This window comes from Macaca mulatta, chromosome 3 (assembly GCF_049350105.2).
Source record: "Macaca mulatta isolate MMU2019108-1 chromosome 3, T2T-MMU8v2.0, whole genome shotgun sequence".
Lineage (NCBI taxonomy): Eukaryota > Metazoa > Chordata > Mammalia > Primates > Cercopithecidae > Macaca > Macaca mulatta.
This window is the reverse complement of record NC_133408.1, coordinates 118,428,613-118,500,701: the sequence shown is the minus strand read 5'-3', so window position 1 is coordinate 118,500,701 and position 72,089 is coordinate 118,428,613. Positions and strand designations below refer to the sequence as shown.

General features: G+C 34.4%; 1 long non-coding RNA gene across 1 annotated transcript; it reads left to right on the top strand.

The window, feature by feature from the left end:
- The first annotated feature begins 23,404 nt into the window (after nucleotides 1–23,404).
- On the top strand, nucleotides 23,405–50,738 carry LOC144340087 (uncharacterized). Its single transcript, XR_013415812.1, has 6 exons — nucleotides 23,405–23,618; nucleotides 23,736–23,874; nucleotides 44,456–44,547; nucleotides 48,443–48,477; nucleotides 48,856–50,364; nucleotides 50,684–50,738. It is a non-coding gene; the product is annotated as an uncharacterized LOC144340087 (long non-coding RNA).
- The last annotated feature ends 21,351 nt before the right edge of the window (nucleotides 50,739–72,089 follow it).

Sequence of the window (72,089 nt, the reverse complement as noted above, 5' to 3'; positions counted from 1 at the left end):
GATAGACTATCTTCAGGGTTGAGGTTAATAGGAAAACTAAAGGTTTCCATAATCAAATATGTTTTGGTAAATGCTCCTAACAATATTCCTATCTTGCACATATATAAAACACTATGTCCATCTTTAGAACATAAAGTTTCAGAATAGATAGCCAGTGAAAAAATTCATATTTCCTTAATTTATTTGATACACAGTGCTTCTCTGGTATATGCAAAGTCTTAGACTTTTAATGCACAGAAGGACCTTACAAACCTATCGGGAAATAGACTTCCTTAGAAAAAGAAACTAAGATTTGTAAAAGCACGTTTTAAAGAAAGAAAAGTAAATTGTTTTCTCCAATAGTAATTAAGAAATAAAAATTAAAAGAATCTCAACTCTTTTCTACAATCAAAGTTTTAAAAAGAAAAATGAATGTGTTTGGAGACTTGTAAGCTAGTAGTGAAACTGAAAACTGGCTTACATTTCTAATAGGCTAGCTGGCCATACTTAACTGTGGTTAAAAGACACATACTGTTTTATTTGGCAATTTTTAAGAACTTATCTTATGAAAATAGTAAGCAGTGTAATAAATGTATTCTGCAAGTTTGATCATTATAGTAGGATAGAATGAAAAAAATCTAAATGCCCCACAAAATAAGAGTAGTTAAATAATTTATGCTACATCTGTATCATGCAATTCTAGTCATTAGAAAATCATATCAAGTAGGTATTTTTACATGCAAATATGATCAAGAAAAATTGTAAACCAAGAATATGAAACGTTAAATACTAAATATAGTTTGGTGTATGTTTCTCTGGTTGTATTTGTGTGTATACATATATGTATGTGTATATATATCCACAAATATATATATATATTTATATATATATATATATATATTTGTATTTATATGTGTGTGCATGGGCATGTCTGTGTGGTTGTGCATATATACACATGGATTTTTTTTTCACTGACAAGTGTAATCACTAATATGTTGGCAATAATTACGTTTGAGTCGTAAGGTCTTAAAAGTTGAATGTAATCGCTTAGTTACATTTATAAAAATTTATCTAATGGGATTAATTATTTGTAGCAAAATAAAGTCATTTAACTTTTCTTCAAGTACTTCATCTAGCAAGCTTTTAGTGGCTCTTTCAGGGAGCTGAAGATCTTTCTTCCATCATATGGGTATCAATATATGTTTCCTTGACTGATTTACTAGCAGATTTTGAGCCTCCAAAGAGAAAGGCTGTGATCAGATTTTCTTTCTATTCTCTGGTATTAGCACAGTGCTTGACTCATAATAGCACTAATAATAGTTTTTGGAGCAAATGAACGAATAAATCATTAAGCAAGTTTGACCAAATGCATAAAAAGATAAATGAAATTGTTCTGATTAGGTCTAATTATCAAAAACTACTTCAAGCTAAATGCCACAGGTATTTAATGCATTTCTACCTTTTAAATTAAAATAGCTCATCCAGAGCCATGCACACTCTGAGCCCTCAATTAGTATTGATTGATATAATTCTATGAGAGGCATGAGTTAGGCTAGTAAATGACACGGGGAATCTCAATTCAAATCATGTTTCGAAGTGGTAACCAAAGCTTTAAGTGAATCTGTTATGTGGCAATTCTATTTAGAGAAGAGAACTGGGGCTAGGCTTTTAAGTAATTTTTAAAATGTCAGTTTAAAATAAGAAAACCTACAATATGTTTTAATTTGAAACATGTTTACATTTCATTCCAGCATCATAACACAAAACCATAGAACATTTGTATATGCCTAAAATAATAACAGTAATAATAATTATAATTTGCTACATTGGATCACCTAATCACAACTATTTATACATATTGGGAGTTGAAAAGGGAATGAAATACTTACTTTTTCGCTTTTTATAAAGCCTAATCCTGGAAAATATTACAGTAATTATAGCAAATATTTGCTCTCTTCATCAATCTGTTTGTCTAAGATCATACTAACTAATTTATATATCCTTGTGATCATGTTAATAGCTGCATACATAGTTATTATAATCCTCCATATTTTATAGATGAGGAAACTATAGTACAAGAAGTATAATTTCTTTAGGGTCATACAATTTCTACTTTATAAAACTGAGGCTGACTAGTATCAGAATCTGTGCTTTTAAATGCAATGCTAAAGTGAGGAAAATTATCATGACCAGAAGAAATCTCCACTTAATGGAAAATATTCTATCTTGTGTTTTATAAGTGAACCAGTAAATGGTTTTTATGTTTTATACATTTAATATTCTATATTTCTATATTTTATATATTTTCTGGGTTTCAAAAATTACATATATATATATACATAGAGAGAGAGAGAGAAGAGAGAAATGTTTTATGGAAGATAATAACCAAACAGTTAAAAGAAAAGTGCTTTTGATTCATTGTCAAAAAGCAACATATAAAATGTGAAAGATATTTTATTAAGATGCTAACTTGAAGAAGACGACTACAAGTCAAAGTGTAAGGGTACGTGCTTTCCCTGAGGTCAAGATACAGCATACCCTAAATAGTATACATTAAGAATTTTACAATTTTTAAAATCCCTACATTATCATATAAAATATTGTTCCACTATAATATCTGAAAGAGATAGACAATCACTATCACCAGATGCTAAATTTTAAAATGAGAGAAAATTCATCTTGGCTAAGAGCCTAAGATACAAAGTCAAGATTAAAGGCACTATGATTACTAAAAAAGACAAAATAAGCTTTAACTGGGAATGTTTCACATCTTAAAGGAAAGATGAACAAATATCTCAGAAATTAGAATTGGAACTATACTTATCTGACTCCAATGATAAAGCCTTAATGTTGTACATACTCAGCATCAAATAATGTTTACACAAATTCACCTACTGTCTTCATCAAGTAGTGACAAATGAATGGTAGTCCTTGTCTAAAATCATGAAAAGAAAGCCACATATATTTTCATAATATGTTTTAATACTCCTGGATATAATAGATTTCTAGGTGAGTCTCAAAGTGTTGGCAGTTGTCTTGCTGTTCGAGTAACTGCTAATCTCCCACATCAAATGGGAAGAGGGATTATGATGGACAGTGGAGTCTCAGAATTATTTCTGAAAGGTCTGTAAGCCAAGTCAAATTTAACATCATGGACTGCAATATAGAACACAACCTCTAATCTGGTGAACATTTCCAGAAACTTGATAATAGCTTTCTTTCCCAAACAAAAACATTTCACATATTTTAAGAAAACTGTCTTTTGCACCTTAAGTGTGTTTTTTACATTTAAATGCATCAACTAAGGCTTCATTAAAATAGTAAGAGTGAGAAATAGGCAAAACATTCCCAACTAAGGGAAGTATTGAAATAGATATGGTGCATCCATATACTAAAAAATGCAGTTTATATAAATCTGTCTAAAATAATTTTAATGACATGGGAAAATGATTACATAAAAATTTTAAATAAAATATCAAGTAATTTTTTTAGATGTTTTAAATTTCTCCCTCCACACTAACTGTCAGTCTTGCTGCTATGGTTGCCAGTTATCTTTCTCAAATGAACAATGTATAAAATTCCCCGGAAGATGAAGAGGGAAACAAAAAGAAACTGAGATGTGAAATTTGGACATTCAGTCAGTTCATTCACGTAATTCTCAAATCCTGCACACCAGCCTTCAAGTGGACACCATTAAAATGTACGCATCAGCTAACTTATAAAAAAATTTTTACCAGTCATGGACTTTCAAGTTTTTTAATTAATGTATGACTATGACAAAAATGTACATTTAGAAATGTCTTAACTATGAAACATGAAAAATACCTCTCAAAACTTCCTCTAAATCTACAGGAAATTTTTCTTGAATGATTTTTCTTGCTGTTGCACAATTTCTAATGGGGGAAGTGGGGAGAAATGTACATAACTATAGACCACTGCCATCCAGGAAGAGGCAGCAGTAGAAAATTCAGCATTATCAAAAGTCTTGCTGTCAGCCTAGCAAGCCTCATGCTTGATTTTGCTGGTGTTTCAGGGCGGAGGTTGATTCACATTCACAGAATTCCTAAGAAACAAATGCTTAAAGCCAGTGTGAATTTATGTATTACAAGAGAAATAAAGATGCCAATAGATGAAACATTTGTGTTAATGTAACCAGTGGATTCTCCTTCTAAGACAAGCAGGAACCCTATTTATTATGAGGTGGCTTGGTGAGACTGAAGTCACTGTCAGACCAAAAAGAGTAGCTCTCTGATTCAATATATAATTAATTACCCAAGCTCAGCTAGCTTTGGGAGCCTAGTGTTTGCCACTTACTAAGAGCAATGCAACTGGAAGGTCTTAAGAGCTTAAAGCACAAGGCTGTGAATGAACATGTTCTTCCATGGCCATTGCTTAGAGGGATGGGAATCAGCAAAATGGTTTATATGGCTTCCTTTGTCCTTATTTTTCTTTTACTAATCAGCCATCTGCCAACACTCACAGACAAATTTGTTTGAAATCTTTCCCGAGCTATGTTAATATCATCAGTCAATTTTTCACGTATGTCAATTTAGAGGCATTAAGTGCTGAGTTTTTATAATTATTGTGGATGCATAATAGTTGTTCGTATTTATAGAGTACATGTGATGCTTTGATACAGGCACAAAGTTTGGAATGATCAAATCAGGATAATTGGGATATCCATTACCTGAAGCATTTCTCATTTCTTTGGGTAAGAAACATTTCAATTCCACTCTTTTAGCTTTCTGAAATACACAAAGAATTATTGTTAACTATAGTTGCCCTGCTGTGCTATTGAATACTAGATCTTATTCATTCTCTCCGACTATATTTTTGCACCCATTTTTTAACTCAATCTCAACGGACAAGGTCGCGCTCTGCCCATAAATTATACTAATACAAGTTGAGCATGTTTTATCCAAAATATTTGGAACAATAAGTGTTTCATATTTCTGACTTTTTCAGATTCTAGAATATTTATATGTACATACTGAGATGTCTTGAAGATGAGACCCAACTCTAAACAGAATTCATTTGTAATTTCATATTCACCTTATATACAGAGCCTGAAGTTGATTTTATACAATATTTTAAATAAATAATTTTGTACATGAAACAAAGTTTCTGTACATTGAACCACCAGAAAACAAATGTAACAGGTATGAGATTTTCTACTTGTGGCATCATGTTTTCACCCAAAAAGTTTCAGATCAGGGTGCATTTCAGATTTCAGATTTTCTTTAATTAGGGATGCTTAATCTATATACTGTATTATGTGAATTTTTTTGTCAAGAATAATAAATCAACTATGTTTATAGTCAGACAAAAACAATATTTTTAGAAAGAAAATATTTGCAAAGGAAATCTAACATAATTAAAGACTAACAGTAGTAAAATATAGTTTCTGAACCTGAATAAGCTACTTTCTGCAAGTTCTCGACAATTCAGCAAGTAGGTTTATTCCCTCCAAGTTGTAAACATGAGGCTTCTCCCAATGCAGACCAAGTTTTATTTTGTTTTTGTTTCACTCATTTTCATTAATTGAAAGATTTTTTAAAATGTGCAGATGGGAAGACTAAGTGACTTTTTTAAATCTTCCACAGCATTCAAATCCTCTTGTTATTTCCAGTTTTCCTTAGGAAAAATGAGTTCTATGTCAACATAACAGGATTTTTAGCTCAGGACTGAGCCACAGTTGGGCAATGATGTAATTGCACTATGCTCAAAACAACTTAACTCTGGAAGCCATTTGAACCCCATTCATCTGAAACCTGATTCTCAATTTTAGCTTGCCAATAGTACCTATTTTGCTTACTGCCATAGCTTATTGTCAGCTAGAATTTTAGATAGAGATTATAGCTCAAGGAAAGGGAGAGCTGTGTAACCACTATATTAGACTTGGACCACAGACATAACTAATTACCTTTTCATCTGAGAATTTCAAAGAAGTCTACTAATTGTGTTTAATGAAGCTTCGGGATTCCCTAGGGAGATGTGAATTTGGGTTACATGCGTTTGAATGCTGTCGATGGGTACCTACGAGGATTCACCGTTTTACTTCAGTCTAACACTTACATTGAGTATTGAGGATCTCTACAAATCAGCACTGCCACTCATAAACCATACAAGAAATTAAAACATGAAATCCAAGTCTGAACAGGCCCTGTGTTTTACGTATTAAGGGTAAAATACAAACTTACTAAAAAACTACTGAAAAACTGAATTTGAAACTTCTCCATCTAATAAGAAATGATCTTCTTACTGTGCCCACTGCCACTTTCAAAAGATGAGTGACATCAAGAACCAACAAAAGACCATTTGCTTTTTCCTAACTCAACTATTAAATGGTCCGTTACAAGATGGCCTTTTATTCTCTTGCAGCAGGTGTTTCACACTCAAATAATGAGCCTTATGATGTAGGCACTGCATCCTTAATTCCAACTAAAACCTAGACTCCCACCCAATTGGGCAGAAGTGAATATGATAATTGACTGGTGACTCAGACAGGACAAAGGACATTTGTGACTCATCCATGACTTAATGATGAGCCTCTTATAGCCCATCAACTATTTTAGCAATTTTAAGAGAACAGTCTACCAAAGTGTACTCCTGCTGGTATTGACATGACAATTCAACTAGTAAAAGAAAGATTTTGACTATTTGTATAAACCCTAAAATATGTGAATGAAAAGGAAAACATTCAGCCATTAATAACTTTGGTCTTCTATGGAGAAAGCATCTAGATAAAATTTGTTTCTTCATCTAAGTGTTGAGACATTGCAAGGTATTTCTTTTCTGAAGAAAAGGCTACCTGTAATGTTATGAGGCTGGGATGTCGAATTTTTATGAAAAAGCTCTTATTAAATTATGTAAATGCTACTTTTTAATTTTTTTATTTTATTTTTATTTTTTGAGACAAGAGTTTTGCTCTTGTCACCCAGGCTACAGTGCAATGCCACGATATCAACTCACTGCAACCTCTGCCTCCTGGGTTCAAGTGATTCTCCCACCTCAGCCTCAGTAGCTGGGAATACAGCCTTAGTAGCTGGGATTACAGGTGCCTGCCACCACAATCGGCTAATTTTTTGTATTTTTAGTAGAGACAGGGTTTCACTATGTTGTCCAGGCTGATCTCAAACTCCTGACCTCAGGTGATCTGCCTGCCTCAGCCTCCCAAAGTGCTGGGATTACAGGTGTGAGCCACTGCACACAGTCATAAATGCTACTTTTTAAAGAAAACTTAAGGCAAATGACTCAGATGCTTACGAAATCTCTGCAGGAGGAGGAAATAGAACAAGATGGCAGAATAGAGCCCTTTAGCACTTGTCTTCCTGCAGGAACAACGGATTAAACAATCCATGAAAGCAAGTAAGTACCTTTACAGGGATCCCAAAATCAAGTGAGCTATTACAGTACCTGGTTTCAACATAATCTCAAGGAAAGAGGAATTGCAGAAGGTAGAAAGGACAGTCTTGTATTGTCTGTTCCACTCTTCTTCCAACCGTAGGCAGCTTAGCACAGAGAAAATCTGTGTGCTTCAGAGAGGGAGATAGAAGTGAATGTGAAACTTTGCATTTGGATTCAGTGCTGCCCTGGCAAAGTGGAATACTGCAGAGGGTAGAATTCTGCCAGTGCTCATGGAAGGAGTATTTAGACCAGTCCTGTGCCAGAGGGAAATTCCCCTCCTTACCTGGAGGAACCCAAGTCTGAGCTGGCTTTACTACCAGCTGATGAAAATGACCTAGGAACTGGAGTGAATTTGAATGGCAGTCAGGTCACAAAGAATGCAATCCTTAGCCAAGCCCTGGTGCTGCACTCATCTCAGAGACAGTGGACTTTGGTTATTACCCAATGCAACACCAGTTGTGGCAGCCAGTGGAGTACCTGTGTCGCCTATTCCCCAATTCCACTTAGCGTAACTCTGGGAGAGACTCCCTCTGCTGGGGGCAAGAAGAGGGACGACTACAGAAAACTATGTCTTCTAACTTGGGTACCAGCTCATCCACAGTCAAATAAAGCACCAAGCAGATTCCTGAAGCCCCAAATTTCAGGTCTTTGCTCCTGGATGGTATTTCTAGGTCCACCTTGGATCAGAAGGGAATCCACTGCCCTGATGGGATGAACATAGTTCTGGAAGAGTTCATTACTGCTGATTAAAGTGGTCTTGGGCTTTGAATAAATATCAGCGGTAGCCAGGCAGTAGTGGACACAGGTCTTGTGCAAGCTCCTCAAGTGCAACCTTGTGCAGTGCCAGCTGTAATGACCACAGCAGTGCCTTTGTCACCCATTCTCCATCTTAATTTATTGATTGACCCAGTGGTCATTCAGAAAAAAAAATATTGTTTAAAATCCATGTGTTTTTACAGTTTTCAAAGCCTCTGTTATTGAATTCTTGTTTTATTGCTTTTTTATTGGGGAAAATAATTGATATGATTTAAATACTTTTAAAAAAAAATGGAGACTTGCTTTGTGTCCTAATGTGTGATCTGTCTTTGAGACTACTCCATCCATGACCTGAAGAGAATAATATGTACTCTGTAGCTGTTGGATGAAATGTTCTATAAATATTAGGTCCATTTCCTCTATGTACAGATTAGGTCTGATGTTTCTTTTTTGACTTTCTCCCTATGTGATTCGCAATAGCCAAGATTTGGAAGCAACGTAAGTGTCCATCAATAGATGATTGGATAAAGAGAATGCGGTACATATACACAATGGAGTCATAAATTCAGTCATAAAAATAATGAAATCCGGTCATTTGCAACAACATGAATGGAACTGGAGGACATTATGTTAAGTGAAATAAGGCAGACACAGAAAGAGCAACTTTACATATTCTCATTCATTTGTGGGATCTAAAAAATAAAACAATTGAACTCACGGAGGCAGAGAGTAGACTGATGGTTACCAGAGGGTAGTAGGGGATGGAATCAGTGGGGATGGTTAATGGGTACAAAAGTATACTTAGATACAATGTATAACATCTAGTATTTCATAGCAGAACAGAGTGAACACGGTCAACAATAGTTTATTGCATGTTTCAAAATAAATAAAAGTAAAATTTGAATGTTTTTAACATGAATAAATGATATATACTTGAGGTGATGGATATCCCATTTATCCTGATGTGATTATTGTTCATGGTATGCCTGTATAAAAATATCATCCCAGTTAGGATGGCTTTCTTGCAAAGGCAGGCTGGCAAGCATGTGGAGGAAAAGAAATCCTCACACACAGTTGGTAGGAATATATTTACTACAACTACTGTAGAACAGTATAGAGGAGAACAGTATAGAGGTTTCTCAAAAACTAAAAATAGAACTACCATATATGATCCAGTAAACCCACCTATAGGCTATATATTCAAAAGAAAGAAAATCGGTATATAGAAGGGATGTCTGCACTTTCATGTTCATTACAACATTATTCACAATCGCCAAGATATGGAGTTAATCTAAGTGTTTATTAGCAAATGAATGGATACAGAAAATGTGGTATATATATACAATGGAATATTATTCGGTCACAAAACAAAATGAAATCCTCTCATTTGCAACAACATGGATGGAACTGGAAGACATTATGTTAACTGAAATAAACCAGACAGAGAAAGAGAAATATTGCCTATTCTCATTCTTATGTGAAAGGAGAGAGTGGAAGACGGCTACCAGAGGCTGGAAAGGGTAGTGGGGAGGGAGGAAAAAAGAGGGGAATGTTAATGGGTACAAAAGTACAGTTATAAAAGGAATAAGATCTAGTGTTCAAAAACACAATAGGAAGACTATAGTTAACAATAATTCATTAAATATTTCAAAAAACTAAAGGAGTGAAATGTTCTTAATAGAAAGAAATAATAAATGCTTGAGGTCATGTATACCCCAAATAACCCTGATTTGGACATTACATATTGTATGTTTGTATCTATAAATATCACACATACCCCATGATTATGTGCAACTATTCTGCATCCATAATGATCTTTAAAATTATTTCTAGTTCCTAAAATATGACAACAGGAAAATTCCTCTGGGTTATCTTAACATATTGTTTAGATAATATATGCTATCACAACAAAAGAAGAAGGATGAGGAGAAGAAAAGAAGCAAGGAGGAGGAGGAGAAGGAGAAAGAAAGAGAAGGAGAGGAAGAAGAAGGAGAAGAAGCAGAAGAAGGAGGGGGAGGAGGAAGAGGGGAGAAGAGGAGGAGAAGGAAGTGGAGGAGGAGGAGAAGTGAAGGAGGAGGAGGAGGAAGGGAAGGAGAGGGAGAAAGAAGAGAAAACTCACCTAAGAGACTGAATACATAATGACCAAATGTACTCTGAGACAAAATGACAAAATAAATAAATTAATTAAATAATGAATAAACTTAAAAAAAACAACCCACAGGCACTTTCCAGGTAAAAAGGTGGCAGCTGAAGAAGGAAACAAAAATTCAAAACAGAAAGAAAAAGATATGGGGTAAATGTTTCTCATTTTCATCCAGAAATGTATAATTTGGTCTCATTGTGAAACTTCTAAAATGTTTTCATAGTGTTTTTATAGAGTTCTGGTTTCTCTTTTTTCTTCAGAGCAGAAAATATAAGCTTAAAAAGGAAACTAACAAGTAAGTAACTTCTCTGTACTGAGAAACTTGGAAATTATTAAGGACAGATTTTGTGTTTCTGTAAAAGAAAAAAAAAAGTGGACTGACATATATATTATCACTAAGATAAAGCAACACATATAGGGCTCAACTCATGAAATAAAAATATCAAAAGTTTAAAAACGTAAACTGTGGATTAATTTAAAACACTTAATTTAAATAAAGACACTTGGCTTAACTTAAATAAAGGATATCTCTATGGCAGATTCTGAAGTGAATTTCAAGGATCTGGTAATACAACATGTTCTTGTAGCTCAGAAAATCTAAGGATTAAGTTAGATAAACAAGAACTTCTAACTTTACTAATTTTGTTCAATCGCCTTTTTTCCCCCTATATAATGCTTCAAATAAAATTACCTGATTTATAGTCATAAAATATTATATTCTATAAGACTTTTAGCATGGAAGCACTGTGCCTGTAATTATTCTTATTGTTTAAAATAATAATTTTATTATCAGAAATCTAAATTTTTATTGAGGATTAGATTTCAGATAAAAGCCAATATTACTCAAGATATGATTATTTTAATATAGACAACAAAGTTCACTTTATACCCTTTATAGAATACTATATATGTTAAACTTTAATCCCTTCAGAAAAATTCTTGAAAATCTATTTGGTGAAAATTTCAGATAACTTTGTGTCATGCTAGGGTCATGAGAATCAAGTTAAGTCATAGAAAAATAGGCAAACAACAGAAACTTTTAAATCTTTTGATTAATTTAGCAAAAGTAATTTTTACCAGTTAATATTTTTATTTAGGTTAAGTTAAAATATTATCTGTGGCTATATGCCTAGGAAATGAAATGATAAATAGCATAACTTATTGTAGAATATTAAAAAATTAGTAAAAGTTATATAAAATTTAAAATGTCTGTTTTATTCTAAACATTTGTTTGAAAATAGATTTTATGTCTTTTTCTTATTTCTTATTTTAAACATGTATTTTAATTGTATATATTTGAGATGTATAACATGATGTTTTAATATACATATATATAGTGAAATATTACTAGAGTCAAGCCAAGAAACATATCCATCATCTCATATAATTTTTTTCCATGGTGAGAGCATCTAAATTCTACTTTTCTAGCAAATTTCTGGTATGCAATGCAATATTATTAACTGTAGTCATCATCCAATACATAAGACTTACTCGTTTTATATAACTGCAGTGTGGTACTCTGACTTATATCTATTTTTCCCATGTTCCCACCAGCAGAAATCAGTATTTTGCTATCTGTTTCTATAATATATATTGAACTAATTTTAAACTCTACATATAATTGAGATCATGCTTTGTCTTTCTTTCTGTGTCTTGCTTATTTCACTTAGCACAATGTTTTCCAGATTTATCCATTCTGTTGAAAATGGCAAAATCACCTTTATTAAGGCTAAATTTTATTTTTTAATATACTGCTTTTTTTTAATTCATTCATCTAGTGACAGAAACTGAGGTTTCCATAGCTTGGCTATGGGGATTAATGGCTCAATGATCATAGATGCACAAATTCAAGGTACTGATTTCATTTTCTTTGAATTTATACACAGAAGAGGAACTGTTGGGTCACATGGTAATTCTAGATTTAATTTTTGAAGAAGCCCCCAATTTTCTATAATGACTATACCAATTTACCTACCCAACAACAGTGTACAAGCATCCTCATTTTTCCACACCCTCACCACCACTTATTGTTTCTTCTCTTTTTTAGAATAGTCATCCTAATAGATTTGAGGTGATATTTCATTGCTATTTTGATTTGCATTTCTCTTGTGATAATAGAGATTAAAAATCTTTTGAAATACCTGCTTGTCATTTGTAAATTTTGAGGAATAGACGTCTCTCAAATGAAAACATACAAAATGTCAGTTGCTTTGCCCATTTTAAAATTAAATCATTTGGTGTTTTTGTAATTGAATTGTGAGAGTTTCTTATATATTTTGGAAGTTAACTCTATCAGATATATGGTTCACAAATATTTTCACTCAATCTCTAGGATGGTTTTTTGTTTTGCTGATTGTTAATTTTGCTGTACAAAAGCCTTTGAATTTAATGTAATCTACTTGTTCAGTTTTGCTTTTGTTGCTTGTACTTTGGTGATCATATAAAAAATCATTGCTGAGACCAATGTTGTCAAGCATTTGCCCTATATGTTCATCTAGGTGTCTCATGTTTAAGTCTGTCGTGTGTTTTAAATTTATTTTTACGTATAAGGTCCAATTTCATTCTTTTGCGTCTGGATATCCAGTTTTCCCTTCACCAGTTATTTAAGAGATTCTTCTTTCCTCATTTTTTTTTTCATAGTTGAAAATCAGCCCTTGTTGAAAATTAGTTGATCATACATGCTTGGGATTATTTCTGGGCTTTATTCTGTTTCATTGGTCGGCATTTTCATGTCAGAGACATACTATTTTGGTTCCTATAACTTCATAGTATGTTTTGAAATCAGGAAGTGTGATGTCTCTGGTTTAATTCTTTTTGCGAAGATTGCTCTGACAATTCAGGATCTTTTGTGGTATTATACAAATTTTAAGATTTTTTTTCTATTTCTGTGAAAAATGTCCTTGCAATTTTGATAGGTATTAAACTAAATATGTAAGTTACGTTGGGTAGGATGAACATTTCAACAATATTAATTTGTTTGGTCCATGAGGACTGAATATCACTTTTTTGTTTCTTCTTCATTTTATCAATATTTTATAGATTTCAGTGCACAAATTTTTTATCTCCTTCGTTAAATCTACTCTTAAGTATTTTACTCTTTTTGATGCTATTGTAAAAGAGATTGCTTTCTTGATTTTTTTTTTTCAGATAGGTCATTATTTTTGTGAAGAAGTGCAAATAATTTTTGTGTTGTAAGTTTGTATCCTGCAATTTTTCTGAGTTCATTTATTAGTTTTAACATTTTTTGTGTGATCTTTGGAATTTTCTACATGAAAGATTATGTGATCTGCAAACAAGGATAATTTTACTTCTTTTTATCCAATTTTGATGGCTTTTTTCTTTTCTTGTCTGATCACTCCTGCTGGTACTTCAAGTGACTAGAGTGGGCTGTGGTTATTTATACTACCTTTTTAACGTTTATACTAGTTATCAGTGATTTACACACCACAGCAGTAGAGTACACTCAAGTTGATTATATATTTACTTTTACCAGTAAATTTAAAATTTCAAATGATTTTACGTTACTAATTCTCCACCTTTTGTTTATGCTTAAAGAACTGCCTTTAGCATTTATTGTAAGGCAAGTCTAGTGGTGATGATCTCCCTTAGCTTTTGCTTATCTGTTATTGTCTTTATCTTTCCTTCATTTTCAAAGAACAATTTGTTTGTTGTAATTTCTTAATAATTTTTGTTGTTTTTTCCAACTCTATGAGTTCCAGTCTCTCCTGTCCTGAAAAGTTTTGCTGAGAAAACTTCTTTAACCTTATTAACGTTTCCTTGTCTGTAATATGCTTTTTCAGTATTGTTGCTTATAAAATATTTTCTTTGTCTTTGATTTTGGACAGTTTGATTAAAATGTATCTTGGGGAACTCTTCTTTGGATTGAATCTGATTGGAGATTTTTTAGCTTCATGAGTTTGGAGATTCATATTCTTCTCAGAGTTGGGAATTTTTAAGGCGTTATTTATTTTAAAAAAAGCATTTTACACATTTCTCTATTTTTCTGTCTCTTCCTCAGAAACTCCTATTATGCAAAACTTAGCTGTCTTAATGGTATCCCATATGTTCTGTAGGCTTTTTTCATTCTTCGTCATTTTTTCCTCTCCTCTGACCAAATGATTTGTTTTCAAGTTCACTTGTGCTTTCTTCTATATAGTACAGTCTGTTGTTGAAGCTCTCTGTTTGCATTTATTTTACTCTTTGTAGTCCGTAGCTCTGAATTTTCTGGGGTGCTTTTGTATTCTATCTTTTTGTTTACATTCTTGTTTGTTTTTTCTTGTATTTTTTTCCCCAGATTTCATAAAAAAAATTATTCTGGATAATCTTACAGTTCACTGAGCTTCTTTAAACAATTATTTCTAATTGTCAGGCCATTTATGGAACTCCAATTCTTTGAGGTCAGTTATTGAAAAATTTTTTCTTCCTGTAGTGGTGACATCTTTCCCTGATTTTTTGTGATACTTGTCACTCTGAAAAGGTGCTCATTTGAAAAACTTAGTCACATTTTCCAGGCAGTATATATTGGCTTTGGTAATAAAAAGCCTTCATCTGGTACCAGGGGAAATGGGTCACTGTGGGGCACACTGTGGCAACAGATCCAGTGGTGTAGGTTGCCAAGTTTGTGGGCCTGTGGTGACTCCAGGTCCAGTTGGACATGGTGTCATATCGACTTAGACAACTGAAACCTGGGATGTCAACAACTGTGTGATCCTTGGTGGTAAGGGCTGTAGGAGGTCCACAGTGGCCATAAGGGCTCTTATGGTTCTTAGCAACAGCTTGGGTTCAGCAGCAAGGTGCTGGGGCAGGAAGTGATGAAAGCCAGAACTTGTGTGTACACATTCTGCTGCAGATGTTGGCTAACAGCACATGCATAGCAGGAGAGGCCAGCTGCAGCCTTGTGCATGGTGGTATGATGCAGAGTTAGAGGCAGGGGCTGGAGTCAACTGTGGTTCATGAGTTTTGTTGGAGGCTGGCAGTATGCATGTACACAATTGAAAAGTCAACTGTAGGCTGGCAACAGGGGTCAGACCAGCTGTGTGTTTGTAGGTTTCTGAGGGCACAAACTGGAGTTGTATATGTACATTCAGCTACAGGGACCAGCTATGGCTTTCAGCAAACACTAGGTGGTAGAGTTGGCTGCTTGTGCATATGCACCTATGGAGGCTGGTGTTAGTGGCATGCATGAGCCTACATACAGGGGTTAGCTATTAGTGCATGTCAGTGGGGCAAGAGCCTACACTGGGAAATCCCAGGTCATTTGCATGCATGTGTACAGTGGCTATGCTGGGTCCCTAGGCCAAAGCACCCATAGGAGCAGCATGTCGGATGGCTCTGGGTAAAGAAAAGGGAGAAGGGTGGTTGCTGTTCTTTCTCAAGTGAACACTGAGCCCTTCCAGAGTTATTTTCATTCATAGATAGCTACCAAATTCTTGTTCTTTGTGGGAAAAGCAATGCTGGGACCTCCTACTCTACCATCTTGCTGAAATTGCTCCTTCATTAATGATTCTTTTCAGTATCAAAGCTTTTTCTTCTTCATATCCCAGGCTTATCATATTGATTCATAATATTTTCTGAATAAATGAATTATCCCAAGTTGTTTTATGTATTGTTCTTAATTGTAGAGCTTTTCCAAAACCACTGTGCAATTGCTTTGGCTTTGGGGTATCTGAATGTATTGAAGAGAGTAATTTTAATGAATCATCTTTTTTAGCAGGACACTGGTCAAATATCACCCACAAGAGAATGTTAACATATTTAATCACACTAGTCAAATTCTACATACCCAGTTTTGACAAACAGCTTTGAGGGGGGAAGACAAAAAAAATTAACATTTATTGAGTACATGAACTCTGATAGATATTAATTGACACAACTAACCTGGAACATAAATATTACTATCATCATTTAATAGGCAAGGAAACCGAGGCTCAGAGAACTTCAATTATTGGGTTAAGGTTAGACTTCAAGTTTAGATACTTAGAAAGTAGCATAATTGAGAATTCTCGTTAGGGGCTCCTGACTCTAAAACCCATTGATGTTCTTTCTTTTCAAACATACTGCATCTAACACAGTTTCTAATCTAGCAGAGTTGGATTGTTTTCTAATCCAGAAAAAAGTTGGAGTATTAGTTTATATTCTAAAATTTTGTGGCACTGTTCATTTATGTCTGTTGTAAAGAGCTACTAACGTGACCTCCTTTGGGCTTTGTGATTGGCTGAGAGATTTCTACAGGTACCCCCACCTTCCTCTTCTTTTTTGAATATCACTATAATTAAATGTTGATATTTCCATTTTGAAAGTCACCCAAAGAGGCCTCTAAAAGATGCCTCTGGTGCACACCCTTTGCAAATACTGCTAACGCGGGCTGTGCCATCTGACAGGGTTACCCCCAATGTTCATCAAGGGGTTTCTTCTGAAACTTCCCCTGGCTCATCTCTCCATATCCACTTTACTCCCAATATCCACTCATTTGTCAAGAACTAATGGGACAGTAGCCATAGGAGAGGAAAAAGGTGGATGGATTTGAAAGGTTCATGAGAACCAGGCATGGTGGCTAATGCCTGCAATCCCAGCACTTGGGAAGCCAAGGTGGGTGGATTCTTTGAGTCCAGGAGCTCAAGACCAGCCTGTGCAACATGGCAAAGCCCCATCTCTACAAAAAATACAAAAATTAACTAGATATGTAGTCCCAACTACTAGGGGACTGATGTGGGAGGATAATTTGAGCCCAGGAGGTGGAGGCTGCAGTGATCTGAGATTGTACCACTGCACTCCAGCCTGGACAACAGAGCAAGACCCTGACTCCAAAACTAATAATAATAATTAATTAATTAATTAAAAATAAAAGGTTTAAAGTACACAGCACTGAAAGAATGATGCAGCTAGTCCAGCTGTATGGAATACAGTAACATTGTCTTTTGCCTCCTCTTATGAATCTTTGCATAAACATAACTGGGCTACAGGACTAGTTAGGTGCTCCCTAAAAATATTATCGTTGTGCCTTCCATTTTTCCTTGTAGCATTTCTCATATATTTTAATAAATAGTTGTAGGTACACAATCTGTTCAGTGTATATCTTCCTTGATAGTGGATTCAATATTCATAAGGGAAGGCAGATGAATTTTGCCTTGTGGACCACTATTCTATTCCAGTATGTAACATATTACCTGACACATATTAGGAGCTAAAAAATAATTGTTGAAAAACAAACCTAGGTAGTACCATTCAGGACATAGGCATGGGCAAAGACTTCATGTCTAAAACACCAAAAGCAACGGCAGCAAAAGCCAAAATTGACAAATGGGATCTCATTAAACTAAAGAGCTTCTGCACAGCAAAAGAAACTACCATCAGAGTGAACAGGCAACCAACAGAATGGGAGAAAATTTTTGCAATCTACTCATCTGACAAAGGGCTAATATCCAGAACCTACAAAGAACTCAAACAAATTTACAAGAAAAAAACAAACAACCCCATCCAAAAGTGGGCAAAGGATATGAACAGACATTTCTCAAAAGAAGACATTCATACAGCCAACAGACACATGAAAAAATGCTCATCATCACTGGCCATCAGAGAAATGCAAATCAAAACCACAATGAGATACCATCTCACACCAGTTAGAATGGCGATCATTAAAAAGTCAGGAAACAACAGGTGCTGGAGAGGATGTGGAGAAATAGGAACACTTTTACACTGTTGGTGGGATTGTAAACTAGTTCAACCATTATGGAAAACAATATGGCGATTCCTCAAGGATCTAGAACTAGATGTACCATATGACCCAGCCATCCCATTACTGGGTATATACCCAAAGGATTATAAATCCTGCTGCTATAAAGACACATGCACACGTATGTTTATTGTGGCACTATTCACAATAGCAAAGACTTGGAATCAACCCAAATGTCCATCAGTGACAGATTGGATTAAGAAAATGTGGCACATATACACCATGGAATACTATGCAGCCATAAAAAAGGATGAGTTTGTGTCCTTTGTAGGGACATGGATGCAGCTGGAAACCATCATTCTTCGCAAACTATCACAAGAACAGAAAACCAAACACCGCATGTTCTCACCCATAGGTGGGAACTGAACAATGAGATCACGTGGACTCGGGAAGGGGAACATCACACACCGGGGCCTATCATGGGGGGGGAGCAGGGAGGGGGGAGGGATTGCATTGGGAGTTATATCTGATGTAAATGACGAGTTGATGGGTGCTGACGAGTTGATGGGTGCAGCACAGCAACATGGCACAAGTATACATATGTAACAAACCTGCACGTTATGCACATGTACCCTAGAACTTAAAGTATAATAAAAAAATAAATAAATAAAAAAGGAAAAACAAACAATTGATTGTTAGAATCTAAATATTTCCCCTGCTATCAAATTGATTTAGTAAATTTTAACTTTTGATTTCCTATAATAGTTATGAAGTATTCCTAATTTGTCTTCTAAAAGTACTCTATTTCCTGTCTATGATCTCTGCTTATGTGCAACATTCTTTAATTGTTTTTCATTTGTTTGTTTGTATTTTTGTCTCTCTTTTAGGGGCTTTATGTAGATTGTCTCCAAGTTTACATTAAAGCTGGCTGTTATGAACATCTCTTAGGCACCACTTTAGATCCCCTAACCTTCTCCTGTCTTTTTCAAAGCAACCGTTGGGTAAAGCAGTGATCATTTCTGTAAGAGTTCTGATCAGCCTCATGTTGGGCAGTCTGGTGGCATGCAGATTGCACATGTGCCTTTCGACTCCTGCCCTTGGACTTCTTTGTTGAGAGATGGGTATAGGACTCTGAAGAAACCTGTTTGTCAAAATGACTTATGGGCATACGACTTGCAGATGAAAAGCATTTCCCTTCCTTTCCCAGAAAGACGGTCCTGAAACATATTTCACAAGGCTTCTCGGAAAGTTTCACAGTGTAGAGAAGCCAGTTGCCTTTAGTGATGGCCAGCTGGTTCCCTCATCATTGATTTGGGTTTGACACTTCCTAGTTTGCTCCCACTATCCCTCCCTCTTCAGGAAAGGGCTCACACATATAACTTTGCTTCAGGTCTGATTTTTAAAAACACAAGCACAGCAGTGCTTTGTTCAGTAAAACCTATTCAAATGGCAGTTAAATATAACCAGAATCCCAATAGCCAATAAGGATTCTGTAATAATAAGTGTTTCTGCTTTTATACGCTCCATTAACACAGCCTCGCTGCTTTTTAAATTTTCTTTTCCTTTCATCGCAATGAAATCCATAAACTTACTTTGTCATGTGTGGGATTCATTTTACTTATAAGATATCAATTACATTGGGTTTTGACAGTTTGCTCATGAAATAAAACTATAATATAGATTTTATTGTTGTTATCTTTAGATGCTATCAATACAAGCACATTAAAAAAAGATGAGTAGGAATATAAGAGCGTGAATGAAGGCTGTACACTGGCCTAGTTCTCACATTTTGAATTATGTTTCTTTAGAGGTCTTTATTAGTGAATATAGGGGACAGAGGATATAGATAAGGAAAGAGGAACAGAGATCAATAGTTACAAGACAATGTTAGAGATAAGAAGAGGCATCACTTTTAAAAAAATGCTTACTCTTAGATAAATCATATATAATACTCTTCATACAACATATATGCATAATTTAAAGCATGATAAAAATGTAAATACTTATTAACTTACCACTTAGCTTCAAAAATAAAACAAGCACCAGAAATTGCTGAGAATATACTTGTGTAGACAACACATTTAAGGCAAGAAAGATAAACATTGTGGAATCTGGCAGCCTGAATACGAAAAATACTAATAATACAATACTACTACAGGTGACCTTAAGGAGAAGCACTTCTTTCCTTCGAGACTTTTTCATTTTGTAGAGAGATGTGGCACAGATTAGAGTATACGACATGTCACCTTCACAGAGGTTGTTTCTGTTTTGTTTTATTTTTGAGACAGAGTCTCGCTCTGTCGCCAGGCTAGAATGCGGTGGTATGATCTGGGCTCACTGCCTCCTGGGTTCCAGCGATTCTTCTGCCTCAGTTTCCCAAGTAGCTGGGACTACAGGCGTGCACCACTACGCCCAGCTAATTTTTTATTTTTTATTTATTTATTTTTGTATTTTTAGTAGAGACGGGGTTTCACCATTATGGCCAGGATGGTCTCGATCTCCTGACCTCGTGATCCACCCGCCTCCACCTCCCAAAGTGCTGGGATTTCCGGCCGTGAGCCCTGGCGCCGGGTCCTTTTTGTTTTAAAAGATACTGCGTTTGTGAAAGTAACTAAGTTATCATTTCTTTCCTATTTCCTTAAAAGATGAAACTATGCAAGAGATGTTTTAAAATGGTCTCCAATTAAAAGAGATTGTGAAATTTCATTGGAAATCAGTGCTTTCCAATTATGTCTCTTTTGGGAATAATAGCAAAATTTAGGCATATTCTTATTCCCAATACAAAAATCAAGTATTTTTAGAATGTGTGGGAAATTTAAAACATTTGATTACACTCTTCAATAGTTGAAAATAGTCTCAGAAATACATGAATTTAAGATAAAAGAGAAGTCCAAGAATAATACATAATTTTACATTGTATTTTCAAAAATGCATATTCATAATTAATAAAATATTCCTTTAATTTAAAAGGGGAATCATTTTTTAAAAGAAAATCCATCTCAATGTTATAAACTTATCTGTTGTGTAAAGGAAAAAAAAACCCAACGCTTTAATTTGTAATCTCGTTTGTTTTAATGTGGCTTTTGCATCTTTAGATCTTGATTCAATTGAAAGTTGTGCCACTTCATGGGCAATTTGCCTGCATAATGCCTGCCCCCACTTCCCCTCCCATTAGCTGAGGGGGTGACTTGGATTCGGACAGTCAGAAGTTATGCTCCACAGGGCGCCAGTTCCTTAAGTCACTCTTCCTGCCTCCCTGCTACTACATTACTTGTGGTTAGTTTCATGCTGAGCACATTTTCTTCCACGTTAATACTCAGTTATTTTTAAGTGGCTTTGCAGAACAGATGTTCATATGCGAGTTTCCATCTTTCTTTTTTCTCCTGGATATTTTTCACAAGACTCCCTTGCTTTTCTTCATTTAGTCCAGAAGGGAAAAGAAAAAAAAAAGAAAAGAAAGACCCATCCTAAGTGTCCTAAAAAATTTGTTTCTTAGATATCTCTCTATATAATTAGTTACCATCTATTTTTCCTGCTATGTACCTTTGTTGAAAATAAATTTGCTTCCTGGTTTTCTTATCTATTCCTATGCATAATTTTTGCCTGAAAATTATGTTTTTATTTCAAAATTTTATATAGATGGCTATTACATACCCCGGTCCACATCATCTGCATATACTGCTTCTATTCCAATTTTCATCCAGACCTAAGCCTGAGGTCATGAGTTAATCTTCAAGAGAAGTAGCTTCTTATATTCCCTTCCAACTCTTTCTATTGCTCCTGTTTTAAAGTTTAAATGTCATATGTCCTTACCTTTGCTCTCTGTGACTTGTCAGCGATGACTTGTATTCTGTCTGCAAATTTAACAAATTAAAAATGATCTTAAATTTCTCTATTTCTGAAATCTGAAATCTATTCACTAGGGAGAGACACTGCAACCTTTGAAAGAAAATAAAAAGTTCTTCTCTTAGTTCTACAAGAGTAAAATAGAAGCTTTTAGATCCAGAACCAATTAAGATCTCTGGCCTTCCCTCTCTGTTGCTAATCTCGGCAAAAATCCCCGTGTACAATTAACCATACACATATTGATCCCCCAGGACATTAGAGTTGGAGTCAATTGGAAGTTTTCAGGACTAAAAATCATTTACAAATTGAGGTTAAAACAAACAAAAAACAAACATTTGCAGAGTAACCACTTATTTCAAATATTTGTCAATAGTTCATTCTATAGGTAAAAATTCTTATTTTGATGAAAGTTTTTTTTGAATCCTACTCCACTTTTTATTATTTCATATGCCCTTGAACTAAACTCTTGGCAAAAACTTTACAGATTGTAACCTAGGTGGGGAGAAGATTGAGTGTTAAATCATGAAACAATTAAATTGATCAATTACAATTCAATTCATCTCTCTTTCTCTCTCTCTCTTACTCTCTCTCACACACACAAAAAAATTGTAAAAGCAGAATAAAAGGCTTCTGAATAGTTCCACAATAGTAGATTATAAACTTTAATTATTCTTTCTCAAAAACTTCTTTAAAGGAAAGAGAAGTAGAAATCTTTCCCAAATGTATTATAAATTCAAAACCCCTAATACTAAAGTATTTATACATTTATCATTAAAAATAGTAATCTTGAATCCTAGAGCTTCCTGTCACTTTAAAGTGCTGCTTTAATAGAAAGAAAGAAAGAAATCCCAATACCCCATAGCCCGCCATTAAGCCAAAGTCATTTCACACCTGCAACATGCCATCAGCCTTCTCTTCCTGAGAAGGAGGGTAGCATGCTGCTAATCCATAGCATTCACACACATGGCTGGCGGGCAACTGGGAGAAGAAGGGAGCCATCAGTATGTAATTCTTAAAATTTACATCCTGTGTAATTTTCAGTGAAGGCTTTCCTTTTTTAGTATCTAAAATAGACTGAACCACCACTACCACAACCAGTTTGCGGCATTTTCCTAGAGTGAAGACAGCCCAGTTAGGTATTTCAAGATTTAAAAAACAAACAAACAAAAAAAACACACAAGGGTGATTTTGTTTTGCATCTCAACTTCCCTGTGATGGTCAAATAACAGAGATTTGTTTATTCCATCTGCCTTCTTTAATGATCATGAACAGTGACAGATCCCAGAGAGAATGTACAACACTTTCTGTTTTCTGGAGCTCAGTGTCATTCTCTGTCAGAAAAATTTTACAAGTTGGCTTTCATGTTTGTAAAGTTCAATTCCCAGAATAATAGATTATAAACAGTAATTACCATAAAATACCCCACATCTAGATGTTGTTCCAAGAAAAAATACAGAATGGCTTTTGTTATTTCTTTTTCTGGAAATGCACAAATGTGACATAGCTGCTCCTCATTCCACTCTTTATTTTAGGGAGTTCACACATATGTAGATTATTTTACTTAAGAATGGAAGAAAACAATTCATTAACTGAATTCTCATATAGTAGGTATGAGACCAAACAGCCTCCCAGGAGTTAATTGTTTTTTTCACCCTGACATTTTAAAACAATGCAACAAGCTAGGAGAAATGAACTTTGAGTAGATGATCTGGGTTCTAAATTCTATTCTGACCAAGGGAGCTAGGATAAGGTGCATGGATCCCCTGAGCCTACATTTTCTCATTTTATAAATAAGGAGATTAAAACCAATAATGTGTAAGTACAAATTCTAATAGTCTTGGATCTATTTGAAGCCAATAAGAAAGATGTTCCAGATAGCAGAGTTTTCACTTTGGAATTCTTCTTCTAAGTTTTCTGTTCTATTCTGAATAGCTCAGGAAACACTGGACAAGCTATGTGGGCTCTTTAGCTTTGGTTTCCTCATTTGTAAGACATAGAAGATAATCCTACACTATTGCCAATGTTGGTGTGTGAATCCACAAAGAAGGACACACCACTGTGCCAAGTCAAGGTAAGGTGTCTATGAATGGCAACCATTGCTATTATTTCAGAAAATCAGTAATAATACTGAAAATTATGTTTTCCTCTCCTTAGCAATTGCCTTCTAGGAGAAGAGATCTTCTTTTTTCCTAGTGTAATAAAGTATGATTGGTTACTCTATTGTTGTACCTATGTGACAAATGCATAGAAAACTCAGAAACATTCATTATTGATGAAACAAGAGTCACATACATTAATCATAATAATGAAAGGAAAAGAGAAGTGTAGTCAGTTCTGCTGTAATACAGCATATGTGTCTCTATGCCAAATTATGCAATAAAAAACAAAGGGCTTAGGGGAGAAAATAAGTTAGGAGAACAACACTCAGAAATTTCATTACTGACACATGAAAGACTGGTAGTAATATAATGAAGATAGTAGCACAGTTAAATGCTTAAGGAATGCATAAATACTTCAATAAATATGTAACTTTACCTTAAAAATGAGGTGAGGCTGCTCTTGGAAGGGTTGTGACATGTAAGTTATTGTGGAGTCGTGGAAGGGGGTTATCTGAAATTAGAAGAAAAGTTCTAACACCAGATGTGGGTGTTTGTGGCTCATAACATGTGTGATAAACTGAGGTAGCTGAGAGATAGGTGACTGTGTGCCTGTGTGCATTTTGTGTATTCCTACTGGGCTCAGTCCAGCCATGTGCAGCTTTCTGCCTTCTCATGGTGTTTCTCGCTGACAAAATCAGGCATAATCACACATGAAATTTGCATTATGCTCAAATTGTTCCTTAATATATCAATTTCTTTGGAACAAATTTGTGTTTCAAAACAAGCATTACAGCAGAAATGACAGTATGTAGATTTCCTCAAATGTGTTCCTTATAAAGATTATGTATATATGTATATGTGCATGTCTGCATATATAACATTGAAGATGAAAAAATGAATAGAATTCAGTGAATTATGATTTTCTTCACTATGATCATAATAAAATTATTCATGGTTGAGTATCTTTGCATAATGCTGCATTTTTTCCAGCACACCAAAGGATATTATTTGTTTAAAAATTCCAAATACTAGAAAAAAAAAGAATACATCTTACAAAATCCTTATAAGCACTCTTTTGATTTAAACCTTTTTTCAAGTTTCATATGTGTCTCAATTTCCAGCTTCAGTGAAAACAAGAGAGAAGGTGGTGTGGAAGGAGAGATACAGAAGAGAAGAGAATAGGGTAATGGAAATTCAGTTTAAAATGCAGACAAATCTGCCGTTTCTGCTTGATAGCCTGTAACATTTCCATGTAGTGCACTTTGCATGGCAGAATAGCTACTAGTAATAGAATTCTCTCACAGTGGAGGTTAATTACTTTTCAGCTACAGCAAAATAAATTTCCTGTCAAGCTCATGGACAGGAATATGCCAGTGTCCCCATTTTTACCTTCAGTTTTAATTCAATGTTAATATCTGACACTTGCTTGCATTTAGTGAGCTGTTTCTCTGAATAGTCGGAGCCCCAAAGGAATATTGAGGGACTGTCAGTTATGTAGTATCAAAGTGTGTGTTAAAGAAGTGGTCTGCCTCTCCCGCAGCGTACCATAAAGAAGATTAACTGACCTGCCTCTTACTTTAGAAAACAGGGTGACCCTCCTGGCAATGTGAAAAAGTGAAACTAAACACAAGACAAGGAACCGGGGAATTCCATCTTTCCCAGGCCACAGGGCAGCAAACCCTGGATTTCTGTTGCTTCTCACACTGATTGTAGCGAGGCTTTAAGAGTCATACATTTCCATTTATTTTCAATTTAACAAGGCCAAGCCCACTGAAAAAAAAAAAAAATTGAACTTTATAGGATAATGTTTCAGCAGCTTCCCTTAATTATCCAGTTTGGTAGCTCAATTTTTCTCCCCCAGTGAAATATATTGTTTATGACCATCATCATGTCCTGTCATTGGGACAGACGCGATCACAGTCTCTTAATTAATCTGTGCCAATTTTGGCAATCCTAAAGGACAGATGGAATAGGGAAATGATCCCACATCACTTCCCACTGTATAGAAAACTGTTCAGGGAAACAGGAATAAAGAATAAGGAAGCAGGTTGGGCATGGGGACTGATGCCTGTGATCCCATCATTTTAAGAGGCCAAGTGAGAGGATCACTTGAGCCAAGGATTTTTAAGAGTAGCTGGACAAACTAGAGAGACCCATTTTCTACAATTTTTTTTTTTAAATGAACTGGGCATGGTGCGGGGTGCCTGTGATCCCAGCTACGTAAGAGGCTGAGGTGGGAGGATCACTTGAGTCGAGGAAGTTAAGGCTGCAGTGAGTGAGCCATGATTGCACCACTACATTCCAGCCTGTCAAACAGAGTAAGACTCTGTCTTTAAAAAAGTAGGGGAAAGAAAATAAAGAAGCAGAGTGTACTCCGTTGAAAAGCCCAAACTTTATAGCTGAAATATTTGCGATTGTCAATAAGAAAAGAACTGATATGGGAAGATATTTTCAAATGTATTCTTCTTTCTACAATAGAGCTCTCCATTTTCAGAATTCCTCGCCCTGTATTCTCCTCCCATTAAAATCTTTTAGTTCTACATATCTGAGTACTCAACACAAAACCTATTCTGATTTGGCTAACCTCACTTTCCTTGGAAATACTATAGCATTCTATCTTATTCTTTTTTTTTTTTTTTTTTTTTTTTTTTTTTGAGACGGAGTCTCGCTCTGTAGCCCGGACTGGAGTGCAGTGGCCGGATCTCAGCTCACTGCAAGCTCCGCCTCCCAGGTTTACGCCATTCTCCTGCCTCAGCCTCCCGAGTAGCTGGGACTACAGGCGCCCGCCACCTCGCCCGGCTAGTTTTTTGTATTTTTTAGTAGAGACGGGGTTTCACGGTGTTCGCCAGGATGGTCTCGATCTCCTGACCTCGTGATCCACCTGTCTCGGCCTCCCTCTATCTTATTCTTTACTGGGACACTTATTATATTGTCTCGTATCATAGCTTTAGTTCTTGGTTTCATTTTATTTTTTGTTTTTAGTTTACTGCATTTTCTAGCATGATGCCTTGCATCTAGTGAATCCTCAATGAGTTTGTTTTTTTGACTAACTTTTCTTGACACGTAATACTCTTCTACTACAGAGAAAATTAGAGAAGGGGACATTCAATGCATTAGAAGCTCTTAGCTTTGTATATCTTCAACACTGGGTATTAAATTCATTTGAAATTCAAGATTCCTGTAGAAAATAATATTTGACAGTGGATTTCTAAGTATAAAAACAGTATAAGGTGATAAGTAAATATTTATCTATGTGTTTCTGGGGACTGGGAAGAAAATTACCAATACCCATTTTTCCCCTCCCAAGGTTGAAACCAAACTGAAAATATCATACCTGAGATAGAATAACGGACATCAGAGTATCATTTTTACTAAGCATAAATGTGATAAGAGAATGTGGCTGACATGCCACGGTTAAATCAAGCCCCCTAAAATTTTACCCCTGGACAACTTTATGCATTGTTTACAAGAGCAATAGAATCCACTCAAGTCAAGTGCATGATGGCAGAGTAGACAAACTAGGTGGGCTTTGTGGACGGGGAACCCAAAAGGCTGAGGCCCACACATTTAGGTTCTCCTCTAAACTCATCAACAAAAAGTTACTGCTTTCTGGCCTGTGCAGAAAGGTCTGGGGAGGGAAATGCTTTTCTCTAATAGGAATAGAGAAAAATGTCTTAGGACAGGGTAAGTGGGGAGTTAGCATTCCTGCCTGAGTCACTGTGATGTCCATTTTTATTAACTGTCTTTGATGATGATAGAGAATGGTGTTTGCTATTAAGGGTCAGTATAATTTGGAACTGAATTTTTTCTTAGAAAAAAATAATAGCAAGTGGGAAAACATGAGTGAAAGTGAGGGAGAGCCCTACAGCCAGGTGGGAAAAGATCAGTCTTGGTCTATAAATGCACACACTGGACAATGCCCAGCTGAAGGGAAAAAACTCTGACAAGCGACAGAAAAATGGAACACATTTCTGAGTATTCTTTTACCTTGAAATTTTGTGATAATTGTTCAACCATTTGTTTAGTAGTCCAGAGAAACTGCTCATCTGAGAGAGTTTCTGAACCTTTAAGATATAAGTCCTTCTCAGTCTATTCCATTTCTATTTGGAGTAGGGATGAAGCATGGAAAAGAAGAAATAATGTTAGAAAAATTTTCAAGTGCCATTGAAGTAAAACAGTCTGTTATATGTACATAACACAGCTATATGTATTCAAAAGTTGTAAGCTCTGTTTATTTATATATATATATATATACACGTGTATGTATGTGTATGTTATATATAACAGTTGTAAACTCTGTTTTATATATAACAGTTATATATATAACTATATTATATGTTATATATCTATGTTATATATATAACAGTATAACATATATTATATAATATCCATGTTATATATATAACATATATACACACACACATATATATATACACGCACACACACACACACATATATATATAACTTTTTCTGTAAAGAGTCAGAAAATATTTTAGGCTTTGTGATCTATACTATTTCTTTCCCAACTACTTAACTCTTCTGTTACATCAGTAGTCTAAAAGCAGCCAAAGATGTAAATGAATGAGCATTGCTATTCCAATAAAACTTTATTTATGGGCACTGATATTTGTACTTTGCATAATTTTTATGTGCCACAAAGTATTATTATTCTTTTGAATTTTGTCAGCCATTCTCAGCTTCCAGGTGATACAATGAGTTGAATTTGGTCTGTGGACCCTTGTTTGCTGACCTCCAAAACAAAGAGTTCACTGAAATTTGAATTCAATCTTACCCTAAGTAAACCTAGAAAATAAACTTAGTAATTAGCAGTTGTCTACTCTATAATCTATAGCTTAAATTCTGAACCACAATTCCTTCTCCACTACTGTCAAAAAAATTTTGTAAAAGCCAGTGTCCATGAGATTTTTAAAATATCTACAAAAGAAAAGAAGATGCAGATTATCCATTTTGATTCTTGCCAAATCAACATTTCATTGTATATTTGCACAGGCCTTACGCTAATGGATTTAGAATGGAAACAGTAAAGGTCGAGAAATTGTAGAACCTTAGTAATCAGTCTAACTTAGGGGTACAGGATAGGGACTTAGAATTCCTATGAGGGGTACCCAATTATACAGAAAAATGTTAAGCAGAGGCAAACTGATGACATTTCTCTTCTAGCTTATTTCATGAAAGAGCAAAGGAGTGAACTTCTTCTACTAGACAGCTTCACTGTGTTCTGTGGAAAATAAAACTGGAAGTTTCTCAGGATGTAACTAGCTCAAGCTAAATTTATTCCAGAGCCCTCTATGGGTACAATCTGAACAGTAATGGCAGGGCAGTCAACTGTTACTCATTTAGAAGTTCAACATCCCCTTTTCCCTCTCTCTTTCTTAATCACAAAGCTGCTTTAATGTTCCCTAATCTTGATTTTCTTCTCTCCTTTTGCCCCTGCTTTCCCAGGTTTTGTTCTTGGAATTAAGTATAGATTAATATGTAGTAGACACAGGACAATTTTAAGTAAAGAGCAACATTGTATCTTCATTTTTTCCTTCTATTGCCTTCTCATGGAATAAATGCTGCTGTTTGTGGTGTACACTGATACACATTTGAAGTATAAATATATACATACTTAGAGTTATTTTAATTTTAATTATTTTTACAGTAATTACTTTATCCTATATTTTTCTGTACTTTTAAAAAACATATTTTACTGTTTTTATGCAGATTTAGTTTGTATCAGTTATGAATATATCATGGCCACCTATCAAAATCAGTACACAGTTACTTTTTTTTGCTTTATTTTTTTCCTGCATAGATTTTCATGGCATGGATAAAATATTATGCATGTAGTCTGCCTCTAGTGGGTAAACTGAGAAAAGATTTCCACTTTTTATTTTCCCCTTATTTAAAAAAATGCATGCATACTGAAGAAGTTATACTATACGGTCTATGCAGTTCTTTCCATTTCTAAATGTCTGCAATTCTCTGAATGCATTTCCATTGCATTTTGCCAGGTCCTCTACCAACAGTAGAGAGAGAAACCGTACTGTAAGCCAGTTTTTTTTTTAAAAAAAAGTAAAGTAAGGAAAGAAGAAAATGCCTATAAAATATGATATGATAGTTATAACAATAAAATAATTCTCTGTAAAATATTTTACAATAAATTTAGGTTTTTAGTTCTGGTTATTCAAAAATCTAAATAATTAATAAAAAAGTAATAAATTAAAATGTACGTTAGAGAGGAATATAATTTTAATGTTATTCAATCACAGATTTGATCTTTTAAAGGAAAATCATTATTTAAAAATTTTACAAGAAACTTCAATCTCTCCCTAATTCTTGCTGGTTAGAAGGTTATTTCATTAAATGGAGAAGGAAAGGTAGCAAAATGTTAACATATTTAAATGGCCTCTAAACTTAACTCTTTACCAATATATGTAGGCTGAAGTTTAAAGTGCATATAAGAGCCTCTAAATGGCACAGATTCTGTGTCTCTGGGCAGAAAATCCCATATAACAAGGCCAAAGCAGTTACTGGAAAAGAAAGTTGTGGTTTTATGCATTGTTACTCTGCTCATAATTTATCTAGGGTTTGTAATTTAGAGAGGGTCTGTTGTTTACCTCATTCATCACAGTGAGACACCAAGGAAAGGAAAGCTGTACACACAAAAATTAAAAATCGATTTGTTGCCCTTGGCATGCTTTCATTTCTTGTTCAACTCAGATTGTGTGTTTACCGCTTATTGGTTTATTTTGAACTCCACAAAAGAAAAATGAGTCTGTTTGGTTCATCTCCTCCTATAGAAATGGACTCTCTGGTCATCTCTAGATTTCCCTTGTCATTTTGCATCCTTATTAATGATACTAAAATGTAGAATTGCTGTGGGCTGAAAAGATCACAATACTTCTGCCATATTTCCTATTTCACACTTCTATTGAAAGCATTTACCCTTTTTCAGGAATTATTTGAAGTACATATAACAACCAACATTTCTTTCACACTCTTGCCAATAATTCACTACAGAGAGGCGGAATGCTATAGTCTTTAAAAGTTCAGATTCTGAAGACAGATTAGCTGAATTCAAATCTAAACTCAAACCATTTTATTTGAGTGGCCTTGAGCAAGTTACTTAATTAAGACTATCCACACCAGGCATGGTGGCTCATGCTTATAAACCTGAGGTCAGGAGTTTGAGACCATCCTGGCCAACACGGTGAAATCCCATCTCTACGAAAAATACAAAAAGTAGCTGGGCATGGTGACACATGCCTGTAATTCCAGCTACTCTGAAGCTGAGGCATGATAATCACTTGAACCTGGCAGGCAGAGATTGCAATGAGCTGATATCATGTCACTGCACTCCAGCCTGGGAGACAAAGCAAGACTCTATCTCAAAAAAAAAAAAAAAAAAAAGACTATCCAGGCCTAAGTTTATAAAGGGTGATAATAATAGTACCCCTACATCTTAAAGGCAGCTAGGGGATTAGGAGAGTCATTACTTATAATACTTAGGACAGCTCCTGTCACACACCATGAAACTGATAAAAATGATTATAAATTTTCGGAGGCTTTGGTTACTTCATCTGTTATGGACTGAATGTTTGTGCACCCTCTCCCACTTCATATGCTGAAGCCCTATCCCTTGTGTGTGGCTGTATTTGGAGATGGGGCCTCTAAGAAAGTAATCAAGATTAAATAAGGTCCTAAAGATGGGGCTTTGATCTGATAGGCTTGATGTCCTTATAAGGAGAGCCACTTTCTCCATGAGCTCTCTGTCTCAAGAAAGGTCACTGAGCACACAGCAAAAATGCAACTGTCTGCAACTTAAAAGGAGAGCCCTCACTAGACACCAGTCATGCTGGCACCTTAATCTTGGGCTTCCAATCTCTAGTACTTTTAAAAAATAAAATTCTACTGTTTAAGCCACTAGTCTATGGTATATTCTTAGGGCAGTCAGAGCTAATGAATATATGACCTTTACTTTGTAATATAATTTATAAAATTAGCTGAAAATATTTATTTTACTCAATTAGATTTTTATTTCAGTGTTTTATTTTCTATTTTTTTAACTTCATTTTTCCCCAGTAAGAACAGTTTTTGTGCTTACCTAAATTTCTAATTAAGGTGATTCTTAAAAAGACCCAACAGAACCCAAAAGAAAAACCTTATTAACCCAACAGAAAAAGGAGCCTTAAAATTAGACAAAAAAGGTAAGCAAAGCCTGTACACTCAAAATAAAAGGAAACAATGATCTGCAGGTTAATAAGATTTCAATCAAAATCTCAACAAGGTTTTTTTAAGACATAGAAAATCTTATTCTAAAATATTTATGAAAGGTACAGGCCCCAAAATAACTAAAACTACCTTCATAAAGGAGAGTGATGTATGAGGAACCAGTCTACCTCTTATTAAGTTTGACACAGATATAGTAATCAAGATAGTGTGATTTTGTTTGACAAGACAGATACATAAAATAATGGAACAAAATAAAGCATCCAGAAATAGACTCTCATAAACATTGTCAACTGATTTTTCAAAAAAGTTAAAATCAATTTAATGAATTCAATTCATTAAATTCAATTTCATTAAATAGTGCTGGAGCAGTAGGCATAAAAGCAAATCTTGAAGTAAACCTCACACCGTATTCAAACACTAACTTAAAATATTCCGTGAACTTAAATGTAAAACTACAAAACTTTTAGAAAAAATATGAGAGAAAATCTTCATATCTAGCTCTAAGAACATTCAAACGTGACCCCAAAAGAATAGCCTATACAATAAAAATTTGATACACTGGACATCATCAAAATTAAAAACTTTTGCTCTGTAATGAAAATATTTTCTCTGCGCAGAGGATAAAAAGGCGAGCTACTGACTAGGAGAAAGTATTTGCAAGTCATGTGATGTGGTTCAGCTCTGTTCCTCCACCCAAATCTCATCTTGAATTGTAGTCCGCATGGACTGAGGAAGGGATCTAGTGGGAGGTTATTGGATAATGGGGGTGGATTTCCCCCTGCTGTTCTCATGAGAGTGAGTCAGTTCTCTAAAAATCTAATGGTTTCAAGTTTTTTGAAAAGAGAACTTGAAAAGAGTGAAAGAGAATACACCTCTTCCTGGCATTCTCTCTCTCTCTCTTTCTCTCTCTCTCTCTCTCTCTCTCTCTCTCGTGCATGCGCGCTGCCATATTAGACCTGCTTTGCTTCCCATTCCTCTTCTGCCATAATTGTAAGTTTTCTGAGGTCTCCTCAGCCATGTGGAACTGTGAATCAATTAAGCCTTTTTTGTTTATAAATTACCCCGTCTCAGGGAGTTCCTTATAGTAGTGTAAAAATGAACTAATACATGAAACTTTATAGCAGTAACAAGAGTGGAGCTATAAAGAAACCTAAAAATATGTAAGTGACTTTCAAACTGGATAACAGGCAGAGGTTGGAACAGTTTGGAGGACTCAGATGAAGACAGGAAGATGGGGGAATGTTTGAAACTTCCTAGAGACTCATTGAATGCTTTTGACCAAAATGCTGATCGTGATATGAACAACAAAGTCCAGGCTGAAGCGGACTCAGATAGAAATGAGTAACTTATTGGGAAATGGAGTAAAGATCACTCTTGCTATGCTTTAGCAAAGAGACTGGGGGCATTTTGCCTCTGCCCTAGAGATCTGTGGAAGTCTAAACTTGAGAAAGGTGATATAAGGTATCTGGCATAAGAAATTTTTAAGCAGCAAAGCATTCAAGATGTAACCTGACTGATTCTAAAAGTGTTCAGTCATATGTTCACAGATCACCTGAAACTAGAACTAATATTTAAAAGAAAGGCAGAGAATAAAAGTATGAAAAATTTGCAGCCTGACCATCAGGTAGAAATTAAAATCCAATTTTCTGGGGAGAAATTCAAGCCAGCTGCAGAAATTTGCATAAGTAATGAGGAGGCAAATGTTAATAGCCAAGACAATGGGGAAAATGTCTCCAGGGCATGTCAGAGATCTTCACAACAGCCCCTTCCATCACAGGCCCAGAGGCTAAGAGGGAAAAATGGTTTTTTTGACCAGGCCCAGGGCCCGTGCTCTTCTGTGCAGTCTCGAGATTTGGTGTCCTGCTTCCTAGCCACTCTAGCTCAAGCCACAGCTAAAAGGGGCCAAGGTAGAGCTTGGAACATTGGTTCTGAGGGTGCAAGCCCTAAACCTTAGCAGCTTACACGTGGTGTTGGGCCTGTACACAGAAGACAAGAGTTGAGTTTTCAGAGCCTATGCCTATATTTCAGAGGATGTAAGGAAATGTCTGGATATCCAGGAAGAATTTTGCTTCAGGGGTGGAGCCCTCATGGAAAAACTCTACTAGGGCAGTGCAGAAGGGAAATGTGAGGTTGGAACCCCACCACAGAGTCTTCAATGACGCACTGCCTAATGGAACTGTGAGAATAAGGCCACAATTCTCCAGACCCCAGAATGGTAGATCCACTGACAGCTTGCACCATATACTTGGAAAAGTCACAAGCACTCAATGCCAGTCTGTGAAAGCAACGTTGGGGGCTGCACCCTGCAGATCCACAGGGGCAGAGCTACCCAAGGCCTTGAGATCCCACCCCTTTCATCAGTGTGCCCTGGATGTAAGACATGGAGTCAAAGGAGATTATTTCGAAGCTTTAAGATTTAATGATTGCCCTGTTGGGTTTCAGACTTGCATGGGCCCTGTGGCCCCTTTGTTTTGGCCAATGTTTCCCATTTGGAATGGGAGTAACTACCCAATGCCTGTACCCCCATTGTATCTTGGAAGCAACTAACTTGCTTTTGGTTTTACAGGCTTATAGGTGGAAGGGACTTCCCTTGTCTCAGATGAGACTTTGGATGTGGACTTTTGAGTTAATGCTGGAATGAGTTAAGACTTTGGGGAACTGTTGGGAAGGCATAATTGGTTTTGAAATGTGAAAAAGACATGAGATTTGGGAGGGTCCAGGGGTGGAATGATATGGTTTGGCTCTGTGTCTCCACCCAAATTTCATCTCAAATTATAATCCCCACATGCCAATGGAGGGTCCTGGTGGGAGTTGATTGGATCATGGGGGCAGTTTCTCTCATGCTCTTCTCATGATAGTGAGTGAGTTCTCCAGAGATCTGATGGTTTAAAAGTGTTAGGCAGTTCCCTGCTGACTTGCTGTCATTCTCTTGCTCTCTCACTCCTGCTGCCATGTAAAATGTGCCTTGCTTTTCCACCGTGATTGTAATTTCCTGAGGTCTTCCCAGCCATGCAGAACTGTGAGTTATAAACTCTTATATTTATACATTACCCAGTCTCAGGTATTTCTTTATAACAGTGCGAAAACGGACTAATATATCACATATTCAATAAAGGAATAGTACCTGGAACTAGTGTTTAGAATTCTCACATTTGACAACAACAAAAGTCCTACAGACAATTCAATTAGAAAATAAGGGGAAAAGCATGAATAGTCATTTCATTGAAGAGGACATACAGATGGAAATAAGCTGACAAAATCTATTAGAAAAATGCACATTTAAGATACAATGAGATTACTGCACACCTGTCAGAATGGCTAATTTTTTTTTTAGAAAAGTGACACCACCAAATCCCGAAGAACATGTAAAAAAGCTGTATCATTTATATATTGCTGATAGGAATGTATAATGATACACACACTCTGGAAATCAGTTTGACAAATTCTGATAAACCTAAACACATAATTACCATATGGCCTAGCAATTGCATTCTTGGGCACCTATCCCAGACAAATGAAAAATTTTGTCTACATAACATACTGTACATAAGTGTTCATACCAAATCTATTTTTAATAGTACAAAATAAAAAAAATCAAAATGTACTTCAAATGGTAAATTGTTAAACAATTTGTGGTACATCTATAGCATGAAATACTACTCAACAATGAAAAGAAGGAATTATTAGTACTTAAAACAACTTGGATAGATATTCAGAGAGTTGTATTGAGAAAAAACAAAAGCCAAAAGCCAATTCCAGAGGGTTATACATACTGCACAATTCCATTTATGCACATTCCTGAAGTGAATAATTATATAGATGAAAAATATTAGTGGTCACCACGTATTAGAGACAAGCATGGATGGAAGGAGATAGATTGGTTATAAAGGGGCAGCACAACCGATTCTTGTGGGGACAGAATTGTTCTTTATATTGACTATAGCAGGCAGTACAGAAGAGAGTGCATGTAAAACTAGTGAAATTTGAGTTTGATAGGTGGATTGAATCAATGCCAATATCCTGTACTATAGTTATGCAAGATTTTACCATTGTGGAGGACTGGATGCAGGGTATATGGGATCTCTCTCTATTATTTCTTACATGCATTGAATCTACAATTATTTCAAAACAAAAGTTTATTTAAAAACTCAATGGGACTAAACTAAGAGAATATAAATTGATCCTTTAACTTTGCAATTATACTATCACAAGGGTAACTAAGCATTATGAATGGGCACCTGACTCAAGATTCTGTACAGCATTGTGTATATAATGTATGTAGTGTGTATATTTATTTGTTCTCCTAATAATGTTAGAGCTTTCTGGTCCTTAAAAATTCTAAGTTGCATTAAGATTTGATAGAATAATTAAGACAACAGAAATTATCATGATAGCATTGGTCTCAAGTCCCATAGACCAAGAAAAGTTGAACTTCTGACATGGATATAAAGCAGACCCAGACGGCTGCAGTTAGCATAGTTTGATTCTTGGATTCAGTTTCTGAGCACTTTGAAGTCATTTTATGCCACTTGACTCAAATCATTCATCTCAGTGAAAATTTTGTTAGTTAAATGTCACTTTCTTGGTGTTAGTCTATAGACTTCACAGAGGGAACTAAGGCTCTCTAACAATATTTAAAAAGACACTTCCAGCTCAGGCAGCATGCCGGAGCAACAGGGGAACTGTGGAATATCCTGGCCATAGGACAGTTTTGCTAGCAATAAATATATCAAGAAGAAATAAATAACACATTTAACACCCTCAGTGAATTGTAGCATAATTCCTGCTGAGAAGAAAATCTTCTTGGTTTTTGTAAATATTTTAACATTCTTTCCAATTTCTAGTAATATGGTGATTCAGGAGTAGCTACTACTGTCATTTGTAAAAGACGTAATGGAGATTTGTTGCTTGGAGTAGCTCTCCGCATGTGCTGCAGGCTGTCCACTTTGAGGTACCATCTTATTCTCCCTGGTTTGAAGATAGCCTCTATGGTCATCACTTTCTGTTATTTCCTCGCTGATTGTGGCTGATGTTAATAATAATTACAAGATTCACCTGTACTTTAATTGTCAACAGAATCAGGAAGAACAATATCTAGGCAGGAGTAATTACAAGAAAATCTAAAGAAATGAAATGTTAGTTTTCAAACTTAAGTTAGTTTCAGTTATCAAACAGACAGCAGATTATAGTTGCATGTTAGTGCATTTAAGAGGATGTTGGCAGTATTTTTAAATAATCAATAATATTATAATATACATGCTCTTTAGGGACCAAAAACATCTCTCCTTTAAGAGATTTTGCAACTGAATATATATTTGGTCTGGTGATGAGATCATGTGTAACTGTCAAGATGACGTTACTTTCAATCACAATAGTTGCTAGATATCAATATCACCTGTCCTAAAAAGAGCTATTTTATCATATTATCACTTAATAGCAGGACAACTAACATGTCTCATCATTTTTACTTTATGTCTCAAAGTTTTAATTATTACAATAAATACATGTTGTCTCCATAAGTAGATTTTTAAAAAAATAGTAAATATTTTGATACAGTAGGCAACTGAAAATATAGGTACATGGTGGCTTATTTTGGGGGGAAGTAAAAAGAATAGAAAGAAAATTAACTTTCACAGTTCTGACAATAATGAAGACAAGGGTTTTTTGTTTTTTGTTTTTTGGGTTTTTTTAAGTCATTTAGACAGTATCTTTTAAAACCAATAGTAGCTCTTTGTCATTCTCTGCATGCTCTGAGATTTCTTCCGTCTAATACACAATTATTAACAAAAACTCTATCTTCTAATCTTGACTGCCTTAAAAACATTAGCAGGGGCCATTTATCATCATATTTCTTATTAAAGCTTAGAAGAAACACCACACAGCAGTGTATCTTGGAAGTTGGAACTGTGAAGAAAATCACTGTCTGTTATTTTCTCAGATTGTGGCTAATGTTAAAAATAATTACTATTACAAGATTTGCCTGTACTTTAATTGCCAATTTTCACGGATCCGGTGACTTAAAATTCCATTCCTATCTTGTAGAATTATTCAGAGTTGTCCTTTCCCCCATTATTTGGATGTCCTAGAATTATCCAAGATTGTATTTTGAGTTTCCCTTCTCAGCTGTCCTGGCAAAATCAGTTCCCTAATGAAGATGCATGGAACAGCCACTGGTCATTGCCACAGTATGTTTTTTAAAAACACACACACAAAAAAGTTTGATCTGTTTAGATTGACAACACAACAAAAAAATCTGATGTGTTTCTTCATTTGCTATTTATTATCCTTAGAAGTTTTTGTTCCACTTATTAAGGGTTCTTTAGAGATATTTGCCTTCAATATTCTGCCCTTAAGGGATTCTTTTCAGCAAATGATTGATCATTGTTTTCATACCATAAAGAGGTGACAATGTTTTCTGTTCTGAATGCTTGGTAGAACTGAAATCAAGCATCCTCCTTTCAGCGGTCTGAATCTTTCTAGAGCTTCTTTTTCTTTTCTTTCTTTTTTCTTTTTTCTTTTTTTTTTTTTTTTTTTTTTTTTTGAGAAAGTATCTAGCTCTTGTTGCCCGGGTTGGAGTGCAGTGGCGCAATCTCAGCTTCCAGATTCAAGCAATTCTCCTGCCTCAGTCTCCTGAGTAGCTGGGATTACAGGAGCATGCCATCATGCCCAGCTAAATTTGTATTTTTAGTGGAGATGGGGTTTCACCATGTTGGCCAGGCTGGTCTCACACTCTTGACCTCAAGCCATCCACTCACTTTGGCCTTTCAAAGTGATGGGATTATAAGCATGAGCCACCACCACATCCAGCCCAGAGCTTTCTTATTACATACAGGCATAAAGAATATGAACATAAATGGTTATTTTCCTCTTTTCCAATATTAATGTTAGCATATTGTATATCACTACCAGCACTTTTTCACTTAGAGATAGTTCTTTAATAAAACATGTTGAGCATCTCAATTCATTTTACTTATACTTATAGATGCATCATATTGTAATAATTATTGATCAATTTTTTTTTTTTTTTTTTTTTTTTGCTGCACCATACCATGCTTCATTGACCAACCCTGTGTATACAGCACTTATTGGCCACTGGAGGTTAAATTCCTAGATGTGATAGACATACTACATACGTGATATAATGTTTGAACAATATTTTAAAATTAAAATCTAGGGCAAAGTTTCTTTACAGCAACACTATTGACTTTTTAATTATTGGCCAGATAATTATTTGTTATGGAAGCCATTCTATGTATTGTAGGGCATTGAGCATTATCCTTGGTCTTTATTTACCCCTAGATGCCTGTTGAGACCCTTTCTACAGTTATGACAATCAAAAATATGTACACATTTTGCCAGATTTTCTCTGGGAAGGCAGAATCATTCTAATTCAGAACCTCTGTTCTAGGTTGTTTTACCAATTTATAGCACTGCCTGCCATGTAAGATTGTCTATTTTCCTTACCAACAAGGTATATCATCAAACTTAGAAGTTTTTGACAATTTTATCAGAAAGGGAATAGAATATCTGCAACATTTCCATTTTAATTTCTCTTATAAGAGAATGAGCATTCTGTCATTTTTTGCCCTTTCTATATCTGTTCTTTACACTTTTTATTGTTAGTCTATTTGTACTTTCAATTGAATATCTTTTTTATAAATTTTTAAGACTTTTGTATCCTAGAGTGTTAACTTCTTTGAAATATAAATTGAGAATGCTTTTTTGAGTTACGCATTTGTTTTCTGGTTTTCATTATGGTGCTCTGATTATGCATATTTAAAAAATATTTTATGTGGTTGCATTTATCAATCTTTAATTTTATGACTTTGAATTTTGAGTCATAATTGGAAAGACTTCCTTAGTTCATGATTTTTAAGGTGTTTACACATATTTTTGTCTAGTACATTTATAGCTTTGTTTCTTATATAAATCTGCCATCAAATGTGAAATTTATCCAGTATTCAGGGTATTAATGTTCTTTCTGCAGAATTCTTTATTATAATCTTTAAATTATAATGTTCTTTTATGGATTATTTCTTTTTAGCTAGCCAAAACACAATTAATCAAAAGACAATTGATTTAGAGGCTACTTGCAAGTGTAGTCTAAAATTACTTTCTAGTCTTTAATATGATTTTTAGATTCTATTTCAGACTGTGAAAAGGAGGTGGTTAGTAAAATCTGTATTCTAATTTTAAATATAAAGTTTTGCATTTTTAATAGTAGAATTGTATTTTTTATAGGTTTTTTTTTTGCGATAAGTCATATTCAAGAATCTCAAATGGAGATTTCTAAGAAAAACTTTATTACTATAATATTTGAAACTTATGAGATGATATATGAGAACTCGCTTCTGGAGTTTATTCGATTTTAATACGAGAAGTATAATGTGTATCCTGTGAAGATCTGCCTGTGCCTTTAAGAGGAATTCTTTTATAATAAGAATCACTGCATATAGAAAAAAAAAACTTCCTCCTGAGCCAGGTTTATTTTTAGATAAAACCACAGAATCTAATCAGGTTTCCTGTTATAATGTAAAGTGGAAATATAAAGATGCCTGATTATTTTGTGTTAGGACCAATCGTTTCATTCTATCATCTGTCTTTTTCTATCACCTCCAGTGTGATATCCTGGAATGGGGCTCCTGACACATAATAGAAAGCTTCAGAGGAAACATTAATATGTTCCTTAGTTCAAGTAGTCCATGTTATCACAGAAGCAAATGAAAAGTCTCCCGACCTTTTCATTTACGTCTATGACAACATGCTCTGAGAGGAAAGATTCCTGCCAGCTGTTTTAGTTTTAAATTAAGTGCCATGAATGGTTTCATTTCTGGATCACCCATAGCAACCATTACATGCTAGTGCAAGATGAGCAATGGGTGCATGTGAAATTCTCAATAATTTACGTTCAAGAGCTCTGAATTACTAACAAGAAGGTTTTGTTAGTTTGCATTTAGCAAGGTAGGGGAAATTTTACATCATTTATTTATTAGTTTCTACTTTCTTTTCTTTTTGACTTTTTAAAATCTGTGTCCTTTAAAAATATTAATTCTTTATGCATAACCCTAGTAACAGTAAAAAACACATTTCAGATAGGTTTGGAGTTTTTCAGCAGCCTCCTGATAGAAGCAAGAAAGCTTCAAAAAGAAAGCCAAGTAAAGATCAAGATTTTACACCTGTTACCACTTTTCACTTTTTAGAATCTCATGTTAGAAGTGACGTTTTAATTTCTGCTGATACTGCATTTATTCTGCTACTGTTTAAAATTTACTTGTCATTTGTTTACTTATTGTTTTTCTCCACCAAATTTGTTCTTTCCCTGTTCTTCTCAGGAGCCTAGGAGCCCTAATGAATACAGAGCGTTGGCTTCTGACAGCTTGACACTGCCCAGATGTGCCTGCAGATGAGAGTCCACACTGATACTTGATAGGGTCTTGGGGGAGGCACTTCACCTCAATGTGTAAATTACTAATCTCTAAGTCCTGTATTTTTTTCTAATTCAGCAGCACTATAAAATACACTTCGATTATGATTTAAGCCAGGAGGTGGCAATTTTTGTTATGGAGTGCCAGATAAGCTAATATATAAGGTTCCATGAGCCATATGGTATCTGTTATAACTACTCGATTCTGTCATTATAGTGTGAAGGGAGTCAGAGACAATACGTAAGTAAATTAAAGTTGTTTGTGTTCTGATAAAACTTTATGCACAACTGAAATTTAAATGTTATACAATTTGGAAGAGTCATAAAATATTATTCTCTTTTTGAATTTTTTCAACCAGTAAAATCATGTAAGAACCATTTTTAGCATGAAAGCTTATGAACAACATGAAAAGGGCCAGATTTAGTCCACAGGCCATATTTTACCAACACTAACCCTAAGCAGTGATTATCAAGTTTGAGTGTGCATTAGAATCACCTAGAAGACTACTTTAAACAGATTGGTGGACTTTACCGCCAAAATTTCTGACACAGCAATTCTGTATGTGGCACAAGACTTTTTATCTTTAAGAAGTTCCCAGCTGATACTAATGTTGCTGGTTTGGGAACCACACTTCGGGAACCACACTTTTAGAACCACAATCTAGATCAGAGATTGGCAAACTTCTGAAAAGAGCCAGATAATAAATATTTTCAGCTTTCTGGACTCTGAGGTATCTGTTGTAACTACTAAACTCTGCCACTGTAGCACAAAAGCAACAGTAGGCCAGACATAAATGAGTGGCTATGCTGTGTTGTAAAATTTTGTTTACAAAAACAGGCAGTGGGTTGGATTTGGTATATGGATGTAGTTTGCTGACTCATGATCTAGAAGACTGCCTCTCCTTTTTTTTTTTTTTCTTTTTTTTTTTTTTTTTTTTTTTGAGATGGAGTCTCACCCCATTGCCCAGGCTGGAGTGCAAAGGCCCGATCTTGGCTCACTGCAACTTCCACCTACCCGTTCAAGCAATTCTCCTGCCTCAGCCTCCCGAGTAGCTGGGATTACAGGCTTACGCCATCATGCCTGGCTAATTTTTGTATCATTAGTAGAGAGAGGGTTTCACCATGTTGGACAGGCTGATCTAGAACTTCTAACCTCATGATCCACCCGCCTCAGTCTCCCAAAGTGCTGGGATTACAGGTGTGAGCCATCGTGCCCAGCCAAAGACTGCCTCTCTTATTCCAGACAAGTAATTAAAGAATCTATCAACATTATGGTGAATAAAGTCTGTTTGTACATAACTTTCTGAGCATATCATGATAAAAGCAATTCCAAAAATTGAGTTTTTAATAAATAGTTTATCACCAATAAATTAAATAGATCTATGTCAGACTTCCCTGCTAATACTGAGAAATTAACAACCATAGAAAAATATCTGAGCTAACTGATGAAATGTGCATGCAAATAGATTAAAAAGCAATTATTTCTTTTGTTCTTTTGTTTCTGTTCTGCTGACTGCTAAGAAATAGGTTTAATTATTTTTGTTTTAGATATTTGCCAAATAGCTTGAGATCTGGTACTACATAAAAAGTTCTCTAAATTGCAACTTTTCCCCAAATATTCTGACTCTACTTTGATCATATATTCTAAAACAATTCTTTGGATATAGCTTCCAAATATTTTACTGAGTTTTACATCATATATATATTTTATATGTACACATATAAAATATGTAGGATATATACACATATAATATGTATATAGGATAGATACATCATATATAATTCTATATATATGAGTGTGTGTATATATCCTATATAGCAGCTATATATGCGTATTATATACATGCATAATATATACATATATGTACATAAGTATATAGTATACATATATAATAGTCATATGTAAAAATAATATAATGCACACTCTTATCAAATATCACAGGTAATCCGAGAGGATATCTGTGTATGTTCAAGTGCATGCATGCATACATGCCTAAAACTCTATTAATAATTTCCCAAACCAACTCAATTTTCTGTGGGCCTATTTTCGTGTGTGGTAGACTAATTTTTCTTTTATACATTTCTCAAGTATCTGGTGATTTGATTTTTTTATTAATAGTGTAAAATGAGAGGACAGGAATATTTATAGAGCCTTGTAGATATGTGAGTAGATGGGTTTACATTAGGCTGAGTAGGTAGGTAGCCACCTGTTACTCTGGAATGATACAAATACTAAATTAGAAGGCTTTACTTCGAGGTGCAGTGCTAACACTAACTGTCCTAATTCTTCTAAATCACTTACCCTATCAATTTTTTTTTAGGAAGATAATCCTCTGGTATTTTGACTGGTGTAAATGCCTGGTGGCAGATACAATTTCCTTGCCTAGGATTCCAATGAACAGCCTTGTTTATAGACTCACTTCTCTCTAGAGTCCCCAGTATACTTTCTGTCTTTGACTACTTTCAAGCTGATGTATAACATCATGTTATTTCCACACAAGCACAACATCCTCATATTCAGTTTGCAGAGAACTCAAGACAATTACAAAAATACAATCTGGATAAAAGAAAAAAAAAAAAGGACAAGGGTCCTAGAACTGAAAAGTATTGATCAATGTGAATGTTTGTATCAAAGAAAGAGTCCCTTAAAATTAACCAATCAATAAGCACTGCCATCTCTAGTTTATTAAATTTACAACTGAGTGATCAAGTTAACAAATTGTGTATTGCTAATGTTTTTGAGGTGAAAATTGTTTGACTTTTAGAAATCAAGGCTACATTTTCTCAATTCAGTCTCAGCTATCAGGTTTTACTCTCTCTGCTCTTCTCATATTCAAGCGACATTACTCCCGGAAGACTTCTTAAGTCTATGCTTGTTATTTTCTCATTAGGTTACAGGGAGAATGGAACAAGTTTCAGTAGAAGAAACTTCACCCAACTGCTTTAATTCCAACAGTTCCTGAATTTTCTCAAAAATCTATTTGTAAGCTTTTCATCCAAACTCCAAGTGGATTACAAGTGTTGTAAAATGCCTTTGGTTTGATATGATGTGACGGTACATGTCAAAGTCAATTGCCATCAAGTCTAATTTATTACTTTATTGAAAAGTTGGACATCTTGAGGTTCAACTTAATTGAGATTGCTCATTACAAGCTATCATCCCAGAATGGAAATAGAGAGTGAATGCCACTTTAAGTGCAGGAGGAAAAAGTTTCAGCCATAATGTAAAAATAGCATCTGATGAGCAGATAAGAATCCTGTGTATGGCATGCTATTATCAGCAACCACAACTGCTCCTACTGTAGCAGTTCTGTAGCACAAGCTCTGCAAAGGAAGCCAAAGCAATCATAAGCATTTTTATAGCAAGGCTGTTCATGATTTTATAGTACTCATTGTGTCAGCACTTTAATTATAAAATCTCTTTTGTCAGAGATTATAGCAAAGCTGTAAATCCACCAAAATTATTCTTTAAAAACTCACTTGTTTAATATACAATAATTGAATATTATTTTTAATGCTTACCAGAGTTGTCCATGTATCAAATGGAAAGCACATTAATTAATATGTGCAATAGTAACGCCCTTGTAAAAGTGGATGGCCAATAAAAACAAAATTAAATAATTCAGAAATGTTTGGAAATATATAGTACTTATAGGCAATATGCAAATGGAAAATGGTTATAATATATACAATATTTTGTGTTAATATTTAAAAATAATAGGTTAGAGCCCTCATTATAGATTACATAGCATCTTATATTTTTAGTTCATGGAATTTATATAAATTGCAATTAGGTAAAAACCACTGTGTGCTGTCTGAAATGTGTTTAAAATAAGACTGCAAGTCAAGAGAGACAGTAGTCACATCTTTCTCGGTTTTATTCCCAGTGATGTAGGTCTACTTTTGCCCATAGTATGTTTTCAAGTTGAATGAAGAACCAATAAACTTATGATGTACAGATTAACAAGTAACTTATTGGTCAACAAGGAACATACATATCATCACTTTATAGTAATCGCTCATTTTATCCCATCACTTCAGTTTCTGAGATAGCATATATAATTTGACATATGAATAAAATCACATGTATAAAACATTTATTTTACCTTAGTACATATGGATGTTTTTGTTTCACTTACATAATTTTTCTATATTTATTCTGAGAAATTAGTTTATTGTATGTCAACAGGAGGACAAATCTTGTTTTGAAGAAGAATTACCTATTGCATCCAAATATGGGTTTGGTTGCTAAGAAAAACTTTTAGCCTCGTTTTTTGAAAATTCTAACATTATTGTCACTTTAAAATACTATTAGAATAGATTCATTTGATCTTTGACAAATCTGACAAAAACAAATGGGGAAAGGATTCCCTATTTAATAAATGGTGCTGGGAAAACTGGCTAGCCATATGTAGAAAGCTGAAACTGGATCCCTTCCTTACACTTTATACAAAATTTAATTCAAGATGGATTAAAGACTTAAGTTAGACCTAAAACCATAAAAACCCTAGAAGAAAACCTAGGCAATACGATTCAGGACATAGGCATGGGCAAGGACTTCATGTCTAAAACACCAAAAGCAATGGCAACGAAAGCCAAAATTGACAAATGGGATCTAATTAAACTAAAGAGCTTCTGCACAGCAAAAGAAACTACCATCAGAATGAACAGGCAACCAACAGAATGGGAGAACATTTTTGTAATCTACCCATCTGACAAAGGGCTAATATCCAGAATCTACAAAGAACGTAAACAAATTTACAAGAAAAAAACAAACAACCTCATCATCAAAAAGTGGGCAAAGGATATGAACAGACACTTCTCAAAAGAAGACATTCATGCAGCCAACAGACACATGAAAAAATGCTCATCATCACTGACCATCAGAGAAAAGCAAATCAAAACCACAATGAGATACCATCTCACATCAGTTACAATGGCGATCACTAAAAAGTCAGGAAACAACAGGTGCTGGAGAGGATGTGGAGAAATAGGAACACTTTTACACTGTTAGTGGGACTGTAAACTAGTTCAACCGTTGTGAAAGACAGTGTGGAGATTCCTCAGGGATCTAGAACTAGAAATACCATTTGACCCAGCCATCTCATTACTGGGCATATACTCAAAGGATTATAAATCATGCTGCTATAAAGACACATGCACATGTATGTTTATTGCGGCACTATTCACAATAGCAAATACTTGACACCAACCCAAATGTCCATCAATGATAGACTGGATTAAGAAAATGTGGCACATATACACCATGGAATACTATGCAGCCATAAAAAAGGATGAGTTCATGTCCTTTGCAGGGACATGGATGAAGCTGGAAACCATCATTCTGAGCAAACTATCGCAAGGACAGAAAACCAAACACTGCATGCTCTCACTCATAGGTGGGAATTGAACAATAAGAACACTTGGACACAGGAAGGGGAACATCACACACTGGGGCCTGTCGGGGGTAGGGGGAGGGGATAGGGTTAACATTAGGATATATACCTAATGTAAATGATGAGTTAATGGGTGCAGCACACCATCATGGCACATGTATACATATGTAACAAACCTGCATATTGTACACACGTTCCCTACAACTTAAAGTATAATTTAAAAAATACTATTAGAATAAGTTCTAATTGTGAAGTTTTTATGCAACAACATCCTGATCTAAATCATCAAATGAAGCGTCCTAGACTGCAAGTCAAGAACATCATGTAGGGTTATCTTTCGTTATTCCTCAGGAGGCAGTGATGCTGTGGGCAGGGCATCAGGGGTGGTTAGGGAAGAGGACTTTTATTGTCTCCAGTGGTGCTGTTATTCAGAATTCTATTAAGATTAATATATTTTAATTTAATTCTCTATTAAACTTAGTACACTTCAAAGTTAAGTAAATAAAGGTAATATTTAAAATGTTAAAAACATTTTAATCTAAACTGAGGAACTGAATTTGTAAATGTATTTGCTGTCCTTTATAGGAAATCATGATGAAATAATGCTAATATAAATTATAAAACACTTTGAAACAGTCCTTTTTACACAGGTGACAAAAACTGATCAAACCCTCGGACCTCACATTAGATCTGACACAGCTTGTCTCACTTGTACATCTTTTTTTAATCCCCCTCATCATATATGTCATAAATTGAGAATGATGCTTACCTCAGATGCAGAGCCAAAGGCTATTATCAGATGTGTCACAACATTAAAACTTTTAAACTATGAAGTGCTTTTTATATAAAATTTTCTGTAACATTACATACAAAGATATAACTGTAGCTTGCCTGACAGAGCGTCTTAAAGATGAATTGTTGCTTAGAATGGTTTAAAAAAGTGAAAGAACTTTATGCAAAAGAGCTATTCAAAAACTGTAACATTGGTGAATTTCAAATACCACAGCCTATTGCGTGTGTGTGTGTGTGTGTGTGTGTGTGTGTGTCTCGTGAGAACACCTGAAATCTACTCTGTTAGCAAATTTCCAGTTCACAATTCAGTATTATTAATAGTCACTGACTGTATATTAGATCTCTAGATTTATTCATCCTACCTAACTATAACTTTGTATCCTTTAACCAACATCTTTATATTTCCCTCACCTCCCTGCCCCTGGTAGTCACTGTACTATTTGCTGCTTCTTTGTATTTGACTTTTTAAAATTCCACATATAAGTGAGATTACGCATATTTATTTTCTGTGTCTTGCTTATTTAGTATAATGTTTTCCAGGTTAATCCATATCATTGCTAATGGTAGGCTCTCCTTTCTTAGAACTGAATAAATTTTATATTGCTTCTATATCTTAGCTGTTGTGAATAATGCTCCAGTACAGATGGGAGTGCAGATATCTCTTGGAGGTACTTATTTTATTTCCTTTAGGTGTATACCCAGAAATGGAATTGTTGGATCACATGGTAATTTTATTTTTAATTTTTTAAGGAACCTCCAAACTGTTCTCAATCATAGCTGTATCAATTTACATTCCCAATCATGTACAAGGGTTCCCTTTTCCTCAAACCCACGCCAACACTTACTATTGCTTATCTTTTTGATAATAGCCATCCTAACAAAAGTGAGGTAACATTTCATTGTGGTTTTAATTTGCATTTACCTGATGATTAATGATGTCAATCACATTTTTATATACCTTTTGGCTATTTGTATGTCTTCTTTTGATAAATATCTATTTAATTCTTTTTCCCATTTTAAATTGGGTTATTTGGGTTTTTTTTCTTATTGAGTTTTATGTTCGTTGTATATTTTTGACATTAACTTATTATTATATTTTTCAGATGGTTTCACAGCAGTTTGAATGTTTTAAACGTAGTAGTTTCGCCACCTAAGAAGCTGTCGTTCAATAAGACCAAAGAGGAAGATATAAGAAGACTTATTTTGTTGTATCTCTAGGATATTTCCTAAGAACTGGTATGCAATTCGTCTAGATATTTGAGGAAGTCTGAGTTGGTGCACAGGCAAATGGTCAATAAGAAATTAGGCTTATCGGCCTGATTTGATTCTTACTCAGACTGGTAAGAACTGAGGACATAAGGGCTGAGGACATGAAGGTCACCTTAGATAGCTGTCTTGTGCTGAACCTGCTTTTTGGCAGGTAAGTTCTTGCCAACCCATAATCATTTCTGCTCACTTCCTTTGTATTTGCAGTACCACCATACTCAATTAAAGATCCAGACTCATCTCTTACAATAGTAAAACATACCTAAGATAAGGCTATAATGATTACACAAGTTTCTTATTACCTTTAGTATTTTATTCAAATAATATCACAAAGCATTAAAAATTTCAGAAATAAACGTATAGACACACCTCTTTTATATGAATATCCCTGGGGTGACAGACCATGGTTCTCTGCAGGTTAGTGGTGTATTATTCACTAGCTGTTACATTACTCAGTGCTTACACAGTCTCCAAACCAAACACATACTTTTCTTTTTTCACTCTCATTATCTAAGTAGTCACCATAAAGTAGTAGTATTTACCTGAAGTATCTCTGAGAGTTGTTCCATCTTCTCCATTTCAATAGAATTGTTGGTGCTAAAAAAATTTACTATTTAGCTTAAGCCTCCTCCAATTATTTATTTTTCATAATGGGAGACAGTGTAGCAGAGTTGCTAAATATACAAGCTCTAGACTTAGACCATGCATGGTTCAAATTAAGATCTGACTAGTGGTGTCATCAATGCCAAATTACTTAATTTCTCTGACCCATTGCCAAATTAACAGAAAAGTACAATAATTATGATGCCTACTCCTGCAAGCATTAAAACAAACATGCCTATATACATACATATGTAAAATGTGTTCTATAACATCTGGAACAAAAAGTCCATTCAATAAATATTAGCTACTAGTATTATTGTCATTATTATCTCCAAAATTTGGCTCAAATATTTCTTTTTCAGTTACAATTTGAATATCTCTGGGGAAAATACCAATCATTTTTCTTTACTCTGTCTTGCGATGTCATCTTGTGAAATGCCTTCTTTCTTTGGCACTGATAATGTTAAATGGATGAAATTTAAAATAACAGATAAGTCTTTCTGAAGAACAATTTATGCAACTTGAAGATGGTCCAAATACAAATCATATATGATAGTTAACCAATAATACTGACATCTGCCTTCCCGAAAGATCAATAAGTGAAGATTGGAGAAGATTATTATGATAATTGGATAAGCGATGACATCACAGGGCATTTTCTATCTGTAAATGATAGAAAATGGTGTTTACAATTACCCAGGAAGTAGATTTCTAATATGAATAGCATTTAAAAGATTTAAAATGTGGCCGGGCGTGGTGGCTCTTGCCTGTAATCCCAACACTTTGGGAGGCCGAGGCGGACGGATCATGAGGTCAGGAGATCGAGACCATCCTGGCTAACACGGTGAAACCCATCTCTACTAAAAATACAAAAAAAGTAGCTGGGTGTGGTGTCGGGCGCCTGTAGTCCCAGCTACTCCGCAGGCTGAGGCAGGAGAATGGCATGAACCCAGGAGGCGGAGCTTGCAGTGAGCAGAGATTGCGCTACTGCACTCCAGCCTGGGTGATAGAGAGACACTCTGTCTCAAAACAAAACAAAACAAAACAAAACAAAATATTTAGAATGTGTACACCTCTCTAGATTTTAAAGTGTTATTATAGTCAAACTAATAATAAGGTTTAACTTTAGAAAAAAAAAACACACACACACACAAGAAAAACGTGCAGAAAATATCTACTATATATTATATTGTGAAAAATGACAGCTACTATCAGTTTTTAATAAATTGAACTGAAATAGCAGAATATAAATAAAGAAAAGATCTAAATCCAGCCTATTTAAATCTTGTTTCTTAATGGAATTTTATCATCACTTCTCTACTTTATAGTACATTCTATAAGTTATTTTTTAAATTTACCACATAAAGGATTTCTACTAAGAACTTGCTAATAAAATTACAAACTGAAACATGAGTCATAACTGACATGAACATTTGAATAAAAGAATACATTAATTCACTAATCTAGCTGATGATCAAGAAAGGGATGCAAGAAAGAACTGACAATCTGTGCATATTCACAGTGCCAGATATCCCATGTTGAACATTTATACAGTAGAATAAAATAAAAGTAGTGTTATGCTAGAATAGCCATGGCTTAGTAAGTCTGGACCCCAGACTGGTTGGTTCTTTAAGATAAAATAGAAATATGAAGACTTTGAGAAACCACAGTTTTTCTTTTTATATAAATATTTTCTTTTAAAATTAGTAATCAACAAATATATGTGCCTTCAACAATTGCAGATTACATAATTTTAGAACAACACTCCTTCTGAAGAAAATTAGAAAACTGTAGGAAAAAATTCTTCTTAAAGGCAAAAGACAGCTTAGTGCTGTTATCACAGTAGTTAGTGAGTTCTCTCTCTCCAGGACTGAACTAGTTCCGGCAGAAATGGATTAATTCCCTTGAGAGTGGATTGTATAAAGCCAGGACTAGTCCCTCAGGCTTTCCCCTCTTTGCACATGTCCACTCTCTTTTGACTTTTTGCACCATGTTGTGATGCTGCAGGAAAACCCTCACCAGAAGCCAGGGCCATGCCCTTGAACTTCTCAACCTGCAGAAATGTGAATTAAATAAACCTCTTTTCCTTATTAAGAAAAAAGAGAATTAAATAAATAATTGCTAGGCCTAGATCAAGGAGAAGACAGAGATCCAGAGATAAGGGCTTGATATCTGGAACTTACTGAACCTTGGGGTGTTTGCTTATTCTAAGAGATTCATAGCACATTAATTTATAACCTCCTCTGCTAAAGGAACAAAGGTGGAAGAACATGTTCACCTAAATGTGGGAGGCCTTAGTAAATTATTTGAATTAGTATGAGACCCGAGAGGGCTATATCCTTAAAATAAAACTAAACTAGAAGTTAACTGCTCCTCCCCAAGACTTTATCCCAACTCCAAATTATCTTAACACCTGAAATTCTATTAAGATGGTTCTAGATTGTTAATACCCCAAACACATGAGAGAAGTAAACATAAAACTTTTGTGTATGAAGATGACATCCTAAGCCATCAATTATTTCACAACTTAGAAAATATGTGTATCACAAAATTAAAAATGAACAGTGATAGAGAAACAGAATTACATTATCAGAAAAATAAAAACAACAAAAAATAGATTCATAGATTCTCCATATTTTAGAGTCATTAGACATGAACTAATGCACATGGGCTAATTACATTTAAAGTATTCAGGGTGCAAAAATATTATTTGGAAATTCTGACAGAAATAGTAGAAAGTCTAGAATTAAGAGTGACAATAACAAAAATTAAAAACTTAGTGAATGTTCTTTACAACTCAAAAGAAGAAAATATTCAGACTGAAATGTGGAAAGACAAAAGAAAGAAAAATATTTTTAAAAAGTATATTACATAAAGGATAAGGTAAAAATTTCTAACACGCAAGTGTTTATATTCCTCAAAGGAAAAGAAAGAGAGGATGGGACAAACTCTATATCTTAATATCTGAAGACATGGTGACTGATAACTTTTCAAAAGTAGTGACTGAACAAGCCACAAATTCAGTCATCCCTAAAACTTCCCCATTTTTAAAAGAAAAGAGAAACATAATTTAAATTGCATTCTAGTAATATTTCTGAAAACCAAAGGACTAAAGTAGAATATTTTAAAGGCAACAACAGAACTAAAGATTGTATTCAAAGAAAAGACAATAATACTGAGAAGTTATTAACCAATTCAATAGAGGCTAGAAGATAAACCCTTTTGAGATGACATTTTAAGGTGCTAAAATATAGCTGTTAAATTAGAATGCTATGTCCATTACAAATATTCACTAAGTATTAAGATAAATACATTTATGGACAAGCAAAACAGAAGATATATCTCTGAAAACTCTACAGCAAAGGAAAAACAAAAGGGAAGTCTACAGGAAGTAGGAAAAATGTACAAAAATTGCATTTTGTAAAAGCAAAAAAATAAAATAAAATAAAGAGCAAGAATAGAAAAATGTTCTATCACCTGCTGGCATTACATATATTAATGAACACAATGGTAGCATGTAACTAATGACATGGTAACAGGATTCAAAGTCCCTTAATGAAAGGTAAGGCCTCAATTAACATTAGACTGGTAAGTCAAGATTAATGTGATAATTTTTAGGTTAAACACATAACATTTTTTAAAAGTAGGAAATGAGCAAACAGAGAAATCTACAAAAATGGTGAAAAATAGAAATATCTCAGTAAAATAAATTTAAATCAAATTGTATTAGTAATTACATTAAATATAAATGGATAAAAATCTAATCAAAGCAAAAGTTGCTATACTTGATTTCCTAAAATCACAGTTCTATTTGCTATTTATGGAAAATTAATATACAGAAAACATAAGAATAAAATAATGCAAAAAAAGTTGTGCTACATGAAGTCAAATTAAAATAAAACTGAGGTAGCAGTATTAACATGAGACAAAGGAAATATTTAGATAAACAGCATTCCTAAAGAAAGAGAAGAAAATTTCATAGTGATAAAAGATTCAATGTAACAGAAATATACAATAATTATAATGTTGATTTCAACAAATTAATATTAGCTCACTATATATGAAACAAAAGATTATAGAACTAAAAACAGGAAAAAAAATGACTCTGTAATTATATTTTTAAATGTTAGTGGAATTGTCTCTTTGATAGAACAAAGGGTACCAGTTAATTGACTAGAAGAGCAAAGCAACATTAATAAGAAATATAACTTAATGAAGATATTATAGTGTATATACTAAGTATTATGTCATAGCATACAAGAACTACAGAATATTGACATGCAAAGTTTCAGAATTGAACTGAGAGTATGTTCTCTGATTACCATGCAATTGAGATTTAAAAAATACTAAAAATTTAACTAGAAAAAAATACTTGAAAATTAAGCTATACACATTCATATAACTCTGGATAAAATGGATCACAATGTATATTAATAACTATGTTGAAGTTAATAATATTTAAAATAGGCAGGGCATGGTGGCTCACGCCTGTAATCCCAGCACTTTGGGAGGTCAAGGTGGCCAGATCACGAGGTCAGGAGATCGAGACCATCCTGGCTAATACGGTGAAACCCCATCTCTATTAAAAATACAAAAAATTAGCCGGGCATGGTAGTGGGTGTCTGTAGTCCCAGCTACTTGGGAGGCTGAGGCAGGAGAATGGCATGAACCTGGGAAGCGGAGCTTGCAGTAAGTCAAGATGGCACCACTGCACTCCAGCCTGGGCGACAGAGCGAGATTCCATCTCAAAAAAAAAAAAATTTAAAATACTACCTGTCCATCTTATGGGAGACAGGGAAAGCCATACTTAGAAAACAGTCTGTAATATATGTATCTGTGTGTGCGTGTGTGTGTGTATGTGTGTGTGTATGTGTATTAAGAGGTTAAAAATAAAAATGAAGTAAATTCTAATAAAATATAAGGAAATAAATGGCAATCAAAAGATACACTAAATTAGTGTTGCTCAGATTAAAAAATCATTCATTATAATATCACTTAGAAAATACAAACACAAAAGAAATTCTGAAAATTAATACATTACATCCCTAAAAATGTGTAGCACACATTATATTTAAATGGTAAAATGTTCAGAATTTCCCCTTGGAAATCAGGACAAGACACTTTTTACCATCTTTCTCACTATTTAAGAATGTAGCTTAAGTCCTAGCCAGTGTAGTAATGAAATACACATAAATTATAAATTTTAAAAATAGTAAGGAAGACATGGAAAATCTATTTTATTAGATAATAGGATATTACATCTAAATATTCAAAAGGAACCACAGTAACATTCCAAATTAATAAGTGAGTCTATCAGAATATCATGAACAGTATAAAAAACCAATTACATATCTACATACCAACATTTCTACTGATACACGTTCAACTGGTAAATAATATAAGATACCCATTTACAAAACAATAATATAAAAAAGCAAGCTAATAAAAGCTTTTAAGACTTCTACAAAAACAGTAAAATATTATTAAGAGAAATTTTAGAAAAACTAAGACGAAGAAACTGTCTGCCCATATTCTACCCTCAATCCTTTTAAACATCCAGTGGTGAGAATGCTGTTAATTCATTATAATACAATCTACTTCTTTAAATAAATTAGAAGCCATTTTGGAACAGTTCTTCACGCTGATTATTATTTTTTATATTATTTAAATTTTTAATTATTTTCTCCAAAAGGTAAAAGTTTAACTTTCATTTATTCTATTATCTTCAGTTCCAGTTATCTTTTTATGGTCTCTAATGTATACTTTAGGCTGAGCATGGTAGCTCACACCTGTAATCCCAGCATTTTGGGAGGCCAAGGAGGGTGGATCACCTGAGATCGGGAGTTAGAGACCAGCGTGACCAACATAGCAAAACCCCGTCTATACCAAAACAAACAAAAAAAAAGGCAAAAATTAGCTGGGCGTGGTGGCACGTGCCTGTAACCACAGCTACTCAGGAGGCTGAGGCAGGAGAATCACTTGAACCTGGGAAGTGGAGGTTGCAGTGAGCCAAGATCACACCATTGCATTCCAGCCTGAGCAACAAGAGTGAAACTCCATCTCAAAAAAAAAAAAAAAAAAAAAAAAAAAAAAAAAAAAAAACTAACATATACTTTAGTGTTTTTATTATATTTCAAATTTTGTCATGATTGTTTTCAGCTCTCTTATATCCATTTCTTTCTAATCATATTTCTCTTCATCTGATCCATATATCTGCTTATAGTATAATGTAAATAGTAAAAGTATAATGTTACTTTTTCATAAGTAGTTATATTTAATTGGGACACACTATGTATGACAAATCATTTTTTAAAAATTTATTATGGTCTTTGTACTAAACCATTTTCTGACAGTCTGTTCTTTCTCTAAGTAAAAAAAAACTCTCTTTGCTTTTGCAAAATTGTTCCATAGGTCACATGTAACTGTTTGTTTTTTTAATTATTCTTGAATAATAGTAATTATAACAGTAGCTCAATTTTTAAATGCTAAATAGATGCCAAAAGCTGTATAATCTTTAAAATAACTCAACAGTTACACATGTGGATAAAAAAGCTGAGGTTTGCATCCATATTTATCTAATCGCAATGCTACCCACACCATACAATTGCATGTTAGTCCTCCTCGAAGGAGATCTTTCCTCACCTATATTAATCACATAGCCTCTTTGTTTGGATAGCCTTTTGTCTCTTCTCTGTCAACCTGGACAATCCCTTTATCACATCTAAAATAAAATAGCAGGCTGCTATGTTAGGAATTTTAGTTGTATGTTCAGACTCTTGTAAGGTTTCATTTAATTATTTCTATAGGTCTATCTTGAAATCTTTTATACCTAGTATTTGCTTTACTGCATGCATAGTGTATGAAAAGTATGTGAAAAACACTGCACTACTCTAAGAGATCTCTAGATGATTGTTTCTGTCATAAAAAACACACACACACACTTTATTTCCAGAAAACACACCTGTGGTATGCAATACCTAATTATCAGCATCCTCCATATCTTGCTTAGTTGGTTTCTGGGAAATGCAGGTTTCGAATGGTTGTTGGGGGAGAAGTGTTGCTGGAAGAAATGGATGAATGGGAATCATGTCTTTGTTATTTTGAAAAACTCAGTTATGTAATCCTTCTTGTAGCTTACGCTTCTGAGCTAGAGTCTAGAGACCAGATTTAGAGAAGGAGGCAGGAGCTTATTCTGACCCATAGAAGCCAAGATGTGTTGAAGGGCAATTATTTCTTTCAATTAAGTTCCATTAGTCTTGCAGAAATTCTCTTTAGATTACATCAGTAGTTTTGTCCATTTTTTTGTCCATTTTTTCTGTGTGAGTTTCAGTATATGCTTCAGTAGAAAATCAGGGAAGGCTATGACAGCCTTACCCCATGCAATTTTAGGTCTCTGTATTTATTCCTGCAATCTTCTAAATATCTTTCAGGCAGAGGTATGATTTGAAAGGCATGCACAAACTGTTTTTTGCTACTTTCCTACTTGCTTTTAAATGATGAAGAATAGTACTTAAAATTCTTTAGGAAATAGTCTTGGTTTGACAATGTACCAATGGGATTTGAGAAAAATCTTACATTCCTTTACTTCAAAATGAAGTTAGTTTTAGGAACATCTCAGTATAGTACTCACTAGATCATGAATGATCAAACCTTTGGAAGAAGAGCCACAAAATAAAGTTAATAAAAAGAAAGATATCAGGGATAATAAAACAGGAGAAGGAGATCTTTTAGCAAATAACATTAAGTATCCTGTATTGAATGCAGACCATTTGAAGAGAAATGGTATAAAGTAGAACACTTGAAAAGTATATTTTTAAAACCACTAAATATTAGAATTAAAACGAATTGCAATGTGTCTGTTCAACCACCTTTCTTTCTTTAGTTCTCATAGCTACCTGCCAAATAGTAGTTCAACTCATGCTTAATAATTCCACTGATCCATTTCATTTTTAAGCTTTTCTTTTAATGCTTTTACAGAATTTAAACTTGTCACCAACCTAGGAGTTCAAGACCAAATTGAGCTACAAAGCAAGACACCAACTCTACAAAAAATGTTTTAAAAAACTTAACTGGACATGTGGCACAAGCCTATTGTCCCAGGAGTTTGAGGAACAGTGAGCTGTGATTGCACCACTGAATTCCAGCCTAGGCAGCACAGTGAAACCCTGTTTCTTAAAAAAAAAGAAAAAAAAATCTGTCACTACATTATTTTGTATTTAGGAATTGAGAAAACAGAAGGATAGATAAATTAATCAAGAATGCTGTTGGCTAGAAAAATATAAAGAAGGTAAGTTATTCCAGAAAACAAAAAAGAGGCAATTACAAATTTAAGTTGAGGGCTTTCTGTATTTATAAAACGTAAAATTGAAAAAAGTTGGGTTTTGTGTTTCTCCAATGAACTCTGAGCATTAAATATGCTGGAATGTAGACTAGAAAGAAATTTCTAATATTGTTTTGCTAAATTCTGGAGATATATTGGGTGGGAACCTAGAGAGTTGTAATTACCTGATAAGGAGTTTAAAATTTACGCAACTGACAACAGTAAACAATTAAGTACAAGTTATAGTATAAAGAATACCTTAGAAAGATTAATTAGACAATAATATATTGGTTGAATTGAAGGTACAAAAGCAGGAGGGGAAGAAGTTAATATAAATAAGACCCTACATAAATCTGACCAGTGTGGTCGCCCTGAAAAACAGAAAAGATGGGATAGAAGTTAAAAATAATAGTAGAAATAAATCTTGTAGAACCTAACAACTCATTGGATATGAAAAGCAAGGGAGAATAAAAGGGCTTAGCATAAAGCTTTCAGATTTTGAGCTTGTTTGAGTGAAATCTGATGAGTTTCAGATTTTTGCTAAACACGACGTACAAATAGAACACATATGTAGAAACATCCTATAAATAACTTGGAATATTGTATTAAGAAGAAAAGTCAAGCTAGGGTGAGTGAAGGGGAATATACAAAAGTCATCAGCATGAAAATGACATTGAAGCTGTGCATGGAGACCTAAAAACTATGCATTCTTACAGGCAGAAGATAAAGAGCCTTAGAGAAATAAAAATTGAAAGTATTATGCAATGCTTCTCATTATTTTAGTAAGCAATGTAGAACTTTTCCAAATTTTCTTAAACACATTTCCAGTAGGCTTAGAACATATGCCAAGACTCTAAAGAAGTCTATCAAAATAAGAAGCATTTTATTCATTTGAAAAGTAACAAAGTTATTCATTTTAAAGTAATATATAAATATTTATAATTTAAAAAGATATTAATCTATGTTTCTAAGATTTCAAGTGATATTTTAGATGACTCCCACATAGAAACCATTTTTATTTGCAATTGAGCAACTGTAATGCCCAATATTATTCCTGCAACTCCTATTATATGTATGTTTTAATTGTAAGAGACTTCCTCATGTTGTTACAAAAAATGTTAAAGATCCACCTGTCTGTGGTACTAGTTACAAGAATCAGTGTGTGTGTAAAAAATATACACCAAAAAGAGTAAATTCTACTGTATTTCAATTACAGATTTTTTAAAGACTTATTCTATATCTTTTAGGCACTAATTCCTTTAATCAATCCCTAGTTTTGTAGCTAATTTTGTAGCTAATAAAGGAATACATTTTTTCCTTCATTTATTCCTTCCTCTGTACTTTCATTGCCTTCTTCATTATCTTTCTTCTTATCCATTTTCTTTATTTTTCTCCTGTATCATTACTTCTTACTAACTTAGATCCATTGTGCAAAAGCTTGACCAGTTATAAATCTTAAGTATACATTCAGTTTTAAAAGTGAAAAATAGAAAACAAAAATCAACTATGTATCTTTTAAATGAGACAAGTTTGCACACATAGAAACAAGTATTTTTAAATGTATTATTCATAATGTTATATTTGATAACATGGGATATACATTCAAACAGGACTGATAAAATTTTTATACCAGAAATTTACTAATTTTGTGATAAAATTTGAAAGAAATACAGAATTTACTGACTTTAAAAATCATATAGACAAATGGGAGTTTGGCAAATTTGTGGTTTATTGCAGTCAATGAATCAAGTAAAAAGCTGAAATCAGAATGGAACATTTTAGGCTTCATTTTTTAATGATAACTCTGGCAAAAAAAAAAAAAAAAAGTATGCTAAAAAATGTGTCTTCCAGGTTTGGTGAAGAGAGATCAATAGGGATGAAAAGGAAATCTTAAGCCAATAGTCTTTCTTTGCTTTACCTTCTTTTTTATGATCCTTCCTTTAGTGATATCTTCAAGCCTTATTCTTTAAATGCCATGTATGTGCCAAAAACTTCAAATTTGTATCTCTAAACCAGAACTCTCCAGATTTTGGACTTCTATATCTAACTGTTTACTTAGGCTTGCCACATGAAGACTACTAATTTAACCCTCAGCTTGATCTCATGTCCTCTCTCTTCCACACACAAATATGCGCCACCCACTATATTCGTTTTCTCTGTTGACGGCAATTCCAGCCTTATAGCTGGTCATTTTAAAAACTTTGAAGCATTTGCAATGCCTGTTTCTTTCACAGCCTTCATCCAACCCATCAGGAAATTCTACTGGCTCCATCTATTAAATATATCCATAATCTGAAATTCCTGGGGGCTGAAGGAAAGAAAACTATTAAAAATAGAATGTCTACATTTTCTGCAGAAGAACAAAGAAACCTATTTTTTTTTGTAGAAAGAGAAATTTCACAAATGTGTTAATATTTTTGCATTTTACTTATTTTCCTTAATAGTTTAAAGTGTCAAAAGATATTTAATATTAATACTATTTGCAACAGCATGAGGCTTTGCACTTTAACAGCTTCTAACTAGCAAAAATTGTGCTGCAAATACGTATTTGTGAGCTTGTTATTTTAGTTAATTATATACTTGATTAGATACTATGGCAGAACCTGGCAGTTATTATGACTGCAAGTAAATGTTTATTTTTGTAGTTCTAGATTTTATAACATAATAACTAAACAGGAACTAAAAATTTTTAACCATTAGCCTTTGTGAGTCATGTAATTCTATGTCTTTTAATAGAGTGCCTTGTTTGACAGTTTTAATAAACATGGTGCGTAAAGCAGTTGAAAAATTCACTGCAAGACCAAGATACTTAGGGGTTTTCTTAAAGTAATTGTGTGTAAGTTTGTTCATTTACATAAGGCAAACACAATGATCATTAAACCTTCAAAAATATCTTTAGAAAAATAATAAAATAGAAAAATAATTTTCAGAACTATCAGTAATTGAAAGTTAAATTGTTTTTCTCTATATGTGGCTAAAAACAAAAAAAAATGAATATTTCTCACAAAAGATAACAATTAAATAATAGAAGAAAATGGTAGGTGTAACAAAAGCTCTACAGTCAACAGGATTATATTTTTTAAATGACCATTATACAGTCTGCATATAGTCAACTTGTTTTAATCTTTCATGCTTTATCTCCCTTATTTTAGATTACTATTATTCAATAAAAAGAAAACATAGAATGATCTTTATTAAACAAACCACAGTATTATTTGTAATATAGCTTATGAAAGTCATTTTCTTTCTCAGTATCACCATGAAAAAAGAATATTTTAATTCTGCCTTGACTCTCAGCACACAATTATTAAAAAGAAGGGACTGGGTGAACTTTTATTCTGCAAATACAAGGGCATTACTTATTCAAAGATTATTAGAATATAAACTAAAAACTTTGCCATTGTCAGGTATGTATTATAAGATATTTTAAAGAAGGTTCTTCAGGCATAAGTGAAGTGATACCAGATAGTAACTTTGATCTATATAAATGAGGATCACTAGAAACAGTTAGTATGTGATTTTTTAAGAATAAGTTTTATTTTATCTTAATTTTATTAAAGGACAAGGGACTGCTTAAGACAGTGACAAAACTGTATTGAGGCATTTCTGCACAGGCATATATTATAATAAAAATAGCATGATAGATGCGTAGTATAAATATTACATTATATGTCAGGTAGTTTAACTTTATTTCAAGAGAGATAGTGGTAAGTTACAGAAACATATTTTAATCCCAGGGGACTAATAGACAGTGAGGGCTATAAGTGAGTGAAGAGTTGGAGGAGGATGAGGCTGGAAAAACTACCTATCGGGAAATATGCTCACTACTTGGGTGGTAAAATAATTTATATACCAAACCCCAGTGACACAATTTACCCTTATAGCAAACCTACACATGTACTCATTAAACCTAAAGTAAAAGTTTAAAAATAAAAACTAAAATTGTGGGATACATCCAAAATCATGCTTAGAGGCAAATCATAGCTTTGAATGCTTATATTATTAAAAAATGTTTAAAATCAATGGTTAAAATTTCCAGTTTAATAAACTAAAAAAGAAGACCAAATCAGTTGGAAAGTATGCAGGAGAAAGCAAATAATAACAATAAGAGTGGAAATCAATGAAAAAGACACATACCAATATTAGGGGGAAAAAAAAAAAAGCTAAATGCTGAATCTTTGAAAAGAATCAATATAGTTGATAAACTGTGGGCTAGACCAAACAGAAAAAAAATTGTTGCCCAAAACAGATGTAAAATGAAAAATGTTAACTATGGCTTCTAGGCTCATAAGCTATTTATGTCAGTAAATTCAACAATTTAGATAAAATAAAATGATTTATAAAAACAAGAAAATTACCAAAACTGATCTAAAAAAAGAAAATAAATGAAGAATCCCTTATAATCTTAATGTTTGTGTCCTCCTAAAAGTCGTATGTTGAAAGCTAACTTCCATGGTGATGATGTTAAAAGGTGAGGCATTTGGAGGATGATTAGTTAGTTCATGAGGGATCTGCCTTTATGAATAGATTTAATGGCCTTATAAATGAGGTTTGTGAGAGCCCTTTTGCCCTTGCTACATGTGAGAACACAGAGACGTCACCATGTATGAAGAACAGGGTCCTCACCAGACACTATATTTGCCAGTGCCTTGATCTTGGGCCATCTATGCTCCAGAACTGTGAGCAATAAATTTCTTTTTTTTTTTTTTTTTTTTTTTTTTTTTTTGAGACGGAGTCTCGCTCTGTCACCCAGGCTGGAGTGCAGTGGCGCGATCTCCACTCACTGCAAGCTCCGCGGCTTCCCGGGTTCACGCCATTCTCCTGCCTCAGCCTCCCTAAAAGCTGGGACTACAGGCGCCCGCCACCACGCCTGGCTAATTTTTTTGTGTTTTCAGTAGAGACGGGGTTTTACCGTGTTCACCAGGATGGTCTCCATCTCCCGACCTCACGATCTGCCCGCCTCAGCCTCCCAAAATGCTGGGATTACAGGCGTGAGCCACCTCGCCTGGGCTGTCTTGGATTTCTGTCCTCTATAACTGTGAGAAAATGAATTTCTGTTGTTTAAGCCACCCAGTCTGTATTATCCTACGGAATGCCTAGCAAACTAATATGATGACAAGTCACTCAAAATTGGTAGATTCAGTGTAACTCTAATCAAAATGCAAGCAAACTTTCTTGAAGAAATTGATATGTAAATTGTAAATCGTATATGAAGATAAAATAACCTATAATAGCTAAAACAATGCAAAAGAAATAATAAAGTTGAAGAACTCCTTCTACTAATTTCAAAATTCACTATAAAACTACAATAATTAAGAGAGTCTGCCTTTGCCAAGATTTTGAACACATGAATCCATTGAAAAAATAGAATCCACAAATAGACACGTACAGAGAAATTCATTTTTTAAAAAAGACACCAAAGCAATTCGATGGTGCTGAAAACTACAACACACACACACACACACACACACACACACACACACACCCTTTCTCTTAACTCACACTGTATACAGATTTCAACATGGATCAAAGACCTGACACAAGAATTAAAATTATAAACCCTCCAGAAAACTAATAAGAAAATTTTGTTATGACCATGATGAGCAAGTAAAAATTTCTTAGAATACACAAACATTTAAAACCATAAGATCAAAAATTGGTTAATTGTACTTCATTAAAATTTAAAACTTGTACAAACTAGAAACACTGCTAATAAATAGCTAAACCACAGCTTAGGCAAATATATTTGTAGTATCTGACAGAGGACTTGTATCTAGAATATATAAAGAACACTTATACCTAATAAAAACACAAACTTCTAGTTAAAATTGGGCAAAAGACTATAAGAGATAATTTGCAAAAGAAGATATTAAAATGGCCAACAAACACCTGAAACATTTTGCTGAGCATTATTAGTTGCAACTGCAATATAAATAGCAATAATATTTTACTACACATTCACTAGAATGGCTATATTTTTAAATTATTCACAATATCACATGTTGGCAGGGATGTGAAGCAACTGGAGCAGGTGTGCAGTCCTATGGGAGTGTAAAATGGCACAATCTTGTTGAAAAACTTTTTTGACAGTCTTTTTATAAATTTAAATGTGTACCTACCCCCAGACCCAGCAATTTCTTCTCAAGACATTTACCTGAGAGAAATAAAAAGGTGTGTTCATAGAAGACTTATATAAGAATGTTCATTGCAACTTTATTTACAGTATCCCCAAACTAGAATGAACCCAAATGTCCATCGGTAGATAAATTGTTATACACAGTGGGGAATCTCCTCAGCACTTAGAAGGAATCAACATAAATGAGTACCAAAGATATTATGCAGAGCAAAAGAAGTCAGATGTAATACCTGTTTCTGACTTCAGCATAATACCCGTTTACTTCAGTTATAAGTACAGATAAACTAAGTTATGGTGATGAATTGGCTCTATTGAGACTGGCCCAATTGTCCCATAGAACTAATGTTTATAGTCTTTTTTAATAAACATAGAAATTGATCTTCTCTTAAATCTTGAAACTTATATTTGTCTTATCTAAGTTCCTTTCTCAAGAAACCGACCCTCAGGCCTCCTACACAGTATCAAGAAACTGGAACTAACCAGATTCCCACATCCAGACAATGAGAAGCCAGGCCCCTCATTTCTTATTATTTCCTTGACTCTTCCTAATTCCTATTTTCTGGCATATACATACATTCCTTCCCTGATATAGAAACCTCCAATGTTAGTCTGTCGGAAAGATAGACTTAAGACTGATCTCCTATCATCTCAACTGGAGCACCTGGTTAAAACCTTCTTCCCTAGCAATATTTGTGGCCTCAGTGGTGGCTTTCTGTACTATTAACCACAAGACCTAGACCTGACGTTTTGGTAACACTATCACTATTAATAAAATTATTGCCTCCGGAAGGAGGAAGTGGTGATATATAGAAATAAAGCACAGGGAAATATCTGGGGTGACAGAAATCTTCATAATGGCGTGGGTTGTATGGGTTAAGCATTCCTCAACATACATGAAGCTGCTTTTTTTTTTTTTAGACTGAGTCTTGCATTGTTGTCCGGGCTGGAGTGCTATGGCACAATCTTGGCTTACTGCAGCCTCTGCCTCCCAGGTTCAAGTGATTCTCCTGCCTCAACCTCCGGAGTTGCTGGGATTACAGGCACCCACCACCACGCCCAGCTAATTTTTTGTATTTTTAGTAGAGATGGAGTTTCACTATGTTGGCCAGGCTGATCTCGAACTCCTGACCTCGTGATCTGCCTGCCTCAGCCTCCCAAAGTGCGGAACTACAGGGAAGTTGCTCATTTTAACCTGTGCATTTCACTATTTGTATGTGTTACTTCGATTCTAAAAGGTCAGTTTAACAACCATAAGATGCTTTGATAACTCACAAAAAAAATACACCACAAATTTATTTAGTGTTTGAATGCTGGAATATGTACCATTTAGATGTCTGAAAATATAGTGTCATTTTCATTCTTTAACCTATAACTTATTTGGCATTTAATGCTTTAAATTAGCAAATATTTTCTGTAAAGGGCCAGAAAGTATTTTAGGCTCTGAGGACACTATATTCTCTGTCACAATTACTTCACTGTGTTGTTGTAGCACAAAAGCAGCCATAGGCCAGGCCTGGTGGCTCATGCCTATAATCTCAGCACTTTGGGAGGCCGAGGTGGGTGGATTATTTGAGGTCAGGAATTTGGGACCAGCCTGAGCAACATGGTGAAACTCTGTCTCTATTAAAAATACAAAAATTAGCCAGGTGTGGTGGCAGGCGCCTGTGACCCCAATTACTCGGGAGGCTGAGGCCGGAGAATCTCTTGAACCTGGGAAGCAGAGGTTGCAGTGAGCCAAGATAATGCCACTGCACTCCAGCCCAGGCAACAGAGTGAGACTCTGTCAAAAAAAAAAAAAAAAAAAAAAAAAAAGCAGTTACAGACAATAAGTCAATGAATGAGGCTGGCTGAGTTCCAACAATAAATCTTTATTTACAAAAAAAAAAAAAAAATCAGATTACAGGAGACATTTGTCCTGGGGAACCATTGTTTTCAAACTCTTGCTTTAAATAGTATAGGTTTATGAACTGTAGCATTTTATTTTACACTACGCTACACTACATATTTTCCCTGACATCTTCTTTAAAGAAATGGCTTTCCAAACTTATATAAATAAATAATCAATATAACTATGGAAGCAATTATTATTTCAGATGTGTTTAGGAAAGCAAAATTTTGAAAGAAGATTATGAATACTTAGTAGCTTATTCCATAAGACAAGATTATGAACCAATCCAACAGGGAGTTGAATGGGCACTAAATTATAAAGAAAATCATAGAAGAGGACATCTGTCCATAGAAGCTCAATGAGCATTATATTTAAATATATTTGAGTATGATTTAGAGTATGTAGCCATACTCCAATACAAAATAGGTTTTCAGCCAGATGTTAAGGCAGAAAAAAGAAATATTATTTTACTAATTGTAATTTTCAATAATATAAACCATCCTAAGCATTCATTACTGCCACATTCTTAGAATATGTCATTTCCTTCCTTCTCCATGTAAATTGTTTGTATGACAATTAGGAGCTAAGGGTGTGGTCTTCTCTTTCTTTTCAGTGTTTTCACATTGCCGTGGAAAATTTTGAAAGATCATGTTAGCACTTCCAAAAATATGCTGCAATTACTTGCTTCTTATGAACTAATTTTTCTTAAAGTCAGGCATTATTCATTAGTCTCGCGTCTCACTGAATACATTGAAATTCCACGTGTAGCCGGGCGCGGTGGCTCACGCCTGTAATCCCAGCACTTTGGGAGGCCGAGGCGGGCGGATCACAAGGTCAGGAGATCGAGACCACGGTGAAACCCCGTCTCTACTAAAAATACAAAAAATTAGCCGGGCGCGGTTGTGGGCGCCTGTAGTCCCAGCTACTCGGGAGGCTGAGGCAGGAGAATGGCGTGAACCCGGGAGGCGGAGCTTGCAGTGAGCCGAGATCGCGCCACTGCACTCCAGCCTGGGAGACAGAGCGAGACTCCGTCTCAAAAAAAAAAAAAAAAAAAAAAAAAAAAAGAAATTCCACGTGTATTTTCAACTCAAAAGATGACCTGTGCATATTTGGCCATTACTTACAGACATCTCCACATTAAAAAAAAAAAAAAAAAAAAAAAAAAAAATTGACAGTAAAAAACATGTGAATCCAACATCCAGGCTATATAAAATGTGGATTCCTGAGTGCAAAGAAAATATGGAAGCTGGAAAATACCCCACTTCTCTACTTTCCCAACTCTGAAATTTGGCTGGTTCATGTTGGCGCTGGTAAAGTCAGTGAGAAAGACATTGCTGAATATGTGGAAGACTCTTCTTTGATTGTATGACACATTCTATCATACATTTTTCTGTTTTAATAATAGGTTAAAATTCTCTTTCACCAGCTATGGATAATTTTCCTCCTCTAGAGTCATATTTGTACATTCTTATTCTTTTATATTTCATTATTGTAGATGATTAGAATTGTGAGTAGTTCCAGTTATTGATATCCACTCAAATATGTAAATCGAATGCATATTCAAATGTAAGAATATATATCTTTTAAAAAACATTTTATATTTTTAATACCTCTTTGTTTTCAGCTACAGTTTTCTTACTTTTTATGTTCTCCTTTTTTAAAAGCTGTAGATTCCAGAAACAGCTGGTCCCACTGATGCTGCATTTCTGTAATGCGATGCCTTTTCAGTGGAACAAAATTCTGAATATTCAACTAATTTTGTAATGATTAAAAATTTATGTACATAACACTCTTAGGATATTAAGACTTTTACAGGTTTGAGAAGAAAATAAAAGAATATAATTATGTATTTGTAAAGGCTACATTGAGATGGTAGAAATCCAGTGGGTGTTTTTCCTTGTACCAATAAATCTAAATGAGAGGAGACAATGTCTTTTACAAGAATCTCTAGATAATCTCAATTATAAAAAATGTTTGCTATACCACAATCAGCCTTAGAAATAATGATAAATCAATTCTACTGACATGGCTAAAATCTTAAACTTTTTTTTTTTTTTTGGCTGATGCCAAATTCAGGGTATTATGATTTTGTATCTTTCCTCCCTCACCATTTTTTGTTCCTTTTTCTTCTTTCTTCTTTTTTCCTTTTTCCTCCCTTCATTAGTTCCTTCTTTACTTTTTTCTTTTACTTTTGCTCACTCAGTGTTTTTGTAGTGGTTAACTTAAACAACTTTTATTTTGAGTGCTTTTCCCTCTCAAGTCACTTAAGCTTTTCTCTTTTCCCTTCATCTTTATATTAGTTTTTAGCTTTCGGGTAAAGTCTTATACAACTGTTTTCCTGAATTTAATTATGCAACTTTAAGGATTAATATTGGAGTTGAGTAGATTTACGCAGCACTCAATTCTGTAAATTACATTTCCAGGGGTATCTCTTCTGGTCACTCCAAAGGTCCCTTAGGTGGCATATACCTCAGACCACCTAGAAGTAATGAAGACTCCCCTGTCCAAGCTATGTCAGTTTTCTACCCTATTCATAGGTCTCATCAGCCACTGCTCAGATACTTTAAGCCACCTGTCACAATGACAAGAATTGTGAAAGAAAATTTGGAAGGAAAAAAAGTGATAGATGAAATACAAAGCAAAAACTCCAGACTTGGGGAGATCAAGAGTAGGATGTAAGTGGCATTGGAAGGAGAGAAGAAAAAAAGTAGATAGATAAGAGAAAAGAAAGGAAAATAAGTACAATATTTGTAACATAAACCCTTACTTCATTTATTTCTACTTATGTAGTTGTCTCTGAAATTGCACTAGAGGAAATTAGTCAATATGACTATTTGCAAAGGTATTAAAATCTTTACAAACTATCAGTTATGTTTTCATTATAGTGGAAATTCATAGAGCAGACTTTGTATGCAGAACTGTATCTATAGAAAATCAAGGGTTTAACCAAATAGAAGATATAAATGCCTACGTTCAAATTTTAAAATCTCATGCTCTATATAAAATTGAAAGTTGGGGAGAAATCAAGAGCAATGCATTGTTAAGAGATTAAAGTTCTTGTTTGTATATATGTTAGTGATCATAGATGGCTCACCATAACTACAAAATATAATTGAAATCAATTGAGAAATAATTGAAATCAAGGCAAAACTAAAAAATATATATATTATATATAATCATCATTATTTTATATTTTATTTTTATTTTTCTCTTTTTCTTGTATTTCTAACAAATTTAATTTGATGTTTTATCTATGGAAAAATTCATTTCTGCAGTCAAAAACATTATTAGGCTACTGTCATATCATTTGCAAAAGAAGCAATAATAAATGAAAACTAGTATTCAGCTACAGGGAATTGGTTAACTTATTGTACAGACAAATGATGGAATATTATTGTGAACATTAGGAATTATGTTTCAAAACCATCTTTGAAGCAGAGAAATTATAACTTGGCTTTTCAGCTTTCTTTGCCATAGTCTCATATTGAATACTCTTCATTCTTCTCATATTGAATACTCTTCTCATATTCTTCACTTGGCTTCTGGAACACTACACCCCTTGTTTCTTTTACATTACAGCGTTCTCCTCCTTTGGTGTTCTTGGTTAAATCCTCTCCCTCTAGTTGTTGAAGAGCCGCAACCTCCATACCTCTTCATTTCTTTATCAAAACTCACTTTCTAGTGAGCCCATACTTTTCATGGCTTTAAATTTACCCAGACATGGAACACACCAAAATTATATCTCCAGCCTGCATATGGTCCCTCCACTCCAAATGTTTATCTAAAAATGAACACCTTCACTTCTATATTCATTATGCATCTCAAACTTCTTTTTTTTTTTTTTTTTTCTTGAGACAGCATCTTGCCCTGTCACCCAGGCTGGAGTGCAGTGGCACAATCTCAGCTCATTGCAGCCTCTGCCTCCCAGGTTCAAGCGATTCTCATTCCTCAGCCTCCCAAGTAGCTGGGATTATAGACGTGAGCCACCATGCCTGGCTAATTTTTTATTTTTAGTAGAGACGGCGTTTTGCCATGTTGGCCAAGCTGGTCTTGAACTCCTGATCTCTGGTGATCCACTTGCCTTGGCCTCTCAAAGGGCTGGGATTACAGGCGTGAGCCACCATGCCCAGCCTAGCCATCTCAAACTTCTTATGTCCAAAGCAAAGATTAATTAATCTCTTCTGCAGTGTTCTTCATCTCAGATCCAGCTCCACCATTCACCCATTTGCTGAGGTTTATAATTCTCATCTCCCTTCTCTTTTTTTGTTCCCCATATGCATTCCATTTTATCAAATTCTTTTTGACTCTGTCTTCAAAATGTATCCCCAATATAAGCTACCATTTCTGTCTACTTTTGCTACTATCATCCTATCAAGACATATACTGTCTCTCCTATATTCCTTTAATAGCCTCCTACATGTTCTCCCTCCTCTTAGCCCTACATTCTACTATAACAGGCAGAGTGAATCTACTTAACATGTCAAATTATGTCACTGCCCTGATCTAATATTCTCCAATGGAAGAAATCCAAAGAGGTCAACAGAGCCTTCTTGATAAGTTACAGTTAATATGGCCTTAATATTTATTTGTAGATCCCTATGCTTTCTTAATTTTCTATAATAATCCTATAATCATCTATTGCATCTAAAAAAGAAAGAATATATGCATACATACATATATATATATCCTACTTTCAATATATTAGAATAATTGGCTTAGCATGTTAAGATGATAAAAAGAGTTAACGCTGTTAAAAAAGAAAAGAACATTTAAAAGACATTTTAAAATGAGAAACTGTTTGTTCCATTGCAATATATAGATATATATAGATATTTCATTTCATTTATTGTGGAGTGAAATTAATAAGATTGCACAGAAATAATGTCAGAAAAATACCTATTATCTTTTATTGTATATGAAAATAATTGCTAAGTTACATGGTTTACTTCAAAATATCCAAGAGCATAAAAAATTCCTTCTATTTGTCTTCAAATATTAAAAAGATAGTAGACATACCTGGAAAAATCCCTATTGAGAATGACCACATTAAAAACCTGAAAATTAAAGCTAAATTACTATGTCATTAAACTGATAATATATAGGTTAGAATTAATGCAGACTCAGTACTTAATATTTTTGCTTTCCTGGTTATTTTGAGTAAATGGAAACCATACATAAAATTTTGAGATAATATGGATTGTACATCCCATAATTTATCATAAATTCATTGAATATTAGAGATTTAAAGAAACTTGAATCCTATAATGAACAATTTATTTCATGTCACATAAGAAAACTGAGACCCAAAGACCACAAACCACTTTTCTTAAGTTTGGCAACAGAAATTAATAAAACAAATGCTTGTAGTGAGTATTCCTAACACATCATCTATTGCTTATTATTGCCTAATTGATGATGCTAAATTTCCCTAAATTGGCATTGTCATACACACTTTGGCTACGTTCTCTAATGTAAACAGAAATCCTGAAACTCGCATTACAACCCAAGGCATTCAAAACTTGTGAACACAAGAGTGTGGCAGATAGCCGTCAGTCAGGGATAAGAATATGTCGGATCTGGAGCAAGATGGCTGAATAGGAACAGCTCCAGCCTCCAGCTCCCAGCATGAGCAACACAGAAGACGGGTGATTTCTGCATTTTCAAATGAGGTGCAGACCAACACCTCACACCTCACATGGCTGAGCACACATCTGAAACGATGTTTCCAGAGCAAGAATCAGACAGCAACACTTGCTGTTCAGCAATATTCTATCTTCTGCAGCCTCCGCTGCTGATACCCAGGCAAACAAGGTCTGGAGTGGACCTCAAGCAGACTCCAACAGACCTGCAGCTGAGGGTCCTAACTGTTAGAAGGAAAACTAACAAACAGAAAGGACACCCACACCAAAACCCCAGCAGTACATCACCATCATCAAGGACCAAAGGCAGATAAAATCACAAAGATGGGGAAAAAGCAGGGCAGAAAAGCTGGAAATTAAAAAAATTAGAGCGCATCTACCCCTCCAAAGGAACACAGCTCATCACCAGCAATGGATCAAAGCTGGACAGAGAATGACTTTGACGAGTTGAGAGAAGAAGGCTTCAGTCAATCAAACTTCTCAGA